Raw genomic sequence first — 60948 nt, forward strand, 5'->3', positions numbered from 1 at the left:
GTATCAGTTTTAAAGCTTTGTAAAAATAATTCAATTGCCAAAAAAAGGACACCTTTAAGTGTGTGCATAAAAACCAAAATAAGTGTAGGATTTAATGAGCCTTCTCTTCTTTTGTTTCTGGAAGGGCAGGGATGCCACAGTCTATTAAAAGAATAATTAAAAGAATTAAGTACACAAATCCTTTTCAGGTAAAAGGAACATTTTAGCTATTTGTTTATATTGTGACTGGTTTTTTTTCAGATCATCTTTAATAGCCTCATACTTGAATCCAGACACATCTCATTGCATGCTAAATAAAACACCTCCCTTGAATGTGCTATACCAGAAATTGTTAGAACAGATGGGATTTGTTTTCAGGAAAGAAAACAATGGTTTCGGCATCAGAATGAAGATAGAACTAGTACTTAATCAGAACAAGATTTCATACATTTTTGGAACGTTATTAACCTCAGCAGACAGGTTTTTACAGTCATATGCAGTCCCTGTTAGCACCGCATGCCAATGAAAAGCATTTCCATTATGAGCCTTGGCAGAAAGAGCAAATTTCAGCATTTCTTTACTGAAATAAAATGTTAAGAATCAAAACTGATACAGAAAAAGTATTTTCCTGACAGGCATGTGTGGAATTTTTTGAGGTATTTTGTTTCCAGTCACTGAAGGTGAGGGAAAAGAATGAACTGAGTTATCTGTTAAAAAACTGGTTTGAAATAGAAGAATAGTTGGGGTTTTTTTCTTGAAAAAAAACCTCAACAAATCTAAACAACATTTGCTGGATAAAATTTTCTTGATTTGCAAAATGCATTGGGTTCTCTGTCTGGAATGGTTTATCTTTACTGATGTTCAGCTTTCCCCTTTTGTTCTGTTGTGTTTCCCTGTCAGCCGGGGAGCCCCCAGCAGAAGCCCAAGCGCCTGCGCCTGGTGGTGGATGTTTCCGGCAGCATGTACCGCTTCAACGGGGTGGATGGGCGGCTGGAACGCTCCATGGAGGCCGTCTGCATGGTCATGGAGGCTTTTGAGAATTATGAGCACAAGTTCAAGGTAATTGCAGCTGGGCTAGGAGCTCTGTGGCTATTACACAGGCTGTGTGGAGCAGTGGAAAAAGTGTTTCAGCAGTCAGTCTAGCCAAAGATTATTATTCATTCCCACAAGGAAATAAAGACATAAATCTATTTCTAGCAACCTGAAAAATAATACTAGGGAAAGGATAAGAAACATTACACATTTCAGCAGGGGAGTATTCAATCTAAAACTTTTATTTAGTGAGATTTGCTGCGGTTTTTTCAGGTTTTATCTGTTTCTTTGAGCAGAAACACTTAAGCCTACAGAACACAAGTAAACATGAGCTTCAGGATATGCAGAGATACCACATCTTTCCATCTGCCCAGAGTGCACACAGCAGTACTTGGTCATGGGAAGAGACCAGACTTCTTTGTCCCTTCTCTCTTCTAGTTAACTGAAAGCAAGAAAATAATTTCTTGTACTGAAACATACTAGGTTCCCAATGTTATGTAATGGTAGCCTGCAAATGAAATGTAGATAAATGTAACACTCTTTTTGTCTCAGTAAGCCTAAACAAGGTCCAGGCTGTGTTTCTTTAGCCATAAAGAAGATAGGAATGGCAGTCTCCAGTTAATTCTGGACATACCCTGTGTTTAGTGGAAGAATAGAAATGTCCGCTACCTTTGCTGAAGAGCATATCAAAGATAAGAATTAAATTATATCTGAACAAAATGTAAAATCTCCTAAACAAAGCTAATAGAAACTTAGTCTAGATCAATTCAGTCCAGTCTGCTTCACCTTTTTCCTCCAACAAGATAATTCTACAGGTTTCTGTTCTTCCATAGAATCTTATGTACAAAATCAGGCATATGCTTTTAAAATGTTTTCTAAAGTACAATCATTAACACTTCTATTTTTCAAGAGAAAAGTCGATAAGAGGAGATAGGCATTATGTTTTTATGCTATTTTCCTAAGAAAACAAGACGAGTGCTACCATCTTCTTTGGCAGTAATGCTTTCTTGCCCTTAAACTTTCTTAAACGGAGCGTGTTGCAAAATTTCAAACAAATTTGAAACTATGGTTTTGTTCCCAAAGTCACTACATTCCTTAAAATGTAATGAAAATAGGCTGGGTAGAGAGTGATGCTGTGTAATCCTGTTGGAGGAAAATGCTGCAACCATAAACTCATACCTTAGCTGAGAGAAGCCATGTGGGAACTCAAATGTAATTTAAAAAATCATTGGAAATCAGGGCTTTATTGGTTCAGCTGCTCATGTATCTTCTGCTCACTGATAATATGAAAGCTAAGGACAAATATTTACAGTGACAGTGTAATTATGCAGCACAATTTGTGTAGCTTGGTAAATCAGGCATATCTGAGCAACAAAGATAATAGTATGGCAAAATGCAGGATCATCCACAGAGAAAAGCAGCGGGCACAAGGATAAATATCATATACTGTGGTGTAGTCAGCATGGTTTTGTAAAGGGAAGTAAGGTATCTATGTGTGTGACAAGCAAGGTTGGTTGGTAGAGTCTCCTTAGCCAAAGGCAATTGGCAAAGTCACTGCCAGAGGCTTGTGAAGAAATGGTAGAATTTTGGGGATAAGAGTGAAATCCTTTAGATAAAAAAAAATACTGCTAAAAATATAGAAAACTGACTAAGTGGTCATTTTTTAGAGGGTCAGTGGTGGAGCTGTGGTGGGATCTATGCCAGAGTCCATGTTGTTCTGTATATTCATAAGTGATCTGTTAAAGGGGATGAATAGTGAAGTGAGAAAAGTTGCTAATTATATAAAGTTATTTGGGAAAATAAAAAGATAAATCTAGCTCCAAGAAGTTGGAGAAGGACCTGGCCATAAATGGTGACTGGGAAATAAAATGGTAAGTGGTGTTTAGTACTTTTAAATGTAAAGTGCTGTATGTGGAAGAAAAGAATTTTGAGTTTAAATACATAGTGAGAAAGTCTCAGCTTTCTATTAGCCCTCACTCCCAGCTATAGACTGGTGTGCAACAAAGATGTCTTGTAATTATGTTGTGTGGTTCTTTGAACGCTCAGTTCTCACCAGCTGTCAAGAAAGCTAATTGAATGTTCTAAACTATTAGCAAAGGAAGAGAGAAGAAAGGAGAATGCATGAGAATGTTGCTGTAAACATCCATAGTGCATTCACAGTAGGAGTAATGTGTGCAATTTTGCTTCCCCATCTACCAAAAGCTCTTGTAGAGCTGAAAAAAAAGAGAGGGTGACAAAGATTGCAAAGGATATGGAAGTGTCCCCATACAAGAAATGGCTAAGTAACTAACCAAGAACTGCTCAGTATGGAGGAGATAAAAATCAAGGAGCTGATAAAATCCTGACTAACACAGAAAGGAAGACCAGAGGACAGTTGTTCATTCTGTTCTACTACAGCTGTTCTGCTCTGAACAATAAATTCTGTTACATTCACACAGCTGAGGACAGTGGCTTAGAAAGTGGTACACTGGAGAAAGATGTAACAGTGGCAGAAAACCACCTGTACTTACTTCCAGTGCAGCTCTGAAGCTGAGAACCCAGAACCCTCAAGTGCATAGTAAAGGAATGACATGTAGAACTAGACATGCAACCAGCACACTGGGGAGAATTAGTTAAGGTCATTACAAGCTCTCTTCCGTTCTGTGATTTTAAAATCTATGGGTCAGGCTTCAGAGAGTGGGGGAGACAGTGATTTTTTTTTAAATATCACTGACTCCATTCTGTATAACTCTTGACATTTTGCAAGATGCTGCTGATTTTTCTCAGGACAAAGCTGAAGGTTTGGTATGTCCACAAAAATAGCATCCATTTCTCATATCTAAGAGAGGAACCATTTGAAAAAGATAGAAGAACACACAACTGTGTAGTGTGCAATGAAAAATCTGCAGTTTATCACTTTTTTCTTTCTTTCTTTTCCTTATCCTCTTCTTGCCTGGTTTTATAAAAATAGACTTTTTTGGCCTTTATATATGCCTGCTGTTATCTGTTCCTGTTGTAGCTCCATCTGCATGGCTCACAACAACATATGCTGCAAATTTGAGGGGTATCTTGTACAACATGTGTTGAACCAAGGGGATCATCTCACTTGTTGAGCAAAGGGGATTTACATAGTAAAGTTCCCTTCAGCTACCTGACTCCAGTGCAGACTTTGGAAAACAATTCCTGGCTTTTGCTCAGGATGACCTTTCTGTTGGTGCTTCTCTGCTAAATATGATTGTGAATTAACCAGATGGGCATTTTCTTGGCTGTTTTATCCTACCCAGCTGAGCTTTCCCCGTGAGCGGTACCCCTTGGTGTCAGGGATGATGCTGATTGTCTGATGATCTTAACAGCACTGAGTGAAGGTAGAAAATACTTTCGTCTTGCCTTCTTGTACAGAAGAGCTATGTATTGGGTATGTGACTGCACCAAGCAGGTAATGAAATTACTTTTTATGTAGTCAGACAAGCGCAGCAGGTATTTTTCAGCTTTTTTTGCTCATGTGGGACATCCTCTCTACTTCCATTTCTCGTAAGTGCAGGCAGTGAATCACTCCTTGTCAAGGGGAAAACAGGAGGCCCATCTTCTGAACATCCCATTTTAGATGCCAGTTGTTTGAAAATGCACAGAAGGGCAGTTTGTTCTCTTTTTTATCTGAGGTAGTACTATGTCTGTCACAAACTGTATGGTTTTATATCATCCCTGATTACTGATTTGCACACATGATGGCAGATTGAGGAAGTATGTCCAGTAAATTATCCAACAGCAATTTTATGAAGCCTTAAAAATATTGTGACTCAATAAATAGCATATTATGTAACTGGTAGGAAAAGCCTGAATTGTTATTTATAGCTATATTTAAGGGACATTACAGATTTTATATGACTCTTTTAGCATTTTGTGTTTGTAAAATGTACTGTGGAGGCAGCACTGCTAATTCAGGAAAAGAAGAAATGGTCCACATGTTTGGCAGAATTGTTTCTTTTAAATAATAAACAAAAGGTTTGAAATAAATTCAGAAAAATAGACTGTTCAGTGTTGTCCAAAGAAGAAACGAATTTACAAAGATCTAGCCCTCCAGCAGAGTCTAATTCACACTGCCTTTTCCATTCAGCACACATCTTCTTTCCGCTTTTTAAACGCCTTCAGAAATTAAACCTTTTGGCATGGCAGCTGTGGAAGACAAAGTCTTCCATTTTACCCATTTTAGGCAGCAGCAACCATCCATTCAGTGCAAAAAGTGACAGTGGAACAGAGATTGTTTTAACCTTTCCCTATGGAAAGAAACCAACAAAATGATGCTATTTCGAGATACGTGTTTACATGTTGTGTACCCTGAATAGAGCAGTCCTTGTCTCAGTGTACCTGAGGCTGTTGGAAAACAAGTTCCTGTGTACCACAATAATATATTATTTCAATTAAGCTGCATTATGACAAATGTATTTTGCTGCTGGATTTGTCCTGAGAGCCTTTGCTTGCTATTTTTTAAAACAAAACCAAGATGGTATCACAGCTTTTCTCTCACTTGTTACTCCATCCACATAAATCCTCCTTAGGGAATTTATTGGAAAAAAGCATCAGATTGGATCCTTGCTTCTTCAAAGGCCCTTCTTCTGTGCTCGTCTTTATCTACTGCAAAGGAAGGAAGCTGGTTTTGACAAAGTCTGCATGGGCCTGCATGTGTTGGGGTTCCCAGTTGACCAGGACTGTGGAGCTGTCTGCACCTTTTGCTTACAATAAGTGCACGAAGATAATATGAAATCCCTAAGGGTTCATTTACTAGAACACAAATCATGAGGAGATATTATTTTACTGCAAGAAAGAGAGATTTTAATTCTTCGCCATTTCAAAGTGACCTTCTTGGCTCCAGTTTTGCTCCTCTCCCAAACTCTGTTTTCCTAAGTTGTGACAGATTCCATACATTCCCCTGGGCAAACATCTCCCTTCTGTCACCTTGTGCTGTGAACCCTCTCCCATCCCCACTGCCAGGGAGGGTCTCCCAGCCTGCAGTCTTATGTTGACTTAAGTCAATCCAAGTCAGTGCAGCTACATTCCCTTGCTGTGAACTCATGCAGCCTCACAGTTTGGGGAGCTGAGCTTCCCAAAAGCAAACTCACACACATTAGATTTTGGCTACTCCTGGTCCTTGACTTCCAGTGGGATCAGGGGACCGTGAGGACCAGTGTGCAAGGGCTGTTGACCACAGCTCTTCTCTTCCCCAGCACAGCAGGATCTCACTCTCTTTTCAGGAGGCCCTACTTGGCCCAGAATGCAGCAGTCAGGAAGAATCAAACAGCCACTTCTTCCCTGCTGCCTGGTGAAACGTTTGTGAAATGTTTTTAAATCACAAATAGCATAGTAAGCTGTCAGCAAAGAAACAAAGAAACTGATCACATCTGTTAGAGATAACCACACATATTGGGTGCATGCATGGGCACACACAAAGAATAATAAGCAGCTCTCTGAGCAGGGAGCAGAGAGGACATGACGTTCCCAGGTGGATGCCTTTCCATGCCTGCAATAGTTTGCTCAGATCATTTCAGCCTCACCTTGCCTGTACCCAGGTTGTCTGTTCCCACCTTGTGCAAGAATGTGGAGGGAACCCTACTGCAGGGTCAACATCTAGTGTTTCATCTAGGAGATGCAGCAGTTCCCCTTATACAGGCTGTCACACTGAGTTTAAGCTCAGACTGTTTGAGATGAAAGCTTGGTCTGTTACTGGTGTATGTCAAGAACCACAATGATATTCCCAAACAGCAAAGTTTGGCCTATTCCCAGGAACTCAGTATGGCAAAGCTGACACGAGGGCACCTAGTGTGAGACATACAGGAAGCCAGGAAGGAGCCTTCTATGAAGGGATCAGCCTTTTTACACAGGAGAATGGCAGCATTTTGCTTTACATAGTTAAGCTGTTGATTTAAAAGTGATACCAAATACAAAACTGCTCAGCAGAGGATGTGCAAGATTTCATAATTAAGAGCCTACCCTGAAGATGTGTGGGCATTTCTAACATTGCATAAGAACCACGAGCACTGTGTATTTTCTGCTCCATTAAACCTCTGCTTTATTTAGTTCCTCTGATTTGAATAGTCCCTAATTTTTAAAACAATACTCATGCACACATTCCCTGTGTGTGGTTCAGGTTTTATTAAACAGAATTTATTCCTGTTTTATTTAGGAATGTAACCTCAGCATTATTCTCAAAATTTGTGTCTTTTCATTTGCCATGTCTTCATATCCATCGAGAAAGAGAGTGTCTGAAGCATTACTGGTCATAAGAAATAGGTTTTGAAGAGAAAGCGTGTGGCAGACTGAAAACTTTACATGAGGCTGGGTAGCAAATACTAGGCATGTAAGATCTGAGGAGAGCAGAAATGAGAAAAGCCAACAGAGCAGAAAGAAATGGTATTGTGTGGGGACTAGATTATATAAAGATTTCGTAGGGGGAGGAAGTCTGGTGTATGTGGGGCTGTCATAAAATGGTCTGACCTTGGGTGAAATAATCTACAGTATGCGGAACATTTGCTCTTTTACAGAGGAAGGTGTCACCTTTAAAAGTATTGTTCCAGCTGCTCTAGCTTTCTTTTGATATGTTTTAAAGCAAATCAGTGATGTGGAAAAAAAAGAGCTTTGTCTGTAAAGGATGCCATTTCTCCACTCTCTAGGACCTGACATACCAAATAAAGTGTATTTCAATAGGAAAGAAAAGACAGTAAAACTTTGACAAATAGACATGCCTTTTACCAAATGATTATGTGGGAATTAGAGATGGTGAATCCAGCAGGAACTTGTAACAGTACTTGAAAAAAAGAAAACAGAAAGGTAAAATACTGCATCAGGACTCCCTGTCAACTAAAGGCAGGTCTGTGCCAGCTGGGCAGGGGGAAATACAGGCATGTTCATGCTGAGGAATTGCCAGCTCAGGTCTCTCTGGGCTCAGATTCTGTACACTGTGCTCCCTTGCTTGGTGTAGACAGCTCTTAAATCCATTTCTGTCCTGCTCGTGAATTCTCCCTGGGGTGAGTACCACATCCACAACACAAAGAGCAGGTCAGGACCTTGCCATAACTCAGCTTGTCTTGGTTTTCATGTTACAACAATGAGGCTCTCACATAAAGCAGAGGCCTTCACGATATTGCGTTATTTGTTCAACAGGATATTTGAACTGTTGCGGTTCTACATGTCAGTTTTGCAGCATCTTTCACAGGAGAATGATGTGCACACCATCTCCTTTGAAAACATACAGAGGCTCTTGGAATTCGCTTCTCCACATACTTTCAGCAATACCTTTGATCTGTTATGTGCAAAAATAAGGAGTGCTGATTTTCAGAAAAGGGGACTTGTAATACTTTTTTTTTTCAGAGCAGAATGAGGTCACCAAAAAGATTCATCAAACATAGGAGCTACTTTCAGACAATGTGTTTCTTGTTTGTCAGACTCAAGAGGATGAAAATTGCTGCTTTAAAAGAAATACGTGGACAATGTGAGAGGGCAAGGCCTTGATCTTACACATCACTGCTCTGCAGTTGGTGGGATGATGTGAAAAACAGACCATGGAAATAAGGAGATGTTCCTTAATTTCATTATTTAGTAGTTCTTTCCTATGTTTGCATGTCAGTAAGTAATTGCAAGTAGTTCCCTTAAGCAACTCATAAGCAGAAACAGGGAACAGTACTTGGGGTTTTTTGTTGAGAATTGCAAATTGCCTTTGATCTGTCTTGTGTCATTGTGAGCCAAGGGTCATTCGTGACTAACAAACAGGTGACTGATGATGTTTCTTTCTTGTAGTACGACATTGTTGGACATTCAGGAGATGGCTTCAACATCGCCTTGGTTGGGAGTGACAAAGTTCCCAAGAACAATAAGCAAAGATTAGAGATTCTTAAGGTAAATCCTACTAAGTGATGCTGGGTAATTAAGGACTTTATGACTGCAAGGATAAAATTGTAGGTGGGTCACAGAATGGAAAACATGAGAATAGTAAAATAAAAGAAAGACAAGAAAGCAGAGTCTGTGTATTTGCATAAAATTGAAACAGGACATTTCAGAGACATGGCAGAAAACAAATTGTGCCAAAATAATAGAAGCTGGGTATGCCTTATTCTGGACTGCTGTGCCATAAATGTGTCATCTTGGCTACCTGTCAAAAGATAGGGGAAGTTCCAAAGATTATACAGTGATGTAGATAGCTCTGCCCAAATCATGTGGTATTATTAGTGCATAAGTGACTAATTCAAAACTGTAGAGGGATCCCAGGTCAGTGATTTAGCCTGGTACCTTCAAGAAGTTATGCATCACAGTAGCATTGGGAAAATGTGTCAATGCTAAATGGGAAATGTGTTAAATCACAATGGTGAAGTGTGTGTATTCACCAAAATTTTTCTGTAGTAGGATGAAGAAAAATTGAGTATATTGTGTATATTGTAGGATTTACCTGCTTGGCAGCTTGGTGGGCTAGAAGCATGTATTTGAGCTTCCTTCAAAACCTATTTTTAAAAGGTTGGGAGCTACTTCGATTAGAACAACTTGATTTAGTAACATCTAAAATTCCTTGCCTTCTACATAGATACCAGCTTACCAGTGAATATGGTGTATTTCTTTTGTAACAGCTCAAACAAAATGCTTCATTATTTTTAAATGTGACTGCCACTGTCAGGAATCGGATATTTGATAATAACTGAGACACTACTAGGATTTGGAAGTCCAGTGCAAATTAGGAGCAGGCAGGAGCTGTTCACAGCATTAGGAAATGAAGCCCTATTTTATTCCTTAAATACATAGGAATGTAGCTACTCAAACTGCAGCTGACCAAAGTATTTCACCTTCCCTAAGGCCCAGTCTAATTAGGTCCCTGTGTGGATTTTGATTGTTTGCCCACTGTGTTTTTAAGAAGTGCTGCCTGTCTTAAAATATGACATATTAGGTACAAAAAGATGCATCTTCTGTTGTATCTGGAGCACTGTCTGCATATCTGATGCATCCCCTAATACAGCCGTAGTGAATATTTACTCCCTCCTGTGCTAGCTGAAATGAATGCTTGTTCCTAAAGTCATCTTATGTGTTTCCACGTGGTTATGCTGTGCACACAGACCATGCATGCCCATGCCCAGTTCTGCATGAGTGGAGACCATACCTTGGAAGGGACGGAACATGCCATTCGGGAAATCACCAAGGAGGAGGCTGATGAGTATTTTGTTATCGTCTTAAGTGACGCAAATCTCGAGCGATACGGAATTCAGCCATCAAGGTTTGCACAGGTCTTGACCACCAATACTCAAGTCAATGCTTTCGCCATATTTATAGGATCCTTGGGAGACCAGGCAGATAGGTAAGTGTGTTTGGTTTATGCCTAGTACTGTTTGCTTTCATTCAGCATGAATCTAAACTCTGCTTTTATTGCAGTGAGTTGCCCGTGCTGTTGTTCTGCACAAGGTTTTGAGGTTTTGGTCATAGTATCATAAAATCATGGAATGGTTTGACTTGGAAGGGACCTTGAAATATCACCTATTCCAACTCTCCTTCCATAAGCAGGGATGTCTTTCACTAGATCACATTGTTCAAAGCCCCATCCAACTCAACTTTGAACACTTCCAGAGATACAGCATCCACAACTTCTCTGGATGACCTGTGCCAGTGCATCATCACTCTCATTGTAAAAATTTCTTCCAGATCTCCAGTCTAAATCTACCCTCTTCCAGTTTATAACTGCTACACCTTATCCTCATTACAGGCCCCAGTAAAAACTCTCACTATGTCCTTATGAGCCCCCTGTATTTATTGAAAGGCCTCAATAAGGTCTCCCTGGATTTTCTTCTCCAAGCTGAACAACTCCAACTCTCTCAGCCTGTCTTCATAGCAGAGGTGCTCCATCTTGCTGACTGTTTTTGTGTCCCTCCTCTGGACCCACTCCAACAGGTCCATGTGGTTCCTGTGCTGAGGACCCCAGAGCTATACACAATGCTCCAGTTGGGGTCTCACCAGAGAAGAGTAGAGGGGCAGAATCACCTCGCTCGCCCTGCTGGCAGCGCTATCTTTGATGAAAGAGAGCCAAGGTACAATTGGCTGTCTGGGCTGCAAGTGCACATTGACAGGTCCTGTCCAAGTGTTTACCCATCCTTTTTTTACCATTATTATTAGTAATGTACTGGTGAGAAGCTGTACATCCTGAGTTGTGTCAGGGAGGAGACTGGCTTGTGGATCCTGCAGACATACCTTATAGCCAGCAAGTCCAGAGCATCCTGTGCATCCAAAGGGAGCAGCTGAAGCCATCCTCCTGCTGCAGGATGTGCACTACATCCTTACATAGTATCACCATGTAATCACAACAAAGATGTGGTGCCTTTGTTATTGCCCGGTATACAGTTCCAATGTGTGTAGGCCTAAGAAAAGAGATTGAAACAAAAGAAGCTGGAGTTTAATGGTCTTCAAAGCAGCCAAAAATTTGACTCAGATACTCCCCTTGTGTTAGAGACATAAATTCTTTGGAGTGTCTGAGGCAATATGCCTGGGTTTAGTTCTGCTACATAATTTCTCTTTAAAATGTTTGGGCACAAGGGGAAAAAAGAAGAAATTCTGTCCCAGGTGTTCTTCCAGGTTCCACATCCACTGAGGACCAGTACCTGCAGCAAAAAGCTGGTATAGCCACAGATATCAGCGGTGTCTTTTCTGTTTCTGTTTGAGTCTTCAACTAGAGGAGAATGAGAGAAATCAGAAAGGGAGTTGGTCCTCAGTAGATAATTCTAAGAAGTAAAGGCTTGAAAGATACAACTGCACAGCCCCCGTGAGTTGTGGCTGCAGGTCTGTACACCAGAGCTGTGTTATTCATCAGAAGAGAATCCATTCTGAAAGATTATCATTACAGAAAGTCCCTTTACTTTTGATAAGAATTTAAAAAAAGAAGAAAAAATCTTTGACCAAAAGATTTTGAAAAAATCTTTCCTGCTGTGTAAGAGGAGATCTTATAATGGCCTGGTTTACTGGGTATGGAAAATGCACACAATGCTGTAACTGAAATGCATTTCTGTGTATGTGGAAGTGCAGAATTAGACAAAGCCTTCCTGTAACTGCTGTGGGGGAAGGAGAAGGGAATTCTCTGTTGCAGCTTTTTTAAAACTAATTTTAAAAGTGAGGGTTTATTTAACATTGGAGGAATAGTATAGAGCATAATCTCATCTAAAAAGCAGAGAAAAAATAAATCCCCAGCCTGCTAACTGGACATGAGGGACATGGCGTTTGTAACACGTGTCTAGTTTGACTTTTAAGGGTGGGTTAAGCTGTGAATAAAAATGTGTCAGGTTAATATTAGCAGAAAAATACATTTCCATGTAATCTGCAGCAATGTCAAAGAAGCAATACAAAGAGCGCAGTTAAAATCATTGGACTTGTTGATCTGAAAGAGCTGTGGGTTCATGGTAGTCAATTTAGGATAAGTATCTTCATTTCCAGTGTAAATCTGTAGCTGCCCTCAGCAAACCAGTTGTGGTGACACCTCATGGGGTCGCTGGTACCTTGATCAAAATGGAGTTCTGGCATGTCAGAAAGAGGACATGGATAGAAATCTCTGGAAACCCTCTTGTTTGTGTTGCTGAAAGGAGCTCTCTGCCCTGGCTGCTCTCAGTGTTTTCTCCCTCTGTTGCTTTCCCAAGCCTTTAAATTGCATGGTGACAGCAGTGTGAACAGCATGGATTGGGAAGATATTCAAGACGAATCCTGTCTTGTGTTAGGGAAGATAATTTGGGATGGTAATTGTGTCTTGTCCCTCATTCTGCTTCTTAGGCTGCAGAGGACACTGCCAGCAGGTCGCTCTTTTATTGCCATGGACACCAAAGAGATCCCTCAGATTTTGCAGCAGATCTTCACATCTACCATGTTGTCAAGTGCCTAAGCATCACTGATGTCACAGGGTGTGAACTCAAAGAGGAAACCCACTGCTGCTGGAGGTACAAACCCTAAAACTAAGGATAAACACAATTATTAATAAAATACATACTCTCCTCTAATCAGCCAAGCAACCATAATCTACATGATGGCCAGGCTGTAAATTTTCCCCCCAAATCTCTCAAGCGACTTAGCACATTCAAAGAACTGCATCAGGGCAGAGGATGGCGACAGAACGAGTGTTTTTTCGGAGGAACAAACAAACAAAGGACAGTTTGTGATCACTCCTCTGCCCGCTGTGTTGCCAGCACTGCGGAATCATCTCATCCTGTTTCATGAAACATGGTTCACTGGGATTTGGTAATCCTGTGCAAGGCAGACCCAGGCAATCTGTGTCAGTGTTTCATGTGCCTGTGTTTGAATGGGTGGTTAACTCCATCTCTGATTTAAACAGGACTGCTCTTGCCAAGCAGGAAATCCTTCCTTCGTCTCCTGTTGCTTTCTTGTCTTGACAGGCATCAGGGCTTCACCCCGACGCTGGGAACAAAGGAGCAGTTTGGAAATGCTGACCGTCACATGTAAACAGTCATTATCTGATCAGGCACTGTGCTCCGAGTTGTCAGATCTAGAGAAAGTGGCTGTTAAGAAGTAAAACAACACAAAAATAGGTTGGTTCAGTTCTGCCTATGAAAAGTAAGGGGAAAGGGTCAAAATCCTCCTAAGAACTCAAGAGGCAGCGTTTCCAAGGAGGGAATTCCTGCCATGTCTCTGTTGCACAGCCGATGATGCTGCACCCACTGCCCTGTTACACGGAATCCCTGGGGTGGCCTCAGCACATGGGGGTGACTCTTCAGTTGGGAGACAAAAAGGTTACTAGTGCTTTGCTAGAGCTCGTTCATGGTCTGTTTTTCTTGGGTCATTTGAAGGTAAAACTGGAGGAGAGATTTAGACATGACAAAGTAAGTTATTTTTTATAAAGGAAGAGGAAAAAGTATTTTAGCAAGATATCTGTGTTAGAGTGTATTTAATATCCAAGTTAGTTATAAAGACTTACTTTATGATTCAATCAGTTGATGTTTGGCTTGTACTATGAGGTGATAATTCCTCTTTATCTACTAAAGAAGAGATATTTTGTAGTTCTTTGGGAACAGTGGAATACTCAATGAATTGAATGTGTGATTTAATTAAGCTGGTGTTGGGGATGTGCATCATCACTGATACTCTGGTCTTAATTAGAAAGTAATTGAATAGAAGAACATTCAGGAAGAGTGCTTATAAAAATCTGAAGGAGGACTTGCAATTCTTTTAATATTTCTCTTAGTCCTGCAGTTGATCAAGCTGCACCTTGAGCAGTATCTTTGGAAGGGAGGAGGCAGATTCATTTGGTCTCGTTAAATACAACCATTGTTGTTTTAAAGGGTCCAGCTTATGGTGGTCATTCTTTACTTCATCAGTCCTGCAGCAAAAATCTTTACCAGCGCATCAAAAATGTCCCGTTTAGGATGAGTTTCAAAGTCTGGTCAGCTTTCAAACTCTTTATGACAAGAGGGGACAGAAGACATTTTTCAAAGTCTTGTTAGCATTGTTATGATAACTATATATGTGAAAACAAAGAGATTGAAGATGCAGTTCCTGTTTGGAGAGAAAGGAGTTGGGAGGAGAAGGCTGAGAAGGTTATCCCTGGTTGGGACAAATGCACACGTATGCACATACACACAGATGCTGCTACTAAGGGGGAGTGCACTTCAAAATAAAAAATACCTTGGTCCTGTAAACATGAGATACTAAATGCAATAAAGAATTGATATATTAACAAGGCTCTTACTAAATGTGTGTTTACATGGAAATTCCTTCAGCACATCTGCCTTTGTTGCCAGCAGTCCTGAAAAAAAGAAGCTTTTTCTTGCAGTTAATTAGCAAATGCACTGTACACTTTCTACATGACCTGAGTGAATAAACTTTTTCACCTCAGATTTTCATGCAGTAAAATACTGTTATCTTTATCATTAAAAAAAAGTGGTATTTAAGTGAAAAACTATGATAAATCCAGTTTTTAATCTTTTGTTTGATTATGCCTCTAAATTATACTTCATGTATAAGTATCATTTACAGTTACCTTTCATTACAGTTACATCATTTATAGTTACATTTCTGTAGTGTTTGGTTTTATTCTTTGTTTCAGGAGATGTCTGTTGTGTTTCAGTTCATGTTCCTTGGGCCCATAGGATACAGCCATGTCCAGGACCAGGCCTGGCCATGAGGGTAGGTGGAAATTCTAAACCTTCCTCTTTCAGTTTAAGGCCATTCCCCCCCTGCCCTATCACTATCTGCCCTTGTATAAAGTCCCTCTACAGCTCTCCTGAGCCCCCTTTAAGTACTGGAAGGTGCTATAAGGTCTCCCTGGAGCCGCCCTCTCTCCAGGCTGAACAACCCCAGCTCTCTCAGCCTGTCTTCATAGCAGAGGTGCTCCAGCCCTCTGATCATCTTTGTGTCCGTCCTGTGGACTCCCTCCCACAGGTCCATGTCCTTACTGTGCTGGGGCCCAGAGCTGGATGCAGCACTGCAGGTGGGGTCTGTCAGGAGTGGAAAGGAAGAGGTACTTCAGTAGATTGTGAGAGAAAGGGAGAAGAAATGAGTGAACCTTTTTTAAAATTTTCAGTTCAGAAGGAAAGGGTTTGGGTTTTGGCTTTAGTAACATTTCATTGCAGAGCATATTTGACCTGACAGCGTCCCTCTAAATTATAAAAATTCAGGGCAAAATTTTCCCCAGGCTGTACATCTCTCACCTTCTTTAATGCCCATTGCTACCCCAGGGAAATCAAAGCAGCAACTGTGCTTTTCCCAGTCTCACCAGGACTTGCAGTGTTATTTCACTGCTCAAAAATTCAGCAAACACTCGTCTTTCATGTTACTGGGACTTGCAGAGCTTCCTAATATGCATTTATTTTTAATTAGTGGAATGCTTAAAAGTAACATGGCTTTGTCTGGCTAAAAGAAGTGCCAGTGGCTGCTCTCATTGCAATGCAGGCACCAGCTTTGTGTGTCACTCATCCCATCTGAAAGTGTGTTAAGGTATTTTTCATCTCACAGTTTAATAAGGCACTTTTGCACTCATCAGTTTTTATGGAAAGACCTTTTTTTGGGAATGAATAGAGCTGCCAGTTGGAGCAGGGCCTGACCTATCACTAATGCTTTGATAGCATTAGTCACATCAGCAGTAGTGATTTTAATTACCTCTTGTAATGCAGATTTTGGTCTAATTCTGTTTCTATATTTACTGTGTTCATACCCACTAGGCAGTTAGTAACACTACACAGTCATTTATTATTATTTATTATTTAACTTTGGTGCAAAAATTAAAAAAAAACAAAAGAAACCAGAAAGTCCAGACTGAGGAGATTTCAATCAGAGCAAGTGCAGGTGATCTCTCACTCAGGAATGTGAGATTGTTTACAACAATTTGTAGCAAACAAATTCCCCTACAAAAAAATAGCTTGCAAAGCAAACTGTTCAGCTGAAGGATTTCCTCTTCTAGGAAACAGGCTTTACACCACCAAAATAAACAGGTAACAAATTGCCTAATTCAGAAGTGGTTTTGGTTTTGAGATTGCTGTGTCAATGTGAACAGCATTGTCACTGAATAAATTTTTTTTTAAGTCAACTATATTTTCTGGGAAATGAATGTTGGGAAGATTGCAGAAGAGATTTGACATTCTTCAGGATGAAGGTGATGGTGGGTTTTTTTTTCCAAAGACAAAATTATAAAATTTGAATAACTTCATATTCATGAACATCTATTCTCCACCTTTTGACAGGACAATTAAGCATATGAAAATCTATTTTTAAAAAACAGATACCTTTAACATTACTCACAACATCCTTAGTCTGAACATCTGGTGTGACTGCATGCAGAAAAATTCTGTGTATCAGAACAAAGATCTACTACTACACTTGTAGCGTGACCCTAGTCAAGAAAAACCTCATTGCAGTAAATATACTGACAGTTGGAAATGTAGAAAAAAGAATCTCAGATCTTGACCCTGGTTTTTCCAGCCATCACATACAGTTTTTCTTTGGACAGGCTGAACTGTTTAAATCCAGGTAGGGCTGAAAACTAGACCCAGATCCTGGTTGCCTGAGGCTGTGGATCCCTACCAGCTGGGTGTAATCTGGTACCAGAGTTCCCTCGGTTCCAAAAGAAACATAAGGAAAGAGAGCAAGCAAGGGAAAAAAGGACAAATTCTTCATTTTCAACCTGCTCAGCTTTCTGAACTGGCTTGACTTGAGCATCAAAGCAGGCATGATCAGGATGTAGGTGAGAAAAGCAGATGAAGTAGCCAGAAAGATCTACCAGGCACAGCCACGGCAGTAAAATTACCCCCAGTGAAAACCCCAACGTGAGGCCAGGAGAGGATGGTCAGGGGAGGCACATTTGGCTCATGGAGCAGCAGTGAGGTGCTGCCATGCCAGGGCCAATCCCTGCTGAGGGACCAAGCAGCACAAACCCACCCTGGCTCAGGACGGGCAGGCTCAGAGATGGAGCTCAGCTGCCAAAGTCGGTGCCACATCAGAGCCATAAGGGCTGAGCCTCACACTTCAGCCCTTCAGCTCTTGTGCTTAAGCCTCCTCATCAGCAACAGGCATCAAATAAACTTCCCAGGCACGTGCTCAGAGTGAATTGAGGCTTGTTAACCTCATGGAACAGTGCCATGGGGACTAGAATACACCATCTCTGTTCCCTGCATACAAATTGCATGAGCGAGCTTTCTTTTTAAATAACATACAAGTTAATTTCTAGCACAAGCCAAAATTTACTAGTCCCTGGAACCTCTTACTGAGGGTGGAAATATTCACTGAGTACCTATAAACTAAACACATCTTACAAATATGAAGAAAAAGAAGTTCTTTTTATACCAGGACTTGATACAAAGCCCATTCTTAGCCTTTTCATTTCAAATCATTAAATGAATATTTTATATTAACTTCTCTGGCCAGGCTGAGTAAGATGACAATATTATATGCAGACTGTGGTCTGGAAAAAGTCCACAAATAACATTCATGGTTAGGAAAATGTGTTATACTGAAGGGTGATATGAGGAATGGTGTCCCACATATTTTTGCTGTCATCATGACTAAATCATGCTCCATGCCATCTGCACCAACATCTGCATTTCAGCTTGGATTGGTTCAACATCTGCAAGGTCACCTACTTTGGTTTCCAAATTGATAATTTTAAATGAGTTTGAGGGTTTTAAAGAAATGTATTTTGTTAGAAGCAAGGATGCTCCCCTTGACTGCTGCATTCAGCAGCAAAAAATGCAGCAGAATTTTGATGCACCAAAAGGACCATATATTTTTTTTCATCGGAATTATCTGAAATTGCTCTGCAGGTCTCCCCCACTCCCTGCTGTCCCCAGCCTCCTTGGCATTCCTCAGGAGGGTGAACAGGGAACATTGAAACTCTGGCCTCCTTCTCTGCTGTACCGAGGACTGAGTACCTCACTGCATCCCTTTAGAAAAAAGGCATTTAATGTGACCAAAACAGCAAAATCAGAACAGTGATACAGCTGCCATAATCCTCCTCATTCCCTCAGTTTTCTGACATCACCCACTTTCAGTGTGGCACAGTTTCCAGAGAGCGAGCCAGATGTAGGAGGAAAAGGGACCTCACATTCATCAATACATTTGCTATTAAGACGATGGAGAAGGACCATATTTCTGTTTAAGCACAGATTTCATGGGACAAGGACTGAGCAGGCAGGCACAGACTGGCAAGCAAGCCCCTAGTGAGGAGATGTTCTAAACTAGCTGTCAGCTTGGTGTCTGAGGGCAGCAATTGTATTACGAAGAGCAAACAGTGGAGCTCATGCTCGCCCAGGGCCATGCTGACCTGGTACACATGGGTCTGCCACGCTGCAGCTGCTCCCCCTGTCATCACTGACTTCTCCTCTGCTGTTATCTTCTCGTTTGAAGAGGACAGAGAGTTTTTTCTGCTCCTGCTGTGATTCCAAAAAGTCACTGCAAAGGTTGCAGCTGAGCACTGAACAGGCATGGACTGATGGAGCAGTGAATTGGGACAGTCACTGCAAGTGCCACTGAAAAAAATTTTTAAGAAGTCGCCTTATTCTCCCTGACTCTTAGATTTTTAAGACCCCTCAATCACCATTGCACTCAAGAAGGTCTCCATGCTCACGAAACAGCAGGTTTCCCTCTGTGTTACAGTGTGTTTAAAAACCTCAAAGCTCTCATCTCCTTTAGTGCCAGCTGAGAAGAAATCTCATCTCCTCGAATCACCCCTCTCTCTGCTGCAAGTAGTACCATCAGATCAAGGAGCCTCTGTAGGGTCTGGTGTTTTGCAGGCAGGACAGGTTGGAAGCATAAGGTCTTCAAATACACAAGATCTGGATTAACACAGCAGAAGCCCCACAGCCCAACACTCAGGAGGCAAGCCCTGAACTGCAGCATCCATACACAAACATGGGCCAGCGTTAATGCTGCTTGTGCACTGCATGCAGAGAAGTATGGATTCTTTTATTAAAGCTTTAATCACGTGCTATTAAAGCTCTGAAGTCATTAAGAAGGTTATAATGCAATGAAAACATAGAGTGTCCTTTCTCCTGTGCTTTTTAATTCGTCAACTATGAGTTTTTATCCACATGCATATCACAGATAAATCATTCAGTTAGAGCTAGACAGTGACAAAGGCCAAAATATCATTTAAAATTAGCATCTTAGAGTGTTATTCCAATACTTGGAATCACAAAATATAAGCAAAACATTTCCATAAATGCATCTGAATGATTTACAAAGCAGCTGAAAGATCCTGGTGCTTGGTCAAAAGCAGCTCACAGTGTATAAGCCTTTATCTTTTTTAATATCCTTCCTCTCTAGTGCAGCTCCTAAGGAGTGTCTCAGGATTGACAGGCAGATGCACAGTCACATAACACAAGTTAAATGTCACCCACTGGCACGTGCAAGTCCCCTCCATGAGACCCTGCACTCCTTTATCAGCCTCATCCAGATGGTTTGGCTAAAAGATTGCACAAGTGATTTGCTAAGGCAAGACACTGTAATGTACCCCAAGCATCTGCAGCAAGTCACTGCATTAACACCTAAGCATGACCCTTGCAGAGAACTGCCAGATGAGCCTTTTGAGGTGTTGTTTGCACCCTCCACACAGCACACCTGCCACTAAATCCGTTACACAAATTGGAGCCAGCACGTGGGTTTTAAAAGCTTCCTACTTCTCAAGCACTGGTGTGTATCCTCATTAGTGTGCTTCATTTGCAGGGTGAAAGAAAAAAAGGAAGCAGCAATGATTCTCTGTAAAAAAAAAAAAAAAAAAAAAGTGAAAAGATCCTTCCTTTCACCACCAGCAAAAATGATGAAGAGGGAAACCAGGAAAGAAGTTATTTTTCTAAAATAAGTGAGAGCAGAAATAGATGTGAGAAGGCTGGCTGGAAAGAGGCAGGAAACAAGTCAAAGCCAACCTGAAACAAACAAAAGCAAATGGCCAAGAATAAGTGTGCCCAGGCACAGACTGAGACAGAAGAGACCCTAAAAAGAGCTCTTTTCTATCTCTGTTCCTCTTGAGTGCTGTGGAGAGTGGCTCTGAGTAGGTGTCAGGCTCCAAACTTGGCATCTCCTCATCTCACCCAGCCGCTCTTCCCCAGCCACCCTTTGGAGGGCCAGGCTTTGCAGGGCAGCATCTCCCTGGGCTTTCAGCTGAGACCTGCTCAGTGCATGCTTCAGAAAACAAACACTCCTGTCTGTCAGCTTACAGCCTGCAAAGCCCAGCCTAACTTGAGATAATGGGAGACAACAAAGAAAAGGGCACCAAGCTCTTTCCGTGCCATGGAGGGGTCTGAAAGCAGCATTATTTAACTCAGCGGGCTGCTCCTAACAAAAGGCACATTGTTCCTCTGGATGACTTCTTCTAGGAAAAGCATGTGTGTGAATGTGGGAAACTTGGATTGGCAAGGCAATGAAGGTCAAAGTTTAGCCATTTTTCCTCAAAACAGGAATTCATGGCTTAAAAAAAACCTAACCAATCCCCTTTGGATTGCTCAAGTTTCACACTCTGGCCAAAACTAGGTAAGCGTAATTTGTTCCATCCTTAAATTTTTTTATCTCCAGATTTTCAGGTGGATCTGGACCCAAACCATAAGGGACCAGTCTCCAGGCCTGAATCTCTAGTTCCTTCCAGGCTGCAGTACTCACTGCTGCTGGCTTTCCAACATGTACCCAACAAGTGATGTAGCCACTAACATTGTCCTGCACTGCCTTAGGGTAACAGCTCCCATCATACGCCATTCCTTCCCGTTTCTCATCTCCTGCTTCAGCAGGACCACTGCAGGTGGGAAGAACTTGCTAGTTTTAACCTTTTCATTTGGGATATTTTCACATGGGTGCTAATCAGCCAGCCTTGTCCACACCAAGGAGGATATGCCAGTGTGCTCCCAAGCCCTGCAAGGTGGGCATACCTCCTACAGGAAAGGGTTGGGGGGAAATGAAACAGGCAGAGGCTTTCTCAGCATTAAAGTATTATGGCTCAGGATTACATTAGGCCAAGACAGGAATGAAGATTCTTGCAACAAACCCATGTTTAAAACAGTTTTAATTTAACAAGGGCTAATGCATACAAATATTTAAGTATTTGAGTATCCCTTTCTAGTAACTGAAACTCCCAAGTATCCATCAGCCATCAAGCCTTGGTTAACAGTGGAAAATGCCAAGATGAAGCAAACTCCTCAGGGAGGCAGATAGAGAAATTCTGTGCATAGGCATAGAAGTAAATTTTTCCATTACATGTAGTTGGGGTTCAAACGTGACTTTTGCAGTTCAGATGCTGTGGTGTTAGTGAAGACACAGCTGGTAGTGTGGTTTAACCCTTTTCTGGAAAGCTAGTTGTTTCATTAATATTTATTTGACCTGTTGGTGATTGCTGCAAAGCATGCCAAGAGATTTGCAATGATCATTTGCTTATAGAAAAAACTTAATGCCACGAGACATCCTACAAGTCACATTAACCCTTGCACAGCCAGAGGCAATGGTACATGTTTGTGCCAGGTTTGACACAATCTAATTGCAACAAAGTGCTTTAGGAAAATTCCAGCTCCATCTTGCAGGCCTACCTAAAGTTAAGTCTCTTCATTTAGGCTGATGGGCTTTGTTAATTCATGCTATTTGTATCTCACGCATATTTTTAAAAAAATAAGAGGAGAACAATCAGAGGATTTTGGGGGCTCTCTTCTCTCTCCTAGTGGGCATGGCAAACATGTTGGCTTCTAGACTCAGGGGCCACCAGGCTCCAAGGGGCAGCAGGATGGCAGACCTCTGGGTAGGATCTGAGAGGGTCAGCTCCAGCCCCCAGCATGCAGATACACAGGAGGAACTTAAGGGCACAGACAAGTAAGAAGCTCAATAAAATAGCTAATCCATCACCATCCAAGCTCCTGCTGGCTGTTCAGCAGGGTGCCAGCATACATTGACCATTTCTGCTTGGACTTAGAACCCACAGTCAGTGGTCAATTCATTTTTATGCAATCCTCCTTCTTTTCACCCCAACACTGTCAGGAAACCCTTACAGTGAAAAAAATTCTCTACAGCTTCTCCAAATGCAAGGACAGAGTTTGGCATTAAACCCCCAGAATACTCAGACTGTAAGCAGACACCCCATTGTGCTCTTGTGGTCATTCTCTGGGTTTGTGAGTTTGGTCCCTGGAAAGTACAAGCTCCTTTGTCCAAACAACTGGAAGAGAAGGAATATAATAAAAATAGCTGCCTTGGAGGTAACTCCATCCTCCTCTGGGTGCAGACCACCAGCTACTGCCCCATGGCTGTCAAGTGCCAGGCCACATGGGGCAGGTCACCCTTCCCTTGGCTTTGGGAACACCAACGCGACGTGGATCCTGCCAGGCACCTCCTTCTGCAGGGCACTGGGCCAGGGGAGGCTGGTTGTTGGCACAGAGCAGCCCCTGAGCCCACTTCCCCAAGGCCAGCCTTCCACATACATGTTTCTAGTATTTCCTAAGCCTCGAGAGTCCAGGAAATCCCAATCACTAACCAATCTCTCATTATCTTTAAAACCAAAAATCCTGTTAATGGCTTTACCTCATACTCTGCAGCTCTGGAAACCTGCCCAGCTCCTTCTTGAGTTACTTACTTCAGCTGATGATCTTGGCAGATTTTTCCCCCAGATCTTGGCTACTGCTCCTTGGTGGAACTGTGCCTAACCCTCTTGCTGGTGGTTGTCTGTCCTCAGGCTTGACTGCACGGGGCATTCATTCCTGCACCCGTTGAAAGACTAAAAGCTGAGCAGGCAATTAATCAGTGCAATACATGGAGGCTGCAGGCTCCTACAATCAATTAACGACTTCACCATGTGTTCATTAGTTAAGAAAATGTTTCCATGCATACACATGTGATAAAATCACTGAGAGTGTTTAAACCTGCTTTCCATAGCTTAATTTAAAACCTAAGCTTTATTGCAGTGGTTCTCCCATGGCAAGGCTGAAAGGTGCAGCCCTCACTCCTGTGCCTCCTTTAATAAAGCTTAATAAAGTTCCCATTTACAAGCATCTCTTGTGCCATTATCTGGCATGAGGTATATGAGACAAAACCCTTCAGAGCCAGCACCTTTATTAAAAACATTGTTAGGGTTTCATTTGGGGCTCTTTTGAAGGTCAGTGGGATTTAATGACCAACCTTGCTTTCAACACCGAAAGCTGAGCAGGGGCTGGGTAAAGCTGAGGCACAGCCACAGACAACTGGTGGAAGAAAATAGCTCCAAGTTACAAGTTGAGACGCCATCCATCCAGAAATCAGTCAGGGATGTAGGATGGGGTCTAAATTCCCCGATGACATGCGTTTGCACCAGACAAAACATAATGGGCTTCTACATTCTTCTGTCTGGTGTGTTTGGGCTCAGTTCAACCATCTCCTATTATGTGACATTTTTGGTGAGTTGCATCCAAAGTACTCCGTGATTCACCCTTTGGGTATATCCACGGAGAGGTTTCAGCCAGGTTCAGGACTAACCCCATCAGTGCCTGTTGCTTTGTCAGCTGCATTTTAAGCCAAAGAACTCGGACAGGGCACTGGAATGCTGTTTTAAGGAGTCATGGACAACCCACAAGGGTGCTCATGTCAGCTGCCACCATCCCCAATGCAAAACCCACTGGCATTGGTGACAAGGACATTGGAGCCTAAGATGTATCTCCTAAAAGAAAGAACTGGGATTTCTTTATATCTCCTAAGACAAAACAGAAACAATTATCTCAGATAATTTGAGCAAATTTTACTTTCAGACCGGTTCTTTACCCTTCCACATGTATCCATAGAAGACCATCACCCCACTGAGCCAGGCAGGTCGAAGGACTTAGAACTCTCTTGGCCACCCCTCCCAGGCAGCCACTGTGTCTTCTTTGTCCTGAGTTAGCAGCACAAGCAAATCTGGGAGTCGTGCTCAGCGCATGCCAGCTGCTGCATAATGACGCACGGACAAAGGAAACCCGTGTTCCCAGGCCTGGCATCTCCCAGCAGAACAGTCTCCTCTTTGTGGCTTCAAAGAGCCCAGCACTTCAGTTTCTGTTCTTCAGCAGTTTCATGTTCATTGAAAAACAATTTTCTAATTTTGTAATGCCACACAAAAAGCACAGACGGGATGGATTTGTCAGCTGCTCCTGCCTGTAAAAAAATGATAATTTTACCACCAAGTCTTCCTTCACCAGACTCTTTCCCCCAGTTCCCCAATACTCTCTCCCACCAAGAGCTTTTTCAGCTTCTGCCTTTGCAGGAGGACAAGCACCTCGCCTGTAGCAAAGCACTTCACTGAGGCAATGGTAACACTGTGAAGGAATGCACGGGGCAGGACTCACAGAAGGTCATTTTACATTTCCAGGCTTGGAAAAAGCCGTGAAGCAAACTTAACAGATTAATAGATCTGTGGGCTCATGCGAGATGACAGTGCAGCTCCTGACCTTCTGCAAAGCTTGTGAGAGGCCTTGGTTTGTATTTATGGTGAATGCATGTCAACCACAGCAGCACAGAACTACAGAAGATTTTGGGTTGGAAGAGACCAACCCCCTGCCTCAGGCAGGGACAACTGCCACTAGACCAAGTTGTTCAAAGCCCCATCCAACCTGGCCTCGAACACTACCAGGAATGGGGCATTCACAGCTTCTCTGGGCAACCTGTTCCAGTGCTTCACCACCCTCATAGTGAATAATTTCTTCCTGTTATCTGATCTAAATCATGAATCCAAAATTAGTGTCTCATAACTGGGGAATACTTGAGGGGAAGGTGAGAATTAGCTCATAATGCTGTGGAAGATCTACAAAGGGGTTACAAAAATAGTTGGAAATATCTGTTTGACTCTCATTGCTTACCATGGACCTACACACCTGTCACAACATCTGCTTGAGAAGCCTAGGGTGAAATCAAAGGCTTATTTGAAGTCCAGAATGACCTACTGTCCAGCTCCTTAAATGTCAGGCTGAAAGAGAGCAAACCGAGAATTTCCTACAGCATTTCAGGATGAAACCTATCTAGATAGTGAACACCAGCAAAGACAAAACACCTGGCAAAGTCAGAGACAACAAGATTAACTTGGTTATAAGTGAAGAAATGCTTTTTTTTCCCATTTCTGAGCTCAAACTTACTGATTTAGAGCCCTCATTTTTTATTCGGAGGTCTGCTTTGAGATCACACTAGGTGAAATTTTAAGCAAAGCTTCCAGCACTTCTGGTTTCAGGAAAAGTTTTTAAAATATGACACAAGTCAAGCAAAGGATTAAAATGCCGTAATAATTTCTGTTGTCTGCCCTGAAATCAGGTTTGAGACAGTTTGGAGTCTCCTTGATGTGTTTTGAATACTTGTCATAGCTTTAGCTTTAGCTTCAACTTCCTAAAATGTTCTTGTCTAAGCAAGGCAGAGAAAAACATGGATGGCTGTTTGACCTGAGCAGATCAGATACACCATCCTGAAAAAGAACATTACTTTTGGCTCAGTGTGTGTCTCCTCAGCAGTTTGCTATTTGACCTTTCTTAGCAAACAGCACTTCAGCAGTGGGACTGGGAGCTATTCCCCGGGCAATTCTTTGAGCCACTCTGTCATTATTAAATATTTAAGTGTCCTTTTAAAATACTCTCCAGATTTCATAATATCCACCATAAAGTGTTTGCACCTTCTTCGCTGGGCGCGTCCTCAAAGGCTCCTAGTTGCATGAGTCTCCTTACCACGGAGGGGCAAGCCTTGGACCAGCAGTTTTTAAGCCTTTCAAAAGTTTTGCTAAATCAGTACAGACTGGTTCTGGCTGCAACATTTTATAGCTGGGCTGCTGGGATGGTCTGGGAGCGTTTTTTCCTCCCTTTGTGATACATTGAAGTCTGAGACAGCTGGTGAGAGGGCTGGAGAAGGTACTAGAGCATTTCTGGTCACAAACGGGGGAGAGGAGAAGCTTGGGGCCAAATCTGCAGGCAGCCTCATGTTTCTAAGTCCAGAACATCATCTATATTGGACTCAGAGGTTTTAAGACAGTGTTAGCTTTTCGCCAGAGGTGATTTGGGACCTTGGGGTAAAAGAACAAGCATCTGGTGTCCAAGGTTAGCCTGTTATTCAGGCAGAAGCACAGGTCCCTGGAGAGTGAGCATCAGAAGATAAAAATGAGGGGACACAGCATGAAAAGCCCAGCAAAGGCAGCAAGGAATGCCATAAATTAATAATCAACTGTCCAGAAAAACACAATTAAATGAGATGCAATTACTTAAAGCCAAATAAGCATACAGAAAAGGGATAGCAAAATAAGCTACAGTTTTAGATCCCCTGTATGTGGTGCATTGGAGATGACCAGGTGGAGTCAGCTGGAGTCCCCTTGGAAGCTTTCCCATGCACTGGAAATCTTTTACAATCAGCTGCTGCCAATATTCAGTCACAGAGACAGGTCTTCACCTCAGATCTAGGATACAGACCCGTGTCCCCGACCAGCCACAGACTAAGGGCTTGGAGCAGAACACTGGAGGAAACCCTGAGGTGCATGCTAAGCACAGAAAATCAGAGTAAATGCCTGTTACAGTGCTTTTTAACCCCTGTCTGACATGGGAGCCCAATACAGAATGGAGAACTTGGATGTGGCCTGCAGGGATCTGAGCATGGGAGTGGAATTTGGCCCAGGATACACAAATCCACTTCTCAAAGTCAGCCTGTGTTTTGGGGTGGAAGAAACCCAAAAAAGCCTCCAGAGGGAATCACAGCTGCAGACTGCACCCCAAAAGGGAGGAGGCAAACCTCCAGTGAGTCACATTCTTCTGGAAGAGGGATTCATGCTTGCAAGGAATCTTTATTTTGGGCAAAGTCAGTCACTCCTGAGTCATGCCAAAGCAACACCACTCAGATGACCAGGCAGAGAAAAATATCCACATTGCCTTTCCCAAGCAGAGCAGGTGGCAAATGCCATGCAGTGGAATGACGATGTCCATCTGCAGCCCTGGTCCCTTTCAGAGAGCCCTTCCTCCTCTCTGAATCCTAAAACCCGAAAGTGGATGAGAAAGAGGTGGAAAGAGGCCTGGAGTTCAAACTGGATGAGTTCAGCTCCCCAAGAGGGATGTGGTTGTCCCCCTGCAGTGAATCAGGGGCCTGGAGGGCACCCAAATTGCACCACCCTGGCTCTTGTGCAGCTTCCAAGGATGATCCCTCCAGCCTCAGAAGAGCCTGCCAGTCCCAATTCCTGGGAGCAGGAGTAATTCATCAGGGATGGGGGGAGAGGGGGTGCTGGGGGCAGCAAGGGGGGAGCATGGGAGGCAAGAGAGTAGAAAATGAATTGGGGGTAGAGAGGATGTCTCCAAGGAAAGCCAGAAAGCACCTACACATAGTATATAAATAAATACTACTTTCCTGTCTCTAATTTTGACACATGTGGAAATAGATCTTTTTGCTGTGCATGCTGATGGATCTGGGGATGGATCTCAGCAGCTGCAAGAGGAGCATACACTCCTCAACGACTCCACATCAGGATGGAGGCAAGGAGAGACCTGCAGACATCCACTCACTGCTCCTTCCCACAGCTCTTGTACACCCAACAGTTAAAAAGTCCCAGATATCGGGCAACTTTAGCATCCCCAAGGACAAGGCAGAATTCCTGCCCACACACACCTCAAAACTCTCTATTTCCTTTCACTGAAGCAACTTGTACTCCTCAAGGCTGGAAGTTTAACAAAAAACCATAAATGGGATCTCCTGTTTCTGCATGTTTTCCAAAGACAGAACACCTGTGTGCATGTAGGAGGAAAAACCATCGGCTCAAGCTTAGGCACCCAGGAAAAGGACCCATGTCAAGCCCATTATTTCAAGCCAATGGAATTTTCCTAGAACTGGTAGGGACTTGGGTTAATCTGGCTTGCAGATGGGGAGAGGCTCGCACATGGGGTCAGGCACAGGAGCTCAGGCAGTAGGTCTGAGCATGACGCTGGCAGTGAGTCAGGTCAGCTCCTCGTCCGGGTGGCTGAGGTTTCACAGGACGGAGTCAGCAACTTTCTCAGCTCCAGTTAAAGCACAGAGTGAGCTAAATATGAGAAAAAGGCCTGAAGCCAAGCCTCTAAAAGCTGAGAATTCATAATCTGATGCTAAAGTAGGTCTTGATTTCTACTGAGCTGGCTCTCTGGTGCACATTCCAGCTTCGGCTGCTTTGCATTGCATCAGGCGGGAGCGTCACATTACGACTTGTTCACAGCTTGCACTGCAGCTTGGTTTCTGAAGCAGTTAGCCAACAAGCCAGGTAGATTCAAATTTGCCACGCAGAAACTTGTGTCAGTGTTTGGGTATTATTTGGGCAAGCTTCCATTTAAAGCAGTTTATTTTCCCCAAAGCTTTGGCAAGGAAGTAAATATGCTAAAAGGGCCAAGACACACATGGCCTATCCATCAGCTCCTTCCCTCTAGATGAATGACATTAACACTATAATCCATCCATCTGGGATATCTGAACATGATTCAGGATCCATTTCTGTCAGCCCTCCTTTGGTGGTTCCAAATGAGGGTACCCAAGCCAGAGGGCATGAGGCTTTCAGGGGGGTTTAATTCTACCAGTCCTACCATCTCCTGAACCTCCCTTCACCTGCTGCTAGATGGAGGAGGAATGGTTCACTTCAGACAATATGAATTTGGGGTCAACCTTCCTTTAACCCAACAAGCTAACCCCCAAAAGGACTGGATACTGTACCAAACAACTTCAGCAAAACTTAGAGACCATTACTGACGCTTGCGTCTGCAGGGAGCTTGACACAGCACAGGGTCACTATAGGGCCCCAAAACAACAGTAGTTTTGCTCCCTTTGGGGAAAACCCAGCATCTTGGGGTCTTTTCTTCACGCCACCAAGGTGACAGAGGCAAGGCCTCATGGGGCAGCAGAGAAACACTGACCTGGTTAACACTTACACATGCACATACCACATTAACATACACTTTTTTTCTATTTCTTGTCTGGTTTCATGAAATTAGATGGAGGCATCACACTAGGCTCTGCATATAGGCTAGCAAATCCCTCACCACATGAACTGGGGCTGCCTGCATATTTACATCTTTTTTTCCATTAGGAACAAGAGGCTGTTGTAACTCTGGCACTGAGATGAGCTGAGGGCATCAGTTTCCAAGCAAATCTCTATGATATCAGTCTGAATATGGAGGAAAATGAAAGTTCAAAAACACATGAATTGGAGAAAATCCAAATAATAGAAAAATGAGAGGCTGAGCCCTTAACTGAGGAAAGATGAGAGAGGTCACTTTTCCTGCCTTCTCCCTTTAGCACAGTCAGTTTGCAACCATACATGGCTACCATGTAGTAGTGTTCCTTCTTGATAAAAAATCTACATTTGTTGGAACCCAAAGTGCAGGGAATGTTTCTCTGCCTGTCCTGAGGGACCCATCCCCCCAGGGAAATACTGTTTTTAACCTTCATCCGTGGAGAGAGCTGCCAAGGCTTTGGGATGAATTAGAATCTACAAGGGTATGAGTTAGGTGGTAATATAATATATAGTTTGTCACAGGGTGAAAAATTTAGAGTTTTAGATTTATTAATATGGTTAGTAGATGAAGACAAGATGGAGGATCCCTGTCATTTTTCAGTTCTCTTCCTTCTTCTTCACCTACTCCATTTTCTGCAGTGTTGGTGGCACAGAATGATTGGTTAGGAAATGCCGCCAGTATAGGGCTACGTGAATGGATAGTTCATTAGGCACTGGTAGAAAAGTCAAGATAATGTACATTCTTGGTGACAATTGGGTGATTTATCTTTAAAAGGGCCTTGAGTTTCCTGCATTTTGTATTTCGGTACTTGCTCTGCTTCATGCTACGTGGGCGGCATGTCAATTACTGATAGGATATAATAAACAATCTGAAGACCGAGAAGATCCAAAAGTCCCGTTTGTCTCTTACTCCTGGCAAGGACTTTCTCCCCCAGCCAGGGAGGACATGTGGGGGTCGAGAACCCACACATACATTCACAAGGCTGGCAGGTCTGTCCTCCTGCCATTTGGTTCTCACAAAAGCCAGAAAAATTTATTTATCTTGACGGTATTTATAACTTTCAAAAGATACAACAGAACTGGGCTGGCTTTAAGGAATAGTCTGTAAATTATAGAGGAAACATCTGAAATTATATCAGTGATTTAACAGACACATACTGCAAATGCATTTTTGTGTACAGATATAAAGCAGGAATTGCACTTTTGGCATGGTACTGCATGCAGACAAATCAGCTCTGCCTCTGAAATCTCTTCAGAGAACTAACTCTGTTCTGTGCCAGAAGCTGAGAAAGCAAATCATCACAGCCTAGCACACTCAAAATCCTACCTCACCTTTTCCCTGCTTCTGCAACTTCACCTCTGCTACTGAGTTCTTCTTTTGAGGACCAATACCATCCTACTTCAGGCCAGGCTTTTATGTATATGCATATCTATGCACTTCAAACCCCAAAAGGAAAGGCTTTCCTCAAGGAACTGGCTCGGTTCAGAGTCTGTTTCCCATTTTGGACATTGTCATCACCACACCAACTGCTCACCCCTGCATGTAAAGAGAAAAGAAGACTGAGAAATAAGAGCTGCCTGAAAATTTTTCCATCAAAGTCTAGACACGTCATTATGGGGAAATAGTCTGCCACAGAGGTGCTCTGAATGTAAAAATTCCTGAATAAAAAAAGTAGCTCAAAGGAGCTTTCCAGAAATGTTTGTGTGTTTTTATTCCCCCTTCCCTTCATTTCATGAGGTGCTAACGATGGCATGTCACAGGATATCACAGAAGCTCAACTGTCTTACTGTATTTTGAACATCAGCCAATAGTCAGAACCAATTTAAACCACCTTTTTTTTAAGATCAGGCTTTTTTTACATTGGAGCCAAGAGACATTTCAAAACAACAATGTTATTCAAAATACATAGGGAAGTCTGCTTCATTGGCTTGGTAATGTAAAAATTTTTTTAGTCAAAAAGAAGTCAGTTTTTTGAAAGGTCACTGGAAAAGCACAATTGGCAGATGTTGAATGGCTCCTTCTTCTTTAACCACTCAGTCATGAGGACCAGGGAAGAGTGGCAGATGGTCCAGCCATCACTGTGAAAAAAGCTTGTTTTAGTCTTAAACGTGAGTCCGTAGACTCTGGACATTAATGTGAGCCACTGTGGATGCGTCATATTAAAGAAACACTAAAACAGATCTGACATTTTAAATATTTAAATGTTTTTCTATCCAGATTGCCCATCGTTTGGGTATTTGTTCCCTTCCCTTCCATCTCTATCCTTGATAGGGATAAATAAAGTGACACATAACACCAAGGGCCCATCCTCTAAGTTGAAACATTTAATGACAAAGAAAAGAAAATTTTAAAAAACCCAAAAAAAAGATGTGAAATTCCAGTAAACTGTATTCTGGTGCTGGCTGCTGCTCTAGCACAGCCAAGGCATGTGCAAGGCTGCAGCTGAGCCAGGCAGGCCAGCGGGGGACAGAAGCAGAGCCAGCCCCACTTGGCCACCAAGAAGGGAGGTGATGAGGGAGCTGCTGCCCCTCGATGCACAACAAGGCACTGATGATGCTGGGGAAGTCCAGAGTCCAGGAAACAACAGTCTAAATGCTTCTACACTTTTCTTATGGCTCCACAGCTCAGGGAGATGGGGCCAGCTGGGATGTAGGAGATTTAAAAACCTGGAGAGATGAGCAGGGTCTTGCTCAGCTCAGCTCTGGCTCTGCCTGCTTTTTACCTGTGAGGTTACAGGCAAGGGGCTCACAGCCCATAGACCATGTGAATTTTCAGTCACAAAAGAAGATGAAGGAGGAAAAGAAATCTGCAACCTCTAACTCTCTTCTTTCCTTTTGCCTTTCTGTGGATGGATCAGCTGTCAGACAGGCTGTGATGCCCATCTTTTGGTCTAGTTTGAGAAGGGAGCACTAAAAGAAGGGGTTTTTCTAGTTACAAAAAAAAAATGTAGAGGGAAGAGAACAGTTTATGGGAAGCATTTTGTGTTAAGAGGTAACTTCCCAGCTGGTAGAGGTGCATTTGAGTAATGCATTTCATCAGGGATCATGTGTTTCTTTATACCTTCATGGTCAGTGGAGGTGTAAAGAAACACATGGTCCCTGATGAAATGCATTACTGAGAACACTAAACAAGGATACTAATGGATTTCAGACAAGTTTCTGGAAACTCTGCAACTTTCCTCTGCAATCATCTGGGCTGGAGTTACCCAGCAGCAAGCTCAGGAAAAACCCACCCAGTTGGTTCTCTTAACTTCATTCAAGGGCTCAGGAATGTAAGACACACTTGCTATGGCAAGACATTTCCTACAAGGTTATTTAAAGATGAAGTGCTGTGAGCAAGAAGCCCTAATCCTAAACTCATCATTAATGCAGGCTATGGACACGGCCAGCCTCCTCTGGCCAAGCACCAAACTTTCACCTCTCCCTCCAAACTGGGGCTGCTGCATGCTGGAGAGATCTGCCCTGAGCTTTATAGTGGAATTTATTTATTGGAGCATGCCAAAGTGCTTTGAGGCAGCCAATGTCTGGCTGCTAATGTGTAGTAACTATTGCTGTATTAGCAGCACATTGTAACAGCTGTCAACAAAATAAATTATCTAGGATGCTGTTTGGAGACTGAGAGCTGAGCTGTTCTGTTTGGCCTCTGAGAAAAACATGTATTTTGTTTCACCTCATAAACTCTACACATAAACAAACATAAAGCTACTGTTCATAAATCAGTTTTCCAAGAGCATAAAACTACTAAACTATACACAGCCTTGAGAACCAGACTATGGAGACAGATTGCCAACATCAGAGTTTAATGTTGCATGAGAGTCCACTGAAGTCACAGCTTGAAAACGCAAAATATTTGTAGGTATAAACTCTTAGCACCACCCTGTTGCCAAATCTCACGGGGGCAAAAGTGACAAGTCCCATCCACCCTTGTGACTCACTCTGCTTCTCAGAGAGATGGAGAAAAACCAGGGGATAGCACAATCACTCACTCAATTTTAACCTGGATACTAGGCCAAATGTCTCCTGAGATGTTTTAAATAGTGTTCTGAAACTCCTATTTGTGTTGCACAAGGAAGCTCACACACCCCAAGTTTGTAGACTTTCTGGAGCACTGGGGGAGCCACATCTTAAATCCCAGCCACCACTTAAATCCCAGCCCACCTGCAAATTGTACCATGGACTTCAGCAGCATCCATTCAGTCCTCAACCGTTAGGCTACACATTATGGATAATTAACCTAGAAATTGTCAGCAGCTGAGATAGCCACTGGCATCGTCCTAGAATGCTTTTTTTTTTTTTTTTTTAAAAACCAACAACCCCAAGGCTCCAGATATCCTGCTACAGCAGCAGGGCTGGCCTGACTGTGAGCATGGAATGGGCAGGTAAGGGACTGGAGCTGGGCGGCGGACGGGGAGCACCGGTGGAGAGCAGCAAAAGGCAAGGGAGAGTGTGCTCTGAGGGTGCAGAAAGCCAAAGGGCACAGGCCTGGGGGTCAGCACTGTGACACCCAAGCACCAGCCTGAGACTTTCCATTGTTTCCATTGGTCCTGCCCAAGGAGGTGACCTTGACACAGGGGGAAGCAGCAGGCAGTGTGCTGCTGTGGTGAGGATGAGGAGTGTACTTCTCCTCCAGCTTGTTCTGGCAACTCTGCTTCACAGCACAGAGTTCCCATGGGTTCATCCTGTGACATCCCACGTGGATTTGTGCCCAAGCTGTGGTCCCAGCACCTCCCCACCTGGCCCAGGAGTGCCATGACCCAAATCCCAGGGCTAAAGCAAGCTGCTGTGCTTGCACCATGTGATGCAGAGCCTGAACACAGGAACCCTGCCCAGCTGGGTATTTCTGGCTCTGGTCTTCCACCCCCACCAGCTGATAAACTAAGGCCACTTGTAGGCAGGTTTATTTTGACACCTACACTTTTCTTTAGTCAGTGGATTAAGAAGACCAAGTGAAAAATCTGCTTAACTGTTGTGTTTTACAATATTTGCTGTAGCAAAGGACCATCATTAGGGGGTGATTCAGTCTTCCTCTCCTTCCTGTAATGGCTATTGAAGGAGCCAAGGGCAACATCCTAACCTCAGTGGTTTACGTAAGTGCTTAATTCAGGCTAAATTGGTCCTGACCTGATTTGATACAGTAGCAAGATTTTTTTTTAAATGTGAAGACTACATATGTACTGTAATACTTTAATTGGTTCTTTTTTGAGACAAGGGCAACAGTTTTAATTAAAACTAATGATCTGAAATACATTATCAACAGAACCAAATGATGGCAATCAGTGGTACAGCCATCAGCTATGGAGAAGGCAACGTTCACCTCTGGCTTGAAGCACATTTAAGCATCCTCAGTTCTCCCAGAGAAGACAGTGAGCTCTGATGCCTTGGGAGAATGGAGGCACAGGCCTCCAGTCTGTAGCTCTTAAAAGCTAAACTGATAAATATTTTAGCTTTCCAAACATAGTTGTGAAAGAGCAAAAGCAACCAAAGCACCGGAGTGCCTTTGTAAACTGGCCAATTTTAATCCCACAGGTCAATCTACAGCATTTAACTGATAGCTCTTTTAACCTGTCAGAAAGAAAAGAACCTTGAAAAGATCTGGTTCACAGGTCTGATTTACAGTTTAGAATCTAAATTGACGAGGTATAGCAGCCAGGATCATTTTACATTATTGTGAAGTTATTTAGAGAACTAGAGCTGTCAGCCAGGCTGCAATAAAGTCATAAATGTAGCAAGTAACATAGAAAACAGGAGATTACCCCATGGAGAATATGGATTTCATGCTGTCAGTATGCAGAGCTGGATTTAGTTCAAGAACTGCTGCAGTCATACTGGCTTTGCTTCCAAACATTGCAATGGTGGAAGTTTCTCTCCAACGGTCTAACAGATGTCATGTCTAGCCCCTTCAGATTTAGGCACCCTCAGATAAGTTAAATCTCCCATGATGGGCTCCAGCATGGCGCAAATACCCCTCCATATGGTCAGTTGGGTATACCTGAGCCATCTGACCCAGGGGATCCAGAGATCCTCTATAGAGACCCGCGTGGGGTGGACCTTTCCCACTGGTGAATTCCAAATATTTCCTAGCAAGCGGAAACTTTCTGTTTTCTTTGCAAGCATCCACTACTGAAACCAAGGCTTAAATGAATCTGTGAAGCTCTGAACATGGATTCTCCTGCCCTCTTTGACCCTTCAGATTAGGCAATGTTGCTGGAAATCAGGTCCCTGCCCAGCATGTACCAAAAAGCCTACAACAGCAACAAAGAAGGGGAGAAGGCACCAGGACACAGGCCATGGGAGCCAGCAGGGGTTGAGCCCTTCCGTACAACCAAGATACATCACTGCCAATGCAACTGTTTTCCTCTCTCCCAAAAACTCACCTGCCTATCAGTGCTTCAGTAGTGGCTACAGATACGCATTTACCCAGGATAAAAAACAAATCCCTCTTCTGTCTTGTCTCTCTCCCTTATTAAGGTTACCACACATAATGTGTTACCGGGTGTCAGCTGAGCCTGGGCAGCACACCAAGGACACTCAGAGTCAACAGCAAACCCAAGATAAGATACATTAGCTCAAGCCTCAGTGATGGAGGTTTAAACAAATCCGTTTAACCTTGAATTTGTAGGAGGTAAAGAACACACGTGCAAGTAATTGTTTCACCTCACCTTACACAGGTTAAGCTGTGGCAATACATGTGCTTAGTCTAAGCTGCTCGTTTCTATTTCCGGAGGCATGGTGTTGGCACAACAATGCTGAGACTCTTCTGAATTCAAATTCAGCATGGCAGCACCAGAGGGAGGTCAAAACAAGGATTAAAAAGTCAGCCAGGTCCATAAGGACAGTGCAGTTTCCTGCAATGTTCCTTGGGGATAAGGTATGACAGAACTTTTTCCAGCAATGCATTTTTTAGTGCCAAATGTAATCAGAAGATGAACTTAGTCATAAAGCATCCTCCAGTGAAATGACATCTACATTAGTGCCTTCCTTCTGACACATTCAACATTGAACATAAACTGGCAGGAATTCAGATAAACAGCTCCACAGAAGATACTCCCAGATTTTGCAGCTGATCATCTCCAGATCTGCTGCATAAGCAAGAAGTCTCCACCTGTTCATGCATAAACAAGATTAAAAAACCCAAACAGATGGTGACTTAATCCCCACTCCATCACCGCTGATGTTAGACAAAGTGAGGGACACGCCTCGCTAAAAGCTTTGCTTATACTGGAAAAATCTTCAAAACTGGGTGTCTGTAAGGACAAAGTATTGCCATTCCAAAGTACTGCACTAATGTGGTGATTTCACTCTATAAAGGGAGGGATCTGACTTTAAATGCTGATTATAGCCACAGAGTATTCACAGGATCAAGCAACAACTGAACATGCAGAAATAAAGTGGAAAATTCACACCTCAAACAATCCAACCTGAGGAACAGAGGAGCAAAGAGCTGTTCATCTCCTGCCACCTTATAATCACTTGAAGTGGCCACCCCCTTGTTCACACTATCAATTAACATTAAAATATAGAAAAACAGCCAAAACTGCTGCTGCTATTCCAGCAGGTTTAAAAACAAGCCTTATGCTAAGGATGTTTCTTAAAAGGGAAGCACATGCTTGTCTCTCCTGTCCTGGTTCCCCTTCCCTCAGCTCCTGCTGAAAGGCATGGTGTCTCTACACTTAACAGAAGTCCATCAGCAGCCAAAGGAATCCCCCTTGCTGACTTTGCACAGCAATACATCCCTTCATATCTGGGACTGGGGAGGAGGGGCAGACTCCCCTCTCAATTTCCACAGAGGCAACAAAAAGGAATAATTGTTCCTGGACGTTTACAGTATAGCAGCAGTGAATTTTACACTGCTAATAACAGGGTTCCTGTGAAGTGGGAGCCTCTAGGAAGATCCTGGAGCAAGGAGAAGCACATCACTGTCTCAAACCTGAATCATAACTTTCTTCACAGATCTGAAAGTTAACCTCCTGCAAGCATGAAACCTTACCCTCCTAAATCATTTTACTCCCTTTCTATTCTACAGGACAATTTACCAACAGAATCTGCAGTAGGAAATGCTGAAAGGAATGTTTCCTCTTCAGGAACATACTGCACTACACACTGCTCCACTTCATGTTGCCCTTCTGCCTGAAAGAAGGAAAAAAACCACACAAAAACCTCAATTGTTTTTTTCAGGCTGATAAAAATGTACCCAGTTCAGAATTTCTTCTTCTTACCAATGAATAAACCTGGAAAAAAAGAATCATATGGTGCTTAATAAGAGCCAAATGTTTTGGTCAATTTTTAGGAAATCTAAAAGCCAGAGAGATGGATCTCCACCATCCTTATGGTGCTCCTATTAGGAAATAAACAGCAGATTTTTTCCAAGCTGCAGAAGGCAGGTCCAAATCTGTCTTTTAGGTCCCCTAAGCAAGTAGCTGTGTCACAGGTACACACACCCTCCAGACACACTCAAAGACAACAGATCAAGTGGGTACAATAACTGAACCACTCCAGCAACTGCTCACGAGACAGCTTTGGCCAAAATTAAGCAGGAGTTCAAACTAGCCCAGCCCCAGCTCACTTGGTCTGAACAGGCTGGAGAGCACAGCTCAGACAGCAGAGCCAGGTGTAATGCCTGCAGGAGCTGGAGGAGAGCTCACATAATGACATTCCCAGTGCCTAATGCATATGGAAAGAATCAGGTTCTTTGTAAAAATACAGGTTCACCTTCCCTCTTTCAGCACCACACTGATGTCCAGGAAGTCTTTTCAGAGTGGTTTACTGTTCCAGACCCAAGGGCCTGGTATTAGAAACATCCAGACACGAGTATTTTCTCAGTGGTACAGGTCCTGCACACCTTTAAACTGAAGGGCCTAAATGTCTGACCTCCCAACTAGTGAGTGCTTCATGTCAAATGGTCTGAGAGTAAAACCAGCTTTTACATAGGGTTTAAAATAGGTGTTATTGTTCAAAACTCTACTAAGTCAGTCGTTTCATTTGTATTAACACAAATCTGAAGTAACAGTTTGACCAAATTTATTGTTTTCCTGATTGTATTAATTTTACATAGTACAAAGTTCTCTTATGTAAGCAATCACATTAAACTAGCATAACAGACTTTGCCTAGCAGCAAATACACCATTATCGAGATATTTTAAAGCATGTTGTTTTCAATAAGAGTTTAATTTGTACTTATGTTTCAGAGTTTGCATGTTCATAGGAAGCTTCCAGACATCTGGATTCCAGTTCAGAATTTATTTGCATACAAAAATATATTATAATGGAAAAAAGCATTAAAGTTTTCAACTATATAAAATTACAAATATATTTGCATAAAAGCAATTTTAAATTAAAATTCAAGCTATATTTTAAAGCAAAATACAGCTCTAACATTTAAGTTATCTTCTTCCATCTGCTGCAAAGTAAAAAAAAAAAAAACCAAACCCAAAACCAATGTTGCCAGTTAAATACTTGTAGGAGTTCACAAAGGTTATGTTCAGAGGGCATCTCAAGGAATGAAGTTATCAGACTAGGGCAGCAGTTCTCACTGATTGATGTCACTTATCCTTCAGAGGACATTCACGTGCAAGCACAATGCTGAAAACTCCTTTCACATACCTGAAAATACAGAAGAAAGATCATTAAGCTCTCTATTAAATAAGATTGCATGTTGTTGATGTCTCAGACACTTGCCTACACCCAGTTTCCTAGACTGCCTGACAAGCCAAATTACGTCTTCTTTTTTTTTAAATTAACGTGAATGCTGAAATGCTAGTGTGCCAAAAAGACAAGGCAAGCACTGTTCTAACAAGTGCACCAGGCTTGAAAAGGTATCTGTACAAAGTTCTGTGTAACCTCAAGCATATAAATACAACTCCTCAAAAATATGATGATAAATACCAGATGGAAGTTGGACTTCTTCCTCACTGTACAGTGACACTGTACAAATGAGACTGCAGAGATCGCTGGAGACTTGTCTAGTTGGGATAAAAAAAAAAAAAAATCACACCAAAAAAAAAGCGCAAAGCCACAAGCACAGGTGGTAGTTCCTGCCTTCATCTTTGATGTACCTTGCAAGGGAAAAATGAAACCTATATGTTATAGGCAGCCCCTTAAGAGTTAGCTGCGACATGGCTGTGCAAGATACAGCAATGGAAATATTTGGCAGTTTGGGCTTTCATTGTCCTACACGAACCTTCCAAAACTTGGATTTTTTTCAGAGGAGTGAATTAAATTTCATTGGTAAAGATGGAGTTAGCTCAAGCTTACATCCATGACACAAGACAGGAAACTAGAGAATGTATTTTAAGTATGAGAAGTGAAACCAGGATTAAGATACAAGTAAGACAGCAGGGAAGCAGGACATTTGTAAGGGCAGCTGTCTTGAATTAAGTCTACATCTTCAAGAAATACAGGGAAGGGAAAATACCTAATGAATACACAAAACTCTCAGTTCATAGTTTGAGAGGGCTTTGTTTATGCTGCTATTTAGGTCTAGTCCTACAACTTGGTGGTTTGGGCTCTATAGCCTAGTTCCACACAAAAAAAAACCCCAACCTGAAACACAAAAAAAATTGTATTATGTCCACAACAGAAGAAGAAGCAAAAGGAATAGGCAGAGTGCATGCTTGACAATAGGTGGCCAGTTTTTTGGCTTTGTTGTTTTTCTTTAAAAATCATAATGAAGAATTCATTACTGTAGCTGAAAGATACAATTTCTAGATAGTGGCAGAAAAAGTGATCTAAATTCCACTCCTGGTAAAGACAAGCACAAACAGGATTTTGACTTTTACTTTAAGTCAACAGATACAGATATCTGCTCCTTAATTCTTTCATAAAGCAGAGTCTAGAACAAAAAGATTTTCTTCACCTGTGGATACTCCTCCAGTTACTTAGCTTAATAATGAAGAAATAAATCACCAGCTTTTAAGCTGAGTATTGAGCATTTAAAAAGCTGATGTTTATTTATCAATCCACTGTCAAAGAGAGGTGAATTGCAGCTGAGTCAGAGGTGGGGACAGGGGTTAACTGAGTTCAGCCTTTGTCACACAGGCTAAACTGCATGCCTTGAACATTCAGGCAAAGATCAGAATTTAGTCTGGTTTACCTTCTTACCTATATAATGATCCACAGGACTAATAAACGAAAAGGAAGCCACATTATATAAACTTTTTCTATCTTTTCCTTCCCTCTCTCCCCATACTTTGGTTTCCAACACTCTTTATAACAAGTACCAAGTGAGACACAAGCTACTAATAAAAATCTACTTACTTGCTAATATTCTGTCAAGATCAGCAATGAAGTCCTCCAGTTCTTTTGTGTCTCCAAGCTTTGCTGTAAAATAAGGGTCAATACTGCTTAGAGATGGCATGTTTCTCTGGCTAGAAGAAGCACTAGAAACACACGACCCTCCAAATAATTTTCAGTGGTACCAAACATGCTGTGGCTTATGGTCAGCAAAGTTCAATAGGGTTGCTGCAATGTCCAAAAGCACTTAGAGAACACAGGAGACTGAACTGAAACTCCATCTTTTATAATTTTCCATTTGACAGAAGCAACACAAAGCAATATTTTATTTAGTCTCCTTAAAAAGGAGTGGTTGAAGTGAAGAATAAAAGTTACATGTCAACTACTCTGTGTCCTTGCTACTGTGGCCATCTTTCTTGTCTCATCTATTCAGATACTGCATGCATGGCCCTAATCAATCCCACCCAATGAGCTCCCGGACCTACTCAAATCTTAGCCCCATAAAATCATATCAGTATCACTGGTTTGCTGTGCTGCCAGATCCTTTGACCTTGATCCATACACTATAAATTTGGAACAAAACATCCACCTAGGTTTCCACTTCTGACAACATCACTGTTTCCATTCAGTCTAGTTTTATTGGAAGTTGCTTCCGTATCTCACTTCTGTGATCTTTTCCAAGCCTGCTCCAACTCTTTCTGTCTTCTCATCAGGAAGAGCATCTTGTCCTTTAGTGTAATTCTTTGCCAAATATTTCCTGTCAGTTTAACTGAACTCTTTTTTGCTACTTCATAGAAACTATTACTCATAATTTCTCCCTAATATCAGACTAAATTGAAAATAAAGCATTTAACTTGGGTTTTTGCGACTGGTCGCTGTGAAAAAGATATGAAAGCATGAAAGGCTATTGAGCATGCACCTGAGGAGAGTAGCTGTAAGAAAAGCACCACGTAGTACATATGTATGAGTGTTCACTTATTGATATGTCTGCTCCAGAGTTAATCCAAGTTAACCTGAATGAAGCACTATCCTGGGAAGTCAGATCAGCTGCAAGACAGAAGCCACTTTGGAACAGCATAGCTTCAAAGGAGGAAGGAATTACCAATATATGGCTTGTATCAGCAGTGCAAGGTCTGTATGGATCTGAGCAATTGTGTTAACTTAAATGGCAGCACATGGCTTCAGAGGAGTCCCTCTGCCCCTGCATTCAGGCTAAGTATTTTTGTAGAGAACTTAAGCCACTTAGTTTCTTCAGTAAAGAAGTAACACGAGTTAATAATTAATCCTTATCAGCCAGAAAACTAATTTTTTTAGCTCAGTGTTTCAAAACCAAAAGAGTTGCCAGGCCACCTGCAAAGTGCAGATATGGCATGCTATTGCCATTTATAATCAAGACAATAATACTTGGACCTGTAATGTGCTCAATAGTAATCCTTAGTTTTGTAATCATTGAAAAAAAAACCAAAACCAACCAACCAAAAAAACCCCCACAAAACAAAAAACCAACCAAACAAAAAAACCCACAAAAACAAACAAACAGAAAACCCAACCAAACAAAACAACCCAACCAACCCAAACAAAAATACAAAAAAGTCCATGCAAGCACGTGAATCTCGGCACCCAGGAAGAAGCCCATATAGTTGAGGATTAGGAAGAAACGTCAACAGTTAAAATTAAGATACCTTTACAAGGAGTTACTGAAGGGGATGGCAAGCTTGGAGTAGATGCAGTCAAAGAGTTGAGCTTTTCATCACTTAGACTGAAACTGTTTCTGTAGAGTGAATCTGCACCTGTAAAAAAGCAACATTATAAAGTAAACTTAACACCTTCTGCAAGTTTGCAATATAATTGAAACCCAAAATACAGCCTTTCCTATATGGACTTCAAAGTCTGTAGAACTCAGATTTACAGTCTTCAAAACCAGAGAAATAAATAAATAAACCCTCTATTGTTGCTCCCACTCCTACTGTTAAAAAGAAAGCAGCCCAAGGCTCAATCCTCATCCCCAGTAAGGAAAGGGTTAGCTTCCCCTGAAGTCAGTGCCATTTGAAAAATTATACAGAAATGACAATTATCCCACATCAGCTAAATTAAACCTAGAAGGACCTGCCTAATTCACAATATTCTGGGAAATTCTGTTACCTAAATTTTTCAAAAGCTACAAAAAAAACAAACATAAAACCAACCTGAATAGAGAGCTCCAGGACAAGGACAGCCCCCCAGAATAAAGAATACACGTATACCCAAAGCAATGCACCTCTTTCTCCATACATTACTCTGCTGCTTTAGGTATGGCATTTTCAATTCTCTTTTATTCTGTGACTCTCTGGAGTTCATGATGCAGTACACTGGTACACAAGATATCCTGCAGTCTTATTTTAGGTGGTCTTTTAAAGAAAGCCTTATATGCCCTGGAAAGGAACAGAAAAGGTTCCAATATCTTTTGGATGTTCTGGTAGTTTAGAGGAGGCCTTAAGCTCCAAAAGTATCAAAAAGTATCTTTACCTTGTCTTTCTTCATGTAACAAGTTGCAAAATGTACAGGGCACCCCAAGTATTATTCCTGGCTCCACTGGAAGGAGGCATTGTCATTGTGCTAGGGACACTAAAACTGCTGGTCCTGCAGTTTCAAGCCAGTGACCTGAAAACTGTAGTTCTACAAAAAGAAACCATTGTGATACAAACATGGTCTTCATTTACTTGGCACCTTGCCCAGGACATCAGAGTATGTCTTATTGTATTGAGTGGTGACTACCACTGCTTGCCATCGAGGCCAGCAATTCTGCTCCTGGCAGCACACACAGCATTTGTCCCCGGAGCCGCAGCCTGGGAGGCGGCTACGCTGCAGCACCAAGTCCATCCAAGAGAGAACTGTCCCACATCCTCGGACGTCTGTCCCATTTGCTGTGCCAGGAGAGGACTACCTTACTTAAGTTAAGCGTGTCTTGATGAATTGGCAGAAGGGGGCAGGGACACAGCTTGCCCTGCCAAGATCTGCACATCTACACCTCCCCTGAATGTTGCCAGGATGTCTCCAGACAGCAGACACTGAGACCACCCTCTTGCAGACTACTCCTTTTCCTCAAGTTCAGCCGCCTTTGGGAAGAAGGGTGCGTCTCCACACCCACCTCCTCTAGCCTGCTGTCCTTTCCAGCGCAAAAACACCTTCCACAGGAACATACAGGTACAGTCACAAGTCAGACGAGACGACTGCACCTGCAAAGCCTCTCAGATCTTTCCTCAGCCATAAAAGCTGATTTGTTTGTTCCATGCTGGCTTCCAAGCTTACATCTGTTACAATACGCACTGAAAAGGCTTGGGGCAAAAGCTTCAACCTGGAGTACTTTCCTCTTTCCCATGCATTTTGGCCCACCACTGTGCTGTGTCTTTCAGTTTGCTCTGCCATCAGCTCAGACCCTGGTCTGGCAAACACACGCTACCCACAGCGCCTCGCAAACATGACTGATGACGTGACTGCCATCTGTGACCTGGGGCTGCCACCTGGTCAGCCACCACGTGGTATTTCTTGTTTATAGAGATGGGTATGCTTCTTCAAGCTATCCCCTAATTGCAATTTCTTTATCTTTACTCTTAAGAAGTGATGTTCTCTCTAAACTTCAGCAGATCAAAACCAAGCCACTTGAAACTTCAAATACAAGAAAGACTTCATGAGTACAATGCAGCACTGAGATAATTTTAGATAGAAAAACGGGGGGAAAAGATAAGACATTTTAAAAGTAGCTCCTAAAAACAGAAGAAAAAAAAAAAGAACCTGAGGGTGAAGGAAAACTGATAGTGCTCTGCAATGATATGTCAGCAGTGCTGTACTATACCACATGAACCCTGTACATTAACTGATACTTCCTCTCCATTAAAGGCATGGCAAATTTCCTCCTGAAATCAGCTTACAGAACAATTGCCTACTAATACCACATTTCTTTCAGCCAAGATGCAAACCCCAGTGACTAAGAAACACAGAATGGAAAATTCTAGCTGTTCAGGACAAATCCCCTGCCATCACCAAAAGGCCAAGTAACTTGTAATAGCTCACGCAAACATAGCCAAGACTGTAATTCACTGAAACACTGACAGAACATACCAAAGATAAAACACTTTCCAGGCAATTTATTTGAAAGACGAGAACAAGAATTTCCAAATTAATTCATATTTTAGCTTTTACAGCTCATTGAATTAATAAAAAATACAGAGAACTATGGCTATAACTGAGTACGCTTATAATGTGAAATCTATGCTACTAGCATTCAAACAGCGAATGTAGCAAGGCTGGGAATTTATATTGCCAACCAATCCTTGTCATACACAAAATCCAAAGCTCCAGTTACTCTTATTTACAGATAGATTAAAACATTCTTTTTGTGCTTGTCAGAACAACTCAAATTGCAAAAGCTTTATTAAACCATTAAAACTGACCACAAACTATTCACGTAATTCTTTCTATATATCCATGTGAACATCCAAGCTAGCAGACACCTTTGATTCTTTTTGGTTTTTTTCTCTTCATTATCCTTCTATAAGCAGTTGAAAGCACTAACTGCTTACTTTGCAATGTATTGACACCACTTGCTTCCACAAACAATATGCTGGGAAATATTTACAACTGGGCAAAGATAAAATATGACAAAACTGTTGTTTTAAATCTCTGAATGTTTTTCTTCCAGTTTCAAAAGGTAAAATGTTTTAACATAAGTGTTATCTTCTGATGGGTTGTAATAGTTTCAGGAAAATATCAACATTTATCTTTCTCAAAGCAAAAATGTACTTAAGTTACTAACTGTGGCTTATTCATGCCACCAAGCATCAGAAATTCTAGTGCTGTAAGGAGGAATGCATTGACTCCACCAGCAAGGTCACCATAACTGCTGAAAACAATGTACTGTTAAAAAATATTTATGACATCTACCACAGAAAAATACCCTCTTTGGCAAAGCGTGGCTGTAGGGCAGGAAGCTCTGGGAAAAGAACACTTCAGTCTTTGCTCTCTACCAGCTGCCACCGCCAAGATTTGCTCATTCACCTCCAATAATGGCCCTTGGAAGAGTTCCACTGCCAGACAAATACAACATCCTCTGCAACCCAATAACCAGGGGCTGATGCCAGGGATCCCACTGATGCTGTCCTTCCTCCTCCAGCTCCTTCTCTCCCACGGCAAGTTTATAATTCATTACTTATTTTTCACTTTGCGCATTGACTCTAGTCCCCATGCTTATATATAAACTATGCCACTTCAGCTGTTTAAAAAACAACAAAACTCAAATTGCCTCTTAAAAAAAAAAAATAGCCTTAAAATCTGATACTTTTGTTAGTGAGTTGATTTACATCAGTCAAGCTACACTGCAAAATTAGGGAGTAGGAATAAATATGGGTGTATTTTACTTTGGCAAAGTAATCTGTAGTTAGTATAACTTTGCTGTTCCAGTATATGGTTAAACCACAAAATAAACCATGGCAGTACCATGTAAATATAGAAATGTCCCCACAAAATGAGAACTTGAAAGGTTCTCGGCAGTACTTGACTGAAGGAGAAAAACCTCAAACTTTTCCTTTTAAAACAGACAATGGAAAAGTTCAGCTGTCTAGCTTCTTTAATATCATGCTCTTTCTAGTACCATGACTCAAGACACAATTTTGAAGAGCACTGGAGTTGGTAAAAGTTTTACTGCAGTTTTCAGTGGGGAAAGTTTTAGGGGAAAAAAATTAAAGCACATCCCTAAAGCTGTCAGAGAGAAGCTTCACAAGTCCACTGAAGTGTCTACAAACCATGAATTTATTATAAAACAGTAACTCAACACTTAATGAGCAGACTGCACAGCTAATTCCTAACAGAACACAGCCGACTTGTTAAAAAATCAGAAAAAAAACCCTGGAAATTGTAATGTCACCAGTAGAAGTGAGAAATATTCATGGCACAAAAAGCTTGTTTCACAATACATATGTTTCAGCCCCCAAAGACAGTGTTTATTTTTATCATCATCACAGTTACACTTGGCTGCATTGTTTATTTTTGGGGGGATTTTGCCTAGCTAACAAACATCTGTTCCAATACTGACCAAAAACTGACACCTTTTCTCTACTGACACATCTAAGCATCATTATTTAAAGGATTTCAAATCACACAGCTGCACAAAAATGATCTAGGAAGCCTGAAATCCAAGCATGTTTTCTCATCATACACAAAGCCTACCTTTCCACTCCCCCCCATGGTTACAATCCACGAGGCAGTTTCCAGCTCCAACCTTCCATTTACTAATCTTCCTTTCTTATAAGCAAGAGCAATGGGTATGCTGGAGTGTAAAGAATGGGAAATCTTACAAAAAAGTACATTTCTCAGCACACTGAAATACCTGTAAGAGAAGGCTATGCACCTGAAACTTCCAATTTTTCTTCCCCTTGGACGTATCAGGAACAGAATAAAACTTTATTTCTCAGATCATTTAATAAAAGGGCATTTCTCCAGGAGAGTCTCAATTTTTTCTCATTATAAATATTGCATTGCCCTCTTGTTTGAGACAGGCCATTGGAAGTTCACAGACACAATCTACCTCCTTTTCAAGTTACAAGACTGGCATTTGCTGCAGAGACCAAAGGCTCATCTACTTCACATCCTGTTTCTCACAACAACTCATGGCAGATGCCTGTAGAAGAGCTTTAGAGTGGTGCAGCCACACACAGAGTTTCAAAGAAGCTCTACCAAGCTCTCACAATGCACATACCAGTCTCTTTCCTGAGACAGCAGTGGCATCTGCCCAAGCAGTCCTCCATCCTTCCTGCTGGGATTTTATCAAGTTATTTTTGAGTATGTGAACTTCGAATATCTGTAATACTTTAAGGCAGTATCTTTAACTGTTCATGAAAGAAGTAACACCATTTCTTTGAAAAATGCTAATTTAATTTTATTTCCTCATACTGGTGAGGTAGCAGTCACTTTCGTAATGTCACTTAGGATGTTCTGGAAGATTGTCTTGTCCCCACCCAAAACACCTCTTTTTTAGCCTGACAGTCCCAGTCTATTTAAGCATTTGGAAACTATTTTATGTCTTCAGTCATTTCTGTTGCCTTTACTTTCGTAACAGTCACACATTACAGGACTGACAATGTGAACAGGTTTTTCAGGGTGAGTGCTGCAGTACTAACAGTGGCTGGTGCTTCACCTCTGGATAGCCTAGGCATTAGCACAAGCACATGGGGACATCCACAGCCACATCCATGTGACCACAAGTGCTGGCACTACACCAAGGACTGATGTTAACAGATCCTGCTCAACCCCTGCACCTACTTGATTTTAAAATCATAAAATTTAGAGTTCTAGATGCCCACAGGATTTCTTTGTTGTTTTCAAAAGCCATGAGGCATTGCTCAGAAATTATTTACCTCTAAAAAATAACTACAAAGGAACACTGTAGGCTGTATGAGCACAACAATTGAATTGATGCATTTATTTTGCAACGCTTTTAAGAGAGAGAGAATGCTTTTTAAGGGAGAGGCTGGAAGCCGAACCTGTCTCAAGAAAACATGGAGCTACAAGCATCAAACATTTCTGAGAGAACAACAACAGATTATGATGTAGCTTTTCAGTGTTATTGTAACTTTGGCCCGAGAAACACCAAAGTACTTCCCTTCTCAGCCTCTCATAAAGTCCAACTTCCCATTCATTATCCTAAGCCTAAACTTGGAAGACTGTCCTGACACTGCCATATACCGTACTAGCACAATGCACTGACTGCGCATGCAATTGACACAGGCAAGCCTGCGCTCTTCTTTGCAAGCTTATTCCAACACCAGAAGACAATGCTATCTGTAAGTTCATTAATACAGCTGCATCTACATTAGTGGCTTCTGCCAGCACAGCACTCTCTAGCACAAATCCTATTTTATCACAGCCAGCATATGCTGTGAATAGCAGAGATTTATAAAGTATTCCTCAACTTTGAAGTTCCAGCACAATTAATAACCTAAAAAACAAAGCTGCTAGGCATCGATTTGTTTGAATACATCAGGTTGAAACGTAAGTGGTACTCACTCACAGTCCAGCAGAATGTTGGAGTAACTCAGCAGTTGCATCATGATTTCCAGCACTGACCCAATCAGCTGTGGTGGTTAATGTAATACTCGTGGGCCGAGATCATCACACACATCTGCACACACAAGCCTCTCTGCTACTGCAAGGTCTAGAGTCCATTGTGCTATGTTCAGTGCTTAACCACAGCCAAGCCAGACCTCGTCCAAAGATCATTTAATCAAATGACAGGACAAGATGTGGGAGAACAAAGTACTAGTGTAGTCATTTTCCACAGTAGTGTCTTCAAAATCCTACTGTTTCTCAAGAGCCAGAAATATGTAATACAAGAATTTAAAGTAGTATTTTTGGAGCTAGGGTGAAATTTTAAGATAAAAGAATATTTTCAGGATTAACAGCATTGAGAAAGATCTTTTGTAAATTTTTCTGTTAAATTAAATGGGCTCACCCTCATGGCAGAAACCCCAGGGGAGGAAAAGGCTTTCCTTGCCCTACTAAACAGGATTTTTCAAGTATGACCACTCGACATTTGTTAGTAGCTTCTCATGAAACTGAATTTAAGGCTGATTCAGGGCACTGAAACAAACAGTTGCAACAGTTTAAAATGTTTCCTCCTCTTACAGTTCCATCTGACTGGAAAGATATCATGGCAGGAGAGGCCAAAAGATACATATGCCTAACCTTCAACCACACCACATCAGTTAGGAGGACTAGATTAAACAACAACCAACAGATAGCACTAAAACACAATAGTCTGCACTGTTCTGTTACACACATGATAAAGTGTATTTGCAACAGCCTTGGCACTGGATAACAAGATTTTGCAAAGATGTAAAGAGTCTTCATGAACACGATGATCCTTCAAACTCTCTGCAGAGTTTTTACAGATTCACGTTATCAGAACTTGCTCTTTCAGCCCAGTTACTCCTTGATTCTGCAGTGGTATTTTAACCTAAGCTTTACCACAGAAGAGCAAGGTCATGAATTCAGCACTACACTGGCTAACACTAATATTACAGAAATCAAAGGGAAAATAAACCTGGGGGAAAATAAATACTTGAGTTTGAACAGAAAGAACCTGGGTAAGTAGGCAACTCCCTGCATTTATTCTTAAAATAGATGTAGGGAGTGTAGCTGGATTACATCAGACACTAGAGCCTGTTTTATAAAAGGAGCTCTTCATAAATCCACAATTCCTCTCCTACTCTAACTTCAAAATAAAAAGTTGACTACACTGAATGACTCCTTTAAGAAGTGTTTCACCAGGCCTTACCTGAGCCATGAGCAGAGCTGGCTGTTTTTGTTTCCCTTCCCTTACACATATCCTCATAGACTCTGGTGCACCCTCCTGGTCCCATATATGCCAGTGCCCAGGAGACAGTGATTCTGATTTCTCCAGAGCCACCTTTCACATGATGCATCACCAAGGGAGGAACTCAGGCATGGGATGGGATATGAAAACTTGACAAGTTCCTTATACAAGATCTTTGAGGACTTTGTATGGAGCCTTCAAACCCTGTCTATCCTACTAACCCACTACTGTCTTCAACCTAAATCAGTGTGGATTTGCCACACAGATTTTTATTTTCCAGATCTTCCTGAAGATGTGATCTGCCTGTTTACATAAGCATGCTGTTTTCTCACCAGGCCTTCTGCCCTGCCAGAGAACACTGTATCTTCCTCCCAAGATCCATCTTGTCAATTCTAACAGCAATTTTAAGCAGTTTTCAAGATTTAAGTTTTTTGAACCACAGCAGATAGCTATCTGTAGTTACTTAGCATTTCTCCATACAAGAAGAATAAGTTCTTAATACTGGGTTGGGGTTTTGATCATTTTCTCACCAGTAGATTATTTCACTGTATCATTACAAGTGTCTCAACTGTGAGACACAATAAGTGTCTCACAATGAGTGAGAGGTTAACATATCACAACAATGAAGACTGCACAAGAAATAGTAACACTAGGGCTGCCAGCTTGACTCAGTAAAGGCAGATTTCACCTCACACACCCTCAGCCATCTGAAAGACAAGTGTCCAGACCAAGTGTCCATCCGAAACACAAGTGTCACACATTTCTAAATCTTCCTTGGAGATGGAGAGATACTTAGAAGAAGTACTACACTCTACATTATGAAACAGAAAAATAGCATCTTGATCCATGTACTTCCACTGACTACAGAAAAAAACCGAAAGGCAGTGCTAGCCAAGGTATCCAAGTTCAGGGCAGGTAAAACAATACTTGTCAACCAAATGAAGCATATCCATGATGATGAAATAAAGGGCTCTGATAATCTGAGGAAGCTATGCTCTCACAGCTCAAGTACTAAGGAGATAGTATTAGTGTTTTAGCACTAAGTCAACAGAACTGCACCCTTGAGTCCCTGAACTGATAAAGAGGCAGAACAGAAATTAGAGAAGTAGTCTTATTACAAATGGCTGCAAAACAGGTGATTTTCACTAAGCTTCCCATATAGTTAGGAAATTAACAAAAAAAAAACCAACATGCAACCAACACAACAAAACCAAACCAAAAACCCAAACCAACAAAACTGGTTATAGTTTGCTTTTAGCAGAACTTACTTCTGAGAAAGTAACCTACTGCTCCCAAAGAGAATGGCAGTTTCCAGCCTCACTGTATGGAAGAGGAAAGATGTTTTCTCTCCCTGATTAGTAAAGCCAGTAGGACGGGTTGAATTTTTTCCCAAGTTAACTAGAAAAAAAAATTAGTTCCAATTCTATGTTTTCTTGCTCCAAGCAGCTTTCCACCCTTCCTGTTCCATGTTCTGCACACACCATTCATATACATCTAGTGTACTTGGGCACAAGGTAGCTTAAAATTAGCACCTCGGAAACAGTGATAACACTGTCCTCCATCCAGATGGAGGGATGGATAGATAACCATTCTTATAACGGGTAATGTAGACGAGTTTCCACCAGTTGTGGAAAGCATATTTTGGCTCACTCTCTCTATACATATAATTCTGGTTACCGAGACACAGCGGATGGCCCCTGTGAACCCAAAAGAGATCTTTTACTGCAGATGCCGGGACGTCCCGGTGTCCCGCAGCCGGCTGACAGCCCGACCTTCTCCCAAAGAGAGCTTTTTCAGCTTCCCTAAAACACCAGAACTCCCCTGTTCAAGAGAGTACCAGTGAGTAAAACCAGCGGGGCCAGACTCCGTATCTCTGCGACTTCTAACCCAGAACGTAAACGAAAACGCACTGCTTTTATAGAAACAGGCGCGTTCCCCCTCCCGGGTCCCTGCCTCTCTCAAAGAGGGCTACGTGCTGGTTTAACACCCGCTCTGGAGCGTCGCTTCCCGGCCGCCCCGCGCCCCGGGGCCGGCACGGCCGGACCGACAGACACTCACTCTCGGAGTCGCTGAGGCCGCTGCCGTCGCTGACGCTGGCGCTGCTCCTCCGCTTCATGCGCTCCAGGTGCTCGCCGTAGAAGAAGCGGCGCCGGCCGGCGGGGCAGGAGAACTCCGCCAGCACCGCGTCGAACTCGCCCAGCGCCTCCGCCAGGCCCCCGCCGCCGTCCTCCCCCGGCGCTGCCGGGCGGCGGCAGCGGTGTCAGGACCGGACCGGACCTGCCCGACCCGACCCTCACCCCGCCCGCCCCCCGCGCCCCCACCCCGGCGGAGGGAAAGGAAGGGAAGGGAAGGGAAGGAAAGGGGTCCCGCCTGCCCCCTCAGCCCGCCGCTCCCACCTTGCCCCGCAGGGCGCTGGGCTGGAGGAGACTTCATGGCGGAGGCGGGCGGAGATGCCCAGCGCCGCTGCCGCCTCCCGCCGCCAGCGTGAAAGCCCGGCCCGCCGCCGCCCCTCTTATAGCGCGGCGGGGCCGGGGGCCGGGCCGGGGCGGGCCGGGGGCGGCCCCCGGGCGGTGCAGGTGCGCCGGGCCGGGTGTCCCCGAGGCCGCAGTCCCGCCAGCAACGCCGCCGCCAGCGGGAAGCGTCGCCCGTCGCCCTCCGCCCGCCACCGGGATCGCGGCGCCTTCGGGGTGATCGCGCTGCGCTTGCCCCAGCACCGGGTGCGTGCCGGGCTGCTGCGGAGGGAGGATACAGCGGGCGTCAGAGCCGGCTGCAAGGAGGGACTGTCGCGGGAACACAGGACTGGGTCAGCCTTACCCAGCCCCATGACTGCCAGCAGCACGAGGGCACACAGCAGCCAGCAGGACGAGGAGGCAGCAGCTCGCTTGCAGTGAGCCTGTGGTCTCGCATGCAACTGCCCTGCTGCTCGGCCACCCCCGGGATCCCCTTCCTTCCCCATCCCCATGGCATTGTGCTGGCATCTGTCTGTAATTATTGCCCTTCTCCGTACATTGGTGAGCAACAGACACGGCCATGGGGGCAGCTGGGCCAGTTAATTCCAGAGGATGACCCGAGGAGAAGAGCGGGTGGCAGGGGACATGCAGGGAATACTCAGGCACAGGGAGTCACGGCCCCAGATACATCAGCCAGGGTGTTCTCCAGTGGAGTGCTTTCCTTGTTCTTAGAAGGAAGATTCTAGCACTTGTCCTGTAGTCAGCTCAACCTGATGTTTATACATGCCATAGCTGCGGAGTGCTGCTCTTGTGCTGTCTCTTGCATGTTTTAAATGTAAGGTGTCTGAGCAGCTAAAATACCTGTTAAATACTCATTGGGGAAGGCTGTGTCATATTTCGTTACTGCCAGAAATACTGAAAACAGACATCAGGTGCTATTCCATGAGAATGCGTCAGGATCTATGATTACATTTGTGTGCTGATGAAAATATTTAGAATTAGAAGAGTCAGGGAGAAGTAAGAAAAAACATCTGTGAAACTTTTCAACATTTTCAGACATGCTGTCATTGCTCCTGCAAGATACAAAATGAGAAAAACAATATTCTAGACAATAAACCAGATTTGTTCACCTCTCCTCACTGGCTGATATGGAGGCATTTATTTATTTTTGCAGTGAATCAAAAGAAGTTCTCATGGCGAAGTTCAATTGTTATTTATTCTGTGGCTTCCTCGTCTCTGTGGTCTTCCTCTGTTTTACTTTCTGCTAATAAAAGCATCTACAAACAATCCTTTTTAAAGACAATAGCGACACAGATGGAAAGCGAGGTTAGAAAGTAGGGGACAAGGAGGTACAAGGGCATGACGTCAATAGCACGAGCAGGATGAAAGATAATGGATGCGAGGCAGAAAGAAGAACTGTCAAGGATGTGACTAGGCACAGCTCACAGCCCAAAAAGACAAGGACCTGGCCCTGCCGCTGATGTCAAATCTCTTTTGCTCGATCAGCCCTACCTGTATCACACCCATCCCCACCGAGCACTGGTGTTTCATCTATAGCACAGCCTGGCTTAGGGGCAAAAGGTGTTTGAGGTTAGGCTTGAACCTGTCCATTTTCTGAGGACACGCAAAATAACCAAAGGCTAAAAGTTCTCCTATGCCCTTCCTGTCATTTCTTGTAAAAATGGTCAAGCAATCCCACAGCCTTTTGGGATGGAGTATGAGGTCATGTAACAAAGAAAGAGCACAAAGGGGGATGAAGCTGTACAAGAAGGCTTGAGTTGCTTGGGGCCTTGCTGCCACAAAAAGGGGAATGGCATGCCTACTTCTCTCTTTTTGTGCTCCTGGCCTAGACCTTCTGCATGTCTTTTGAGCAGGTTTTTCTCATCTTCTGCTGAGCCAATTCAACACATTAGAACAGCAGCAAATTAATTCAGCAAGAAAGTGAGTGATTTTCTGTTGAACTGAGTAGAATGGGCTCAGCTCAGGGAGCTAAAAAAAGGAGGGTATGGATAGGTAGGGGAAAAAACTTCTTCCCTGTAGTAATATAAGAACTTATCCCTGGCATTATCTTTAAATTATTATTTTACACCCAAATTTACCATTTTCAGAACAATTTCTAGGCACGATAAAGAAATTATTCCATAAACCTCCCTTCTTTACAGCCATGTGTTTGGGAAATCTTCTTTGCTTAAGACAACTTGGGCTTAAAACGACTTAGTTGTGTTTACTGCTCCACAGACTAATCTCTTAACATTTCTTTCGGTAAATGCTCATGCTTTCTCCTAAGCAGCCTTGATTCTGCTGAATGCAACCGAGACAGCTGGCCAGTTTCAATTTTCCACATAAACCATTAGCTTATACCAGAGGAAACAAAGATTGGCTTTTATGCTTATTGGTTCTATGTCATGGACCATGTAGCCATGCACATCCATAAATATTCTTGAAAGGCCCCTGCATGCTCCAGCTGAACTGGCTGCACTTTTGCCACAGATGCCAATAGGAGCAGCCCACATCTGGCAAAACGAAGAAGTCACTTTTAAGTGCAGTGTCCTGAAATGCTGCAGGCTGACACGCCTGGCTGCTCATGTTTATTGGGAGAAACATCTAACACAACTCCTAATGTAAACCTCAGCTACTGAATCCCTCCCATTTTCTAGGCAGCCGTCCAAGCTGTATTTAAAGTCAATTTCTTCTTGACCATTCGACATAGTGTCTCCAGCTCCTTCTCAGCTGGTGATGCAATGTTTACAGTGGTTTCCTACTGCATTTTTAACCTCACAAACTTGTGAGCCACATAGCTATTTAAATCAGCAAATCCTGCCTGTAAATACGCTTAGGGAAAGGCTTTTAAAACAGGCACTTTGATATAGCCAAGCTGCAGGGCTCACGAAGGACTAGTTTTCTAAACAAAACATGGAGTAATATGGGACACAACATGCTGTGCTGCTACACCAAAGAGACTCCTAGGAGGGGTTTACAAAGGTATTGGTACTGCAGGTTGAATAATCTAGTTGTTTCCAAAGCATGGCCCAGAGATGCCTACAGATCCATGAATGACTTCTGAGGCATTCATATAAAACGGGGAAAAAAGCAGAATAAAAAATTTACTGGAAATAAGTTAAAAATCACAGCACATGTGCAGCATGTACACAGAAACTAAAACTGCAGAAGGGGGAATTTGTAAATCTGAAATAGCTGAAAAGTTTTTGTCTAATGAATCTTTTCACCTTTCTTTTCATCTTTCATCACCCTTCTTTTCATCTTTCTTTTTGAAGATCAAGAATAACCCAAAATATCGATTGTGTTGAATAAGTACCATGTTCCCATAGCTAAAAACAGATGTTTTGTGAAACCTACACCTGTCTTCCCATTAGTATTGATACTAGACAAAAGCCATAGTCCCAGATCCCTGCCCATGGAAGCAGCCTGGAGTTTTCAATATTTAATTTCCACAAGTCTTTTAATATTTATTAGTCTGTGAAAATAATAATTCTTTACATAAGTAACAATACCAAGTTGTTAAAGTAGATAATTTAAAACCTGTGAATGACAAACAACAGCCCATCATTGCCAAACTTGTAGCTGAAAGAAGCAAGGCAACCCAAAATTAAGACAGATGTCAAAGAGAAAAATGGAAACTGCCAGAGGATGAAAAGCACAGGTGCCAGCCAGGCTGACACATAGGGAAACCCAACTTCTTGGGCTTCAGAGTAGGAATAGACCAAACATCATCACCAGCATAACTTGTCTCCCTATGCAGCACATCACAACCCTGCCCTCGGGATGCTTGTTTGAAGGAGGCAGTGGTTGACACTCCAGCCTATTTTATCCTTCACACTGCAGTGGAATTGCCTATGTCAGTTAATTGCTAAACTTGTTTTGTAATGAGGAGAGCTGCCTAATTAAACCTTGTCAGAGATGAGCCATGCATTTTGCATAAGCTGCCTAACTACCATCCAAAGTGTTTTGCTACGTTTGCTGCCAGCTGGGCTAAATAAAGCCCTATGATCTGTAGCTCAATCCACACCACCAGTGGGAAGAGTGAGTGACTTACAGCGATATATTAATCTTGAAAGATTGTCAAATAAAAAATCTTTTGCCAAAGGTCTTTCGCAGGACTTTACTTCCTTTTCTCCCAATATGTTCTGTAGACCTTGAACTGAAACCTGGAGTTACTACAGACTGATGCATTTCCTTTTGATTCTCTCTCTGCCGTTCACTGATGTGCAGTGGATGCAAACTCATGCACCTGCTCACAGCCGCTCACAGCTGTGGCCTTGTGAGCAAACCATACACCTTCCTGCTGAATTCTGCCAAAAGCTGCACTCACTTCCTCTGGCCCATTATCCTTCCAAATTTTCTGCTTGTCAAATTAACCTCCTAAATGTGAACACGATATAGCCTGTGTCTCTTCCTCTGCCTTTCAGTAACCAGAGACAGAATCTCTTGGAGTTCTGAATGGATGTCTTTAAATAAGTTAATGACACCGAAACATATTTATGTCAGGTTGGATTTAATCCGTATTGTTGCAGCTGGATTAAAAGTCATTTAAACTGATAAAGTGGAATTGTAACCTATATTGACATCACTGGAATGTTGAGTGTTGAGCTTCTGTCCACAGTGAAGAGATATGCAAAACCAGTCCAGACTTTGAATGTTCTGTTCAAGGGACTTTGGCTGAGCACTGCATGGGAAAGGGAGAGAAGTTCAGGTAAGGAGAGGGACGGGAGTGAGTAAATAAGAGATAAACAAGATTCAAAATAACTGCTTGATGCCATTTTGAGAGAAAATTAAAGGATTAGTGTCTCTTAATGAAAAATATGTTCATAGTACCAATTTGACTTGGGACCATAGCAATTTTGTCTCCAGTTGTCTTTTGGTGTTTTCAGTTTCTAAGCATTTTTCTTGTGCATGAGCTGACTTCTTTCAGAGTAAACTGAACTGGAAGACCAACCCAAGTGTACCCCAACTCTACAAGAGACATGAAGGTCCCAACCAAATTCTTCAACCTGAAAACATGAACTTTTTTCTTCTGTTCTCAGGAAAGTACTCCCTGAATGCATGCTGTTCTTCACATTAGTGTAACTTAAACCTAAATTTTAGCAGTTTGGGTCAAAAGAGACAATTGCTGACAACCTAATTCCTGGTCACATTTGCAGAAACACCTTTTATATCGAGCTGCATGACAAGACCTTTTCCTCTTTTCCCCATTGGTCACCAGTTTTTTCCAATGATGCCTGTATTTGTTTAGCTAGTACAAAACATCAGCCACATCCTGAAAATAGAATGTGTAGGAGCAAAGCAAACTGAACGGATTGCATTACAAAATTAGAGTTACAAGAGTGACTGGGCTGTAATAGATATTACAGAGCATGTACTGACTGTAAAGTATATAGGTAGTAAATAACACAGCAGTGGCAATGGAGAGAGGCAAGAAACTCCTTTTCAGAGCAAGATCACTTAAGATGTAGGAGAAACTAACCAAAACACTGCTTGAAAGCTGTCCTAGTGTTTCTGGATCTCAGTGCAAGGATATGAGTGTTGTCTGGTTGTCTTTCCCCTGCAGTGCAAAGGAGCAACCAGAGAACAAGCAGAGAGAAGTGGACTAAAAGCCAGGAAAATCTAAGCAAAGGGACCACGGCAGTAAGCCAGGAGGGAGAGAGAGCCTGGAGTTTGGAGTGCTGTGTGGCAATTAGAGGTGGAGAAATTGCCTCTATTCTGGATGTGTTTTCAGGAAAACAAGGCTGTGCACATATCCTTTGCATGGGGAGATTGCACACGAGACTCTGCACAAGGCTGAGTGGAGGAGAGAGTTTGTTCTTCCATTAAGTCCTCCCTCAGCAGATGTCATCCAAAAGAGTCCAGTAGCTGTAAATATCAGTTCTAAACGGTAATGTGAAAAAAAAAAGGAAAAAGCATAGTTATGAATGCAATGTAAGAAATATATTTCCTGTGTTAGTTAGGTTGTGGGCTTCAGTTCAGGGCAAGCCACTATTTCTACCTCTACCTGATATTGCTGCCACCATACCAGGGTCCATGTATATTAATGTGCTGGACCAGGAACTGGAGATGCTGAATGCTTTACTTTTCTGCCAGTTTTGCTTCAAAACCTTTCATGACTACCACTCCATCAAGAAACTTGTACTACTTCAAATGAAAATGAAAAACAGTTGGTGTTTTCCACTTATTTTGGCTCTGAATTGTTGATAAATTGAGGAGTTCAGATTGCTGGATGCTTCAGAAAAAAAAGGTAATTTTGTCCAAAGGAGAAGGAATGTTCACTCAACAGGGGGCAATTACAAGAAAAAAAATGGGAATTTAAGGCTTGAGAGGCTTGTATTTCATGAAAAACATCTGACACACAAACCACATTGGAAGGAAATTTAAAGTCTTGTGAAGCAAAACATATAAGGGAACTCTTATGTATTAAAACAGTAAGATATCTTTTCTAATTTGTCTCCTCCATTAGTAAAATAAAAGGTAGCGAATTTTTCTGGTAGATATATTTCACACCAAAGCTATTTGCTGTGACTAAAAATTACACATTTTGTATTTTTTATATTGTATTTCACACACACACATACACAGAGCCTATTTGGCTCAGTCATCTGGTACTTCCTATCCAACACTGGTCGCAGACTCTGGCTTTCCAGAGCCTTAAATCTGGCCAGGAAATAAGATATTCTAAATAGATGTAATTAATAACTACAATGATAATAAAAAATACTTGTGGCCAAAATACCAAAAGATATGGCCAAAAAGATACTGACCAACATCTACAGGAATAAAAATGTTTCTTGCCCAAGAATTCTAATTAGATTTTCCTGGCAACACTGAATACCCTCTGGGTTTTGTGGTGATTTTTTGGTTTGTTTTTAAAAGTGTACATGGGTTTCCATTTTGTTGTTTCTACTTGTCCTTGTGTTACTAAACCAATATTTTGGTTTTTCCATGGTGTATTACACCAGTTGCAAGGAAACTTAGGCCAGTATAGCCACAAGAACAGGGGAAGTCAGGAATGGCAGAGGGTGCTGGGTGTTGTTCCCATCCATCCCACTGAAGCAAGCTACCAAAACAGACTGAAAAAAATCAAGCCTTTCTCTCCCTCCCATGCTCTGCTGGCTGTAAGGCAGTAGGAGGCAAAGGGAGAAGCCAAAACTGCTTGTTTGCTGAAGGCATGTGGCTGCAGAGGTTAGAACGGAAGAGGAGCTCTTCAATTATTTGTGTTGCAGTGGTGCCAATCATAGACCAGGACCCCATTGAGTCAGTCACCATACAAATGTGGAACAAAAGCAGTAATTCTTGAGCTTTGGTTGGCCAGTAATCCAACCTGCTTTAAGGCATGGGGATTTGCATGTTTATGGTTGGGAAATAACCATGTTTGAGTCCATTGGAGCCTCTCCTGTTATGAGTGCGCAGGGGATTGTGTAGATGGGAAGAAAAGCATCAGTGTTACAGCCAGTGACCATGTACTGCATCCAGCCCTTTCCTCTGAGTGAGGCAACTGCACTTCACTTCAGGAATAATTATTGAGCCCTGGGTCTTTTCCCCATTTTTCTCAGCTTCAAATAATTTTTGTGACAAGCCATAGCAGCGTCCTGTTTTCGTCACAAATGAAAGTAAACCATGCTCTAATTCTCCCAGCCAGAGGGAGGATCTGTGACAGCAACTTCTTCCATATGCTCATTTTCTATTTTCAACTCTTATTTCATAAATAACAGGCTTTCAGAATTGCTCACTCCAGACTGCCCAGCTTTACTAGCTGCATGTCTACATCAGAGGACTTGCATCCAAAACTAGAGTCAGAGTACTAACACAAGAGGGAGGCAGTTTAAAAAAATAAAAGAACATGAAATACCACTGAAAAACACAGGCTTGCCACTGTAGACACTTAAAAAACACAGCTCTGCACATCCAGATTTATCCTGCCATGGCACTGAAAAACATTTGTATTATGCCATTGTATCCAGGGTTACTTGGGCCATAGGTCTTCCTGAAAGCACACTTCAAGGAGTACACAGCTACTCAACACTTACACAGCAGGGTGCCAGGCTTGGCACTTGACACAGATGTGAGTTTCCTGTTTTTAGAGCAAGGTTACAAGCCCTCAGTGAGTCGGAGGAGACAACAGAGGAAAAGAGGTAGTCACCAGAGACAGAAATAGCTTATGTTATTTGGAGGATTTCTGCAGCCAATTTATATCATGGTAGGCCACGTACCTGGTCAGACCAGCACGGCCACTGCCTACTGTGGTCCTCACTCCTCAGGAATGCCAGGGCTTCTGTCACCATGGTCAGTGCTCATCAGAGGGTGCCTAATAATAAAGAGCCAAATGCAGAGACAACTTTCTTCTGATCTTCTATCTTTCTTCTGAGTTATTTGTTGCTTCCAGTTCCAATGTCCCTCTCCCCTCTCCAGCCCTGGCTCCTCAGAGATGGCCAGGATTGTAAGAGATTGCCTGTGAAACATGGTAGGAAGAGCCACGCATGGTCATAGCAAACCTAGAAGGATCACAATTTCTTCCAGAAAAAAACATACTT

General features: G+C 42.5%; 2 protein-coding genes across 2 annotated transcripts in view; one reads left to right on the top strand and one right to left on the bottom strand.

The window, feature by feature from the left end:
• VWA8 (von Willebrand factor A domain containing 8) overlaps nt 1-14840 on the top strand; it is a 181263-nt gene extending 166423 nt beyond the window's left edge. Inside the window, exons 42-45 of the mRNA XM_032099823.1 lie at nt 880-1038; nt 8779-8877; nt 10080-10318; nt 12766-14840. Of these exons, the coding sequence (XP_031955714.1) occupies nt 880-1038; nt 8779-8877; nt 10080-10318; nt 12766-12874 (606 nt within the window). The 3' untranslated portion in view covers nt 12875-14840. The remainder of the gene's footprint in view (nt 1-879; nt 1039-8778; nt 8878-10079; nt 10319-12765) is intronic.
• A 23539-nt stretch (nt 14841-38379) lies between these two features.
• Nucleotides 38380-52548, bottom strand: RGCC (regulator of cell cycle). Its single transcript, XM_032099831.1, has 5 exons — nt 52355-52548; nt 52017-52196; nt 42295-42402; nt 40637-40699; nt 38380-38983 (listed from the first exon to the last, which is right to left on the bottom strand). The coding sequence occupies exons 1-5, from the start codon at nt 52389-52391 to the stop codon at nt 38976-38978; spliced, it is 396 nt and encodes a 131-aa protein (XP_031955722.1). The 5' UTR covers nt 52392-52548; the 3' UTR covers nt 38380-38975.
• Nucleotides 52549-60948: the final 8400 nt, after the last annotated feature.

Source organism: Corvus moneduloides, chromosome 2, assembly GCF_009650955.1.
Source record: "Corvus moneduloides isolate bCorMon1 chromosome 2, bCorMon1.pri, whole genome shotgun sequence".
Classification (NCBI taxonomy): Eukaryota; Metazoa; Chordata; class Aves; order Passeriformes; family Corvidae; genus Corvus; species Corvus moneduloides.

Bases quoted from the DNA above. Each gene is read 5' to 3' on its own strand.
- RGCC (XM_032099831.1), bottom strand. From the start codon at position 52,391: ATGAAGTCTCCTCCAGCCCAGCGCCCTGCGGGGCAAG. The intron at 42,403-52,016 runs GTGAGTGTCTGT...GCTTTTTTACAG, and splicing joins CGGCCTCAGCGACTCCGAGA to GTGCAGATTCACTCTACAGA. The intron at 40,700-42,294 runs GTATCTTAATTT...CTTATTTTACAG, and splicing joins TTCAGTAACTCCTTGTAAAG to CAAAGCTTGGAGACACAAAA.